General features: G+C 43.4%; 8 protein-coding genes across 9 annotated transcripts in view; all 8 read left to right on the forward strand.

Moving 5' to 3' along the window:
• Positions 1-4,877, forward strand: part of camkvl (CaM kinase-like vesicle-associated, like) — a gene marked incomplete at both ends in the record, with an annotated part of 8,805 nt that extends 3,928 nt beyond the window's left edge. Inside the window, 6 exons of the mRNA XM_079274430.1 lie at positions 308-428; positions 1,038-1,113; positions 1,290-1,426; positions 1,654-1,732; positions 1,822-1,909; positions 3,381-4,877. Coding sequence (XP_079130556.1) covers positions 308-428; positions 1,038-1,113; positions 1,290-1,426; positions 1,654-1,732; positions 1,822-1,909; positions 3,381-4,877 — 1,998 coding nt within the window. The remainder of the gene's footprint in view (positions 1-307; positions 429-1,037; positions 1,114-1,289; positions 1,427-1,653; positions 1,733-1,821; positions 1,910-3,380) is intronic.
• Positions 4,878-6,348: 1,471 nt separating this feature from the next.
• On the forward strand, positions 6,349-20,879 carry uba1 (ubiquitin-like modifier activating enzyme 1). Of its 2 annotated transcripts, none has more exons than XM_079273253.1 (26): positions 6,349-6,535; positions 9,671-9,787; positions 9,872-9,930; positions 10,050-10,218; positions 11,268-11,402; positions 11,495-11,601; positions 11,701-11,791; positions 11,917-12,049; positions 12,140-12,237; positions 12,470-12,616; positions 12,823-12,999; positions 13,782-13,889; positions 13,991-14,071; positions 15,678-15,830; positions 16,391-16,556; positions 16,670-16,866; positions 17,370-17,434; positions 17,844-18,039; positions 18,264-18,338; positions 18,447-18,636; positions 18,809-18,894; positions 19,007-19,099; positions 19,762-19,953; positions 20,319-20,420; positions 20,512-20,612; positions 20,701-20,879. In XM_079273253.1, exons 2-26 carry the CDS (start codon positions 9,671-9,673, stop codon positions 20,834-20,836), a joined length of 3,174 nt encoding a protein of 1,057 aa, XP_079129379.1. In that variant the 5' UTR covers positions 6,349-6,535; the 3' UTR covers positions 20,837-20,879. The 2 variants fall into 2 exon arrangements, with proteins under 2 accessions (XP_079129379.1, XP_079129378.1); XM_079273252.1 differs by lacking the exon at positions 6,349-6,535 and adding an exon at positions 7,931-8,164.
• Positions 20,880-22,375: 1,496 nt separating this feature from the next.
• On the forward strand, positions 22,376-27,984 carry arhgef3l (Rho guanine nucleotide exchange factor (GEF) 3, like). The gene is made up of 13 exons (XM_079273351.1): positions 22,376-22,529; positions 22,877-22,925; positions 23,029-23,073; positions 23,619-23,675; positions 23,820-23,927; positions 24,022-24,180; positions 24,532-24,594; positions 24,699-24,795; positions 25,278-25,354; positions 25,554-25,811; positions 26,353-26,523; positions 26,922-27,114; positions 27,477-27,984. Exons 1-13 carry the CDS (start codon positions 22,492-22,494, stop codon positions 27,722-27,724), a joined length of 1,563 nt encoding a protein of 520 aa, XP_079129477.1. The 5' UTR covers positions 22,376-22,491; the 3' UTR covers positions 27,725-27,984.
• An 885-nt stretch (positions 27,985-28,869) lies between these two features.
• Positions 28,870-32,857, forward strand: usp21 (ubiquitin specific peptidase 21; the record flags this gene model as incomplete). The annotated part of the gene is made up of 11 exons (XM_079272963.1): positions 28,870-29,022; positions 29,427-29,483; positions 29,591-29,708; positions 29,791-29,905; positions 30,149-30,268; positions 30,358-30,422; positions 30,522-30,709; positions 31,931-32,009; positions 32,089-32,196; positions 32,500-32,614; positions 32,764-32,857. The coding sequence occupies 11 exons, from the start codon at positions 28,870-28,872 to the stop codon at positions 32,855-32,857; spliced, it is 1,212 nt and encodes a 403-aa protein (XP_079129089.1).
• A 925-nt stretch (positions 32,858-33,782) lies between these two features.
• On the forward strand, positions 33,783-36,825 carry LOC306781304 (rho-related GTP-binding protein RhoA-C-like). The gene is made up of 5 exons (XM_079274093.1): positions 33,783-33,832; positions 34,389-34,544; positions 34,665-34,785; positions 34,885-35,015; positions 35,151-36,825. The coding sequence occupies exons 2-5, from the start codon at positions 34,389-34,391 to the stop codon at positions 35,322-35,324; spliced, it is 582 nt and encodes a 193-aa protein (XP_079130219.1). The 5' UTR covers positions 33,783-33,832; the 3' UTR covers positions 35,325-36,825.
• Positions 36,826-38,307: 1,482 nt separating this feature from the next.
• On the forward strand, positions 38,308-47,307 carry rbm10 (RNA binding motif protein 10). Its single transcript, XM_079273011.1, has 23 exons — positions 38,308-38,419; positions 39,093-39,171; positions 39,253-39,781; positions 39,865-40,017; positions 40,121-40,190; positions 41,548-41,621; positions 42,516-42,602; positions 42,720-42,780; positions 42,893-43,051; positions 43,199-43,359; positions 43,518-43,615; positions 43,786-43,873; positions 44,005-44,188; positions 44,285-44,358; positions 44,437-44,518; positions 44,641-44,732; positions 44,855-45,046; positions 45,243-45,434; positions 45,636-45,692; positions 45,786-45,980; positions 46,189-46,236; positions 46,365-46,420; positions 46,674-47,307. The coding sequence occupies exons 2-23, from the start codon at positions 39,155-39,157 to the stop codon at positions 46,759-46,761; spliced, it is 2,757 nt and encodes a 918-aa protein (XP_079129137.1). The 5' UTR covers positions 38,308-38,419; positions 39,093-39,154; the 3' UTR covers positions 46,762-47,307.
• A 236-nt stretch (positions 47,308-47,543) lies between these two features.
• lrrc23 (leucine rich repeat containing 23) lies at positions 47,544-50,733 on the forward strand. Its single transcript, XM_079273867.1, has 8 exons — positions 47,544-47,986; positions 48,982-49,085; positions 49,191-49,311; positions 49,415-49,556; positions 49,883-50,013; positions 50,146-50,282; positions 50,388-50,592; positions 50,687-50,733. Exons 1-8 carry the CDS (start codon positions 47,894-47,896, stop codon positions 50,714-50,716), a joined length of 963 nt encoding a protein of 320 aa, XP_079129993.1. The 5' UTR covers positions 47,544-47,893; the 3' UTR covers positions 50,717-50,733.
• A 797-nt stretch (positions 50,734-51,530) lies between these two features.
• Positions 51,531-58,204, forward strand: tktb (transketolase b). Its single transcript, XM_079274382.1, has 14 exons — positions 51,531-51,773; positions 53,512-53,629; positions 53,737-53,850; positions 53,975-54,072; positions 54,662-54,853; positions 55,147-55,274; positions 55,352-55,548; positions 55,746-55,910; positions 56,130-56,286; positions 56,386-56,516; positions 56,612-56,695; positions 56,808-56,904; positions 57,078-57,197; positions 57,379-58,204. Exons 1-14 carry the CDS (start codon positions 51,667-51,669, stop codon positions 57,549-57,551), a joined length of 1,881 nt encoding a protein of 626 aa, XP_079130508.1. The 5' UTR covers positions 51,531-51,666; the 3' UTR covers positions 57,552-58,204.
• Positions 58,205-66,715: the final 8,511 nt, after the last annotated feature.

The following is a 66,715-nucleotide window of genomic DNA, read 5'->3' on the forward strand; positions in this document are numbered from 1 at the left end:
AACTTTCCAAAACCTAAGTCTGAAATAAAGCATCAACAGTTTTGTGGTAATGATTGATCTGTTCTTGTCACCTGTTGTGAAATTGCAAAGTAATAATAGAAAAGGTAATTGTTGACTCATCGCCCCTTGAGCTTAAGAAGGGTGTGCCATTGTTGATTTTCTACAGGTTGCAATGGTATTATCATTTGCTGTCTGCTGATTATCAATTCCCATATATGTGCAGCACTGAACCTCTTCAGTAGTGTGTAGGGTTTCAGTCTGCGTGCATTTTGATGAGAATACTTCATTCTGTCCCTCATTTATTTAGCTGGAAAACCTGATGTACTACACAGAAAACAACCACAACAAAGTAGTTCTGCGAGATTTCTACCTGTCCCGGTTTGAGAACGGAGCCATGACAGAGCCTTGTGGAACACCAGAATACCTGGGTATGATACTCTCCACTATTTGTAGATCTGTTCTTATGTACAGTATAACTTTACTTCTTTAGGTTTCTCCATCTCTCATCCACTCACACGTCTTTCTATTAGCTTTGCCGCCTGCCTGCAGGGCTGTTTGTGAATAAAGCCCTGCGGGCATACTTTGATGTCTTTACTTTCATGTGCTTTTAAAGATCAAAATCTGTCAGAGACAAACAGTTACAGTGAAAAACAGTCTCGACACCCAGTGAAACAGAATTGAAGGCATCTCTCGCCCTCCTCCAACTCCTCTCTTTTCATGTCTTCTGATCTCACTCCCCTCATTCTCTCTCTGAGGTTAATACGAATGCAACTTGGAGTACAGAACTTTGCTTTGGCCTGGCTCTCTCCAGTGAAAGGTCGGATAGTTATTCATAGTTATTGAGCTGAGTAATTAGACAAATAAAGAAAGAAAGGGAACAGATGCCCTGATACCAAAGTATGCTTTACATTTTGTACTACCTTGTCACTTGCAAGTGCCTTTGTCATTTTAAGTGTTGATTGTAAAAATAAATGTTATTTCCCAGCCATTCAAATCTCTCTTTTTCTTTGTCTGCTCTATTCGTTGCTGTCTTTCAGCTCCTGAAGTGGTGGCTCGTCATCGTTATGGTCGTCCTGTGGACTGCTGGGCTGTGGGTGTCATTATGTTCATACTGTGAGTCTCCATCATTAAAGTTACCAAAGCAAGCCAGCCAATACAAACTGAGCTGCAATTTCAACTGAATAATTGCTTTGTTGTTTTCATGAAAGGATGTATCCAGTAGTTATTGGCATGGTTTCAATATAACTTATTTTGCTCTGTCTTTTTATGTATGTTTCCCTTTTTTGCAGGTTGTCAGGTAACCCTCCTTTTTATGATGAAACAGAGGAGGAGAACACAGATCTACATAATCGCATCATCTTCTGTCGCATTGTTGGCGGTGAATTTGAGTTTGATTCTCCATACTGGGATGACATTTCCCCTGCAGGTACATAGCTCTACCACACGATGGCAATACATACAAAGTTACATTTTCAATTACATGAGGCATTAGCATTGGCAGTGAGAAAATTTGATATTTCATGTCACATCGCTCAAAATGACTGTCTTATATCTCACTCTTCACAACTAAATCAAATCATCCTTCATGATTTATGAAAATGTACATATTTTTCATCTTAAATTGACCTTTTGTCTTCATTGTTTCTTTCTCAGCTAAGGAGCTTGTCTGTCGACTCATGGAAGTGGACCAGATGCTGAGAATCACCGCGCAGGATGCACTTTGGCATGAATGGTAAATGTGTGCACTACAAGAGCAAGCATATTTTGGCTCATATCCACAGGGTTTGCATTCACTTGTATGCTGTCTGTCACCTGTGCCAGGATTGCAGGGAATGGCGCATCAGAGAAGAACCTAAAGGATGGTGTGTGTGCCCAGTTTGAGAAGAACTTTGCAAAGGCCAAATGGCGGGTATGAATTCACTCTCACTCTCTTCCTGTAGCAGTCAATAGAGTTGGTGATACTATAGCCTAGTAAGCAGCATAGAATGGCACTATATGTAATGATGATTGCACATCAGGTGCTTTTACTGTAGCTCAGCATACAAGCATGGAGAGGTATGTTTTAAATTTGAGAAATGATTTGGTGGTGGTCAAAGGGATGTCCTAGGGGAATGAATGCTGAAGACCAAGAAGTAGTAAGTCGAGATGGCACTGCTGACCTGACAGCATAAGTAATAGTTATAACCCTCTTCTCTCTTTCCCCATATGGTTCGCAGAAGTTGAAGGTATTGTAGTTCATTAAGAGGGCGAGTGGAAGGACAGAGCATGGGCAGAAACTTACCTTCAGTCCGGCATGAATCAATAACAAAACATCTTTCTAATGGCTGATCAACCTCTTGAATTAAGGTTTCTATTGGAAAAAATTGTCGAAAGTAATCGACCAATCGTCAAACACTTCAGTTAAACCTCAGTCAGCCTTAAGATGTGTTGACCATGTTTGGACCGGTGAAACTCTCCTCAGAGGCTCTGTTCCTGCCCACTGTCACTCCTGTCCTGTCCCAGAAGATATCCATCCACTCTGCTCCACTTTTCTTCATTGGATTAAGGCCCAGATGTTCAAAGTGGCCCGCTCTGCTCCTTTCTTACTCCTCATCTGCACTAGTCTATGAAACCAGATTGGTAAAAACAACATTGTGAACCAGCAACGGGGAAAGGGGTTTGCTCATTGCTTGTGTAGTTTTTGTATCTGTGTAGATGAGAGGGAGAAATGGAAAGGATATAACGGATATAGGCCACTGTGGACTGTTGAACAGCAGTGATTTGAATTATAAGGCCCTCTGTCATTCCTCTTCCGTGAATCCTGGCTCATTGCCCCATACTGTACCTCAGTGTTACATTCAAGTCATACTTGAAGCTGTACAGAAGCTCCTCAGTTAACATGTTGTATTCAGTGACATGTCTGTGTCCCAATGGCTTTTCACTTCCAGAGAACCAATTCCCTGGTTTAGAAACAACTTCTAAGCTCACACATTTTCCCTAACTCCTTAAGTGTTTGTAGATCGAAAGGAGTCAGATGTGTTCATTTACCTTTTCCAGACAACAAGCACTCAAGGAGTGGCTTGGAAAGAGTGAGTCTTGAGATTGATTTAAACCAGGGTACAAAGTGTCATAGCATCCTGGAAGTAAACAACCAATCTTACTGCACCGTCACTTCACACTAATCACATCTCAGCGCTTAGTATGATGATGCTAAATCATGGTGCCGTGGTTGTCTTCAAAGCTTATTTCCTATGCTTTGCCATAACCAACTATAGTATCAAAGTTGTTTAGGGAAACAAGTCAATATGGGTGTTTATGAAAAAAGCGACATGATGTAAATCTAATTGTCTTTACATCGCCATCCTTCTCTCCTTTTTTCTTTGCCTTTGTCTGTTTTGCAGAAAGCGATCCGTGTCACCACCTTCATGCAACGATTAAAGAATTCAGAAGCACTGAATGACAGTTCAGCCGAGGCTCAGGGCAGTGAGGAGGCCGGAGATGGTGAAGGCGGTGTGTCCCAGGGGACAAGTGATCAGGGAGACAAAGGGACAAGTGATGGAGGCGTTACTTCAAGTCGTGTGTCTTTAGAAGTTACTGTTGAAAATACACCGGTGGGTATGGACCAGGATGAGGGGAGGAGTAAGGTCAGAGAAAAACAGGATGAGGTAAAGATGAGTATAGGCCCATCGGTAGGAACTTCCCCATCAGATATTCCTGAGCCTTCCAGTCAACAAAGCCAAACAAATGCCACCCCCAAACTCGCACAGGAGGAGCCTGATCAGGCCAGTGCAAAGAAAGCAGCAGTTGATGGAACCAGGAAAATGGCTGCCAATTTGGGTCAAAATAAAGTTGTTCCAGAATCCAAACCGACTCCCGTTATGATACCTGACCCCTCCAAGCTGTCGGACGGCTCTTCAGGCATTATACTTGACAAAAAACACACATCCGCCTCCCCTGATCCCAGCAGCAAACGTAAGATGGCTGCAACGCTCCATGGCCTTCCACCCACAGCCCCTGCAGCTGGAACCGGCCCAACAGAGAAGAGGCCAGCCACACAGAGGGAGCAGAAGTATGAGCCTGACGGAAGCTGGTGTCAGACACAAGTACCTGAGGCAGTGGCAGAGCGGTCAGTGGCAGTCACTTCAGCAATGGGGCTTGGAACTGGGGTGGATGTAGGACCAGGAGTTAGGTTAAGGGGTGATGCTAGCCCAGTGGGTAGGAGGGACAGGGATGCCAGGACAACAGACAGATACATCGCTGAGTTGAGCATACCGAGGCCAGATCCTGCGACAGGACCGGGTTGTTATACCGTAGGCAGCTCTGCTAGTTTGGGCCGTCATGCCACACCATACAATCCAGAAATTGCTACTGTAGGGATGGGGATGGCAGGGAGCTATGGGAGTCCATACAGTTCCTTGTATACAAGCGCAGGAGGAGTAGGGATGTATGGGACTGGGCTACCACATGGAGGAGCCGGGAGCAGCGCTACAAGCGACTGGCAAATGGACAGTGTGATCGAGCAGATAGAAAAGCAAATGGCTGCAGTGCTGGAGAAGATTGAGGGAGACATGCCCTCGCTGCTTGAGCAAATCAGTGACTGCTCCGCTGAACCACCACGTGCCAGGAGCACACACGCCTCGCCTGCCACCTGCCGCGCACGCTCCTCACAGCACTCCACGACTGCAACCTCAGCCACTCCTCCACCTCTTCCAACCTCTCCCAGGCCTGTGCTGCCATCTATCCCTCGCCTTACTATCCCTCCACCCTCCTATCCTCCACCCTCCCCACCCACACAATCCTCACCCCAGGCTGCAGGAGAGCAGGAAGATACAGATGGACAGAGGGATGCTGCTCGTTCCAGCCAGTCCCCCAGAGCTGGGATGGGTAGGGGGCTATGAAGCAGGTGTCCATGAAGCAATACACGACACCATTGAGGTTTTAAAAATGTTCTCCCAGAGGTATCGTCCACTTACTCCCCAGAAGAAAAGTAATCATGCAATGTTGTTTGGTTTGGCTGTGTGTTCATATTGAGAATACATAGCGAGAAAACTTCCTAAGGCATTCAAATACTCTCATGACTGGAGTCTAGGGGGAGTATCATAGGGCACTGTATCTCTCTGTAGGACAGCTGCAAAGAGAAAGAGAGTTTGAGTCTCAAATTCAGATTGTGCGCATGAATGCTTACCACACAACCTCCTCATGCTGGAATCCAAGCACTCAGCGCAGGTAACAAATGATGGAACTACACAAGTAGGAATAGCTTTGTAAAATGATCAACTGATTGTGAGAGTTACAGCAAGGAAGTGATTTGCATTATTCCCTACAAACTGTAAATACCTACAAAGAAGGGGGTTCCTAACTCTTGCTCTCCCGTGTTGTAAGCTTCCTAATATCCAAATTGAGATTTACTTTTTTCAAATCGGCTCATACCATTTCGTTATTTTACTCTTCCTTTTTTTATGTCGCTATTCATTCTACAGCGAGGCTGCTAAATCGTAAGCTTGCAGTCACAGAGTTGTACAGACATTCGTGAAACTGCACTCATTAAGCCCTCCCATTGGCTGCTGGAGATTGGGATTTGTTTAACTGTATACTGTATTTAAATTTGAACTGTCGCTTAAAGTCTTGTGAGTTGCTCCACACCTGTTGAAGAGTTGACGAAGATTTTAAGACACAAGATATTCTGTAAAGGCTTTGCAATAACACAAACACACACACATGAAAATTTCAAAGTTCTCCAAAAGTTTTGCCCAAAAGGTTTGTTTTCATTTTTTTCCAGTTGTGTCGACACATTCATTTGGTAGGCCGATTGTCAATTGGACTGGTACTGTCTATCTTTGCTCCTTTTTATCATGTGAAGAAATATTCTCGACGTTCATTCTGCTTTTGGATCGATGTAATACCAAGTTATGTGCTTTTCTCCTGAACAAGTCTAGACTTCCACTATTCTGTCCCTATGTAAACTGTGCTCTGCAAGTCTTTCAATAAAAGTAAAAAAAAAAAAAAAAAAAAGCGCTGAAAGAACCGTTATCTAATGATTTCACACAGAGGCATGACATTATCAAGCCACGACTACAAGTCCCATCTGGCTCTGCGTGAATTTCGGATTCGTCTATACTCGCAGAAGCACGGGGGTGAAAAAAAGATTGGTTTCACAGTTAACATGCGATCACACAATTTAGTAGTGGATAATTCAATACACTTTACATTTTCTGTGTTGTGGTGAAACATTCAAGACGAATACTAACAAATACTTGCACTAAATCAATTTTAATCCCTTTTCGGTGAACCCTCTGGACGGGGACGGTGGTTGTGACTGTAACGTGCACATGTTGCTCCTTTTATTCAACTGAAATAGAGTCAGGGGAAACGGTTCTGGAACAGCCGGTCAGGCAACCGTCCAGCGGAAAAACTCACACAGAGCCCGCCACCCTGACACACTTTTCAGTTTGCAATCAGCAGCAGTGTTGAATTGTCACATTGTTTTTTTTAGGTTTCTTGCTTAAATACAAGCCGATTTTAATACTACAGATCAGGCCGAGTAATATCGGATGTGGTAAGTTATGCACACTTGTATAAGCTCTCGTCTTGGTAGTGTTAGCCTCAGCTAGTTTGCTAACATTAGCTAGTTAGCTAACATAGCGGCACAACTAGGAAAAAGTCGTTGGGTGGCTAGATAGCTCGAAAGCTAACTGCACACAAGCTAACAACTACGCAGTCGTTTGATCTGCGTTGTTGGTAGTCATTAACGTTAGTTGCTTTCGGCTAGCTGAACCTTTCCGGCTAACCGAAGCTAAGAAGCCACTGGCACACTCTAAATTGGAATTTGCACATTTCACGTGTACGAGAGTGCTGTTTTAAGTAATGCTCTGTGATGAATACCGGTAACGGTGGCTGGGAAGCTAGTTGGCTACAAACATTAACTTGGATGGACGCGATGGTCAAAGGAAGACACTCGCTAACTTGCATCACGCAACGTTTGCGTGAACCTACTGACCGCATTTCATCCCGATAGATGTTTTGGTCAATGTTTCAATGGGACGACTATCGATGATAACGTTACCACAGTAACGTCATATTGGCTAGTATCTCCTATTGGCTTGCCAAGTTGAGAAGTCTGTTAACGTGTCATTAATAATATCAATACGTGTCGGCTCCGATAGAATAATGGTAATTAGTGTTTTTTTTTCTTCATTTCGCAGCAAAGTGATGAGAATGGGGATCCCCTCGACATGTGTACCCGAGAATATGCGGCCCACTCTTTCCCTGGGCCTTTGTCATTTGCCAGGCACCCCCTCCCCCAATACTCCTCCTTTGCAAGGAATGCTCACCCCTAACCTCAGTGTAACTGAGGGCCTAGACGCTCAGCATCACTCTAACTAACAAGTAGCCTAGTGTTGTACCTGTCTGTTATCATTGGGGCACCATCAGACTTATGATGTGTTTTTGCTGGACCCAGGGAAAGTAAAATATCTTAAACACAATACAGGAATTGGCATTGCAGTGAGAATACGTCCAACTTGTGTACACCCTAAGATGTTAGTCTAGGGGTGATGCATTGTGTCACGTATGTAAGTTTTGTGTTACAGTCTGGTTCTACAACGAGATTTCATTCAGCACCGATAAGATGGATCTTTACGTTGAAAATGTGTTTGGATCTCTGCACTTGTGCACTTGCATCAGACATGCTTTTGCGTTTTTTAGAATAATTATAACAAAAAGAATAGCACGATGTTTGTTACACGGTAATTATTGTGGTCATGCAGTTCATTGTACAGTAATATAAATGGCATGCATCTTCTGGTTGCGAGGGCGGGTATAAAGCGCGTTGGCTTATGTTTAGCAGCCAATGAGTGAGCTTCTGGCCGAGCAGCGTGCTCGCATCACCCCTTTCCTGCTGAATATTTCAGCCCATGCGTCACAGCTTCTCCGCCCCTTTCTCCCCATCTGCCATTTTGGTTTTGTTCCTGTCTGCAGTCGCAAAGCCAGCAACGCAATTACATAGAAGAGACTCTCAGCACAACGACATAGTGACTCGACATTATAGCGCAGACCAGCCTAATACCGCATCGCGTTTCTTTTCTTTGTACCAATCGTCGACTTTACATTCATCGATACTACTGGCATCTAGATACTGCGGGAGAGGAGCGGGTTCGCATCTGGTAGGAACCGAGAAGGATTATTGGTAAGAAAAGAGAAATCAGTGGAGCACGAGTGTAATGGCTAACGTTAGTCTTTCATTCGCAATTTTTTTATTTTTTATTTTTTTACATTGAGTGATGAAGTTTGATGGTGTATTTTGTTTAGGCATTGATGCATTAAACGATTTTAACAAGGAGCTTTGCTAGCTAGCTGTCAAAATAACCCCGCTGCTGTCTTTTGCGAGCAGGTTGAACACAGCTAACGTTAGGCTTGCTAGCTTGTAAAGTTGTGTTCCGCACTGGGGGAGATGCAGGCCTAGGCCGAGCTGGTAACGTTAATGGGCAGGCTAGCAGGGTGGTGTTTTTTTGCTTAAGTTATCAATGTCCCGACTCTTTCCACTTAGCCAATCACTTAACATTAACAGATTAGTGGCACGCAACCTAACGTACTTGATCCGTTTCCGCTTGGTCTCGTTCACTAATATTTGACGCAACCTTATCCTAACCTTTAAAATATGGAAATGGTTCGAAACGGCTATGTGATCTTTTTTTATTTTGTGTAAATGACTAACTTAGAGCAACCGCACCAACGTCAACGCGTTGCTGTATCATTGTCGGTACCTTCATTTTCGTTTTTGACAAACTGCGAACAGTTCCCGTTTCAGTAAAATGTGACTTTACATAATTCTAGCCGGTTGCAACGTTATTGTGTACGACTTATTCCAACTTCGTCTATCAGTTGTAGGAAGGTTTATAAACTGTTACGTTTGACTTTTTGGGACGCAAGTTCAGCTGCATTGGATGCGGAAATTGTAGGTGATCGTGTTCTCCGTGCAGTGTGAATGTGTACGAGACACTGCGGCCTGTTTCACTTCCCGAAGTGACTGGATTTGACCGGATTATTTCGTTAATCACAATGTTACTTTACCATGATCTTATTTTTATAAATTACCATATTTGCTAACGTCCAGTTATATCTGCCAACTGAGGATAGTTCCAACGGCTTTCTACGGTCCTTGTGTCCACACCTGCAGGCCACCATGTTGTTCACTTTACCGCAGTGAAGTTTCAATGATTCAGCTGTTTTTGTTTGAAACGATGTTTACGGCCCTTAAATACCGGTACAATGAACAATGGCACTGAGCAGCCAAGCCTGTCTCTGAGCATGACACGTGATAATGCTGCTATTCATCGCTCTTCCCAGGCTCTGTTCGTTTTCTAGCAGATTTGTGTTTGGCCTTCAGCCAGCCCAGCTGCTCCCTGGACTAGAAATCGTCTCCAACATTAAGGGGATTGGGTAGCATTTAGCTAGGCTAGGATACTCTTAATAATGGACACGTAGCATTTAGCTAGGATACTCTTAATAATGGATATGTGGCATTAAGTAAAATGTTTTTCACTTATTTGCAAATTAATTTGAAATTATTTTCTTTTGATTATCAGTTGTCCATGAATTAGTATAAACTTGTAAAGGGTGAAAGTTTAGTGAAGACATGGGGCAGCTTGTTGTGCCTGATGGGCCAGTCGTAACGGGGTGTGTTGATGCACAGATGTCCAGCTCGCCGCTGTCCAAGAAGCGTCGCTTGTCAGGAACAGAGACGAAGACGGGATCCCACTGCTCCTCCTCTAACTCTGTCAGAACTGATCTGTCCCACACACCTGCCAACGTAAGCACTAAAGCATACACTGTACAAGTTTGGTAAAAATCTGTTACATGAACTAATTGCAACCCCTCTTTGTGGTTTCCCCAGGGCATGGCTAAGAATGGCAATGATGCTGAGATCGATGAAGGCCTGTACTCCAGACAACTGTAAGTCTTGTGAATTTTTGTCCTGATGAAGGAAAACTGACACATTTTGATGATTTATTTTTGGGCTGAATGTTAAGCAATGCATAGTTGTTCTAATGGTACGTTCTCTCTTTCTGTAGTTATGTTTTGGGCCATGATGCTATGAAGCGAATGCAGAACTCCAATGTCCTTATCTCTGGTATGAGAGGTCTTGGAGTGGAGATTGCAAAGAACGTCATCCTGGGAGGAGTTAAAAGTGTTGCTGTGCACGACCAAGGAGTGGCAGAATGGAGAGACCTCTCCTCTCAGGTGTGTGGAGGCATGCACACGTATTCCAATTTTTTTCCATTGTACAATATATTTTTTTCTTCCTTTTATTCAGTCCGGCAGACACTGGTTCACTCAGCTATTTCCTCTTTATTGTAGATGCCACTGGTGTGCTATTGTGCTTGAGCCTGATTCCAAAGTGCAGTGTGACTCGTATCTGTTATGAGTCAGTTGTGTAGTATTGTTGCCATCCAAAAAGGCAGCCACCCCCACCCTTGCTAACCATGGGCTGATCCAGATTTATCAGTGGGTGGCCTCTCTCTCTGGGTCATAATCATAGAAGAGCTAAAGCCTGTTTTAGGGCATCATTACAGCAGACAGATTGTTTAGGTCTGCCAGCCTGTGACTCTGAATTCTGATGTGTCTATTTAGGGCCAGACAGACATGTGTGAATAGACTGCTCAGGTGTTCAATCAGGAGGCTCAGCCGAGATCTCTGTGACCTTTCAGAAGTGTATGATTGCATCTGTGATCACCCAGTCTTAGTCTAACAGTGTGCTCTTAAATATTTTTATTTAAGCCACTTGCATTTGCCCTAGTTTCCTTTTGTTATTTAAGCTAAATTGAGTAATCTATGTATATTTCTATATATGTCACTTATTTGACATATTTAATAGGAAAGCGGCGGAAATTTGCCGGGAATTCTTTTTTTTTTTTGTAGCTGGATCACATTTTCCTAAATATTTATAAATTCCTGCACAGACTATATTAACACACTAAATAAATCATTGTGTAGATTAAGACGTGACAAATGCCGTTTAAACTGCGGAGACCAAGTGGAGTGACTACAATGAGTTTGTCCCTTACCTGACTAAATGATATCTGTGATTTCCCCCCCCCCCCTATTTGTCATCCAAGAGAAAGATAGAAAATATTTAGCATATTTTTTTGTATTTTGATATTTCGGTGTGAATCGAGAACCCTTCTTTGTGTAAACATGATGGCTATTTTCCTTTATTACCATATCTGGCACATACGCTTGATTGATGCAGTATCGGTTGTTCCCTGACATTTTATATATTTTGTGGTCAGTTTTACCTTCGGGAGGAGGACCTGGGAAAGAACAGAGCCGAGGTGAGTCAGCACCGTCTGGCTGAGCTCAACAACTACGTTTCTGTGACCGCCTACACCGAAACGCTCACTGAAGACTTCATGACCAAGTTCCAGGTATAATTTAGGTAGAAACTAGTGCCCCACTCAGTTCAGCAGTCGGAAAGGAAAGAAAAGTTGGTGTTTAAATGTGTCTTGTTGTGACCTAGGTGGTAGTGCTGACTAACTCCACTCTGGAAGAGCAGCACCAACTGGGAGAAATCTGCCACAACAAAGGAGTCAAGCTGATTGTCGCAGACACGCGTGGTCTGTTTGGGTAAGAGTCTGACACCTCTTGTTGTTTTTTACCTTTCACATAGAATGTATACCCGTCTGTCAGTGTCTAATGTGCATGTTCACTTGTTGTGTTTTGTAGCCAGATATTCTGTGACTTTGGTGTGGACATGGTAGTGTATGACCCCAATGGAGAACAGCCATTGACTGCCATGATTTCCATGATAACAAAGGTTAGTCCTTACATCTGACTAAGAAACATTCGTCTTCTTCCAACCACTTGCTGCTGTTAGGAATGACAAGCTTCAAGGCAGATTGTATTTTGAAACCAAGCATTGTTCACTTTTGGTTTCTCCAGGACAATTCAGGGGTTGTGACATGTCTTGATGAGACTCGTCATGGCTTTGAGAGCGGAGACTATGTCACCTTCACAGAGGTTAAGGGTATGATCGAGCTCAATGGCTGCCAGCCAGTTGAAATTAAAGTTCTGGGTAAGACCTGTTTCTATTTAAGAAAAAGACAAGTTTTGGCTAGTGTGTTTTGTAACTGTTTAAAATGGACATGATTTCTTCTCTGTCCAGGTCCCTACACCTTCAGCATCTGTGAAACAGCTGGTTTTACAGATTATATCAGAGGAGGAATTGTCTCCCAGGTCAAGATGCCCAAGAAGATCTCCTTTGTAAGTGGCTGCCATTTCCACACATTATGTCACTTTCCCATGTAAAATGTTCAAGAAGGTAACATAGACCTTTGAAGCGTGACATGGTCCCCATGGATTATTGCCACTGGTCAGCAAAACAGCATCTAATCTCATCACAATACTGGTGACACACTATTATGTGATTATGCTGTCACCAGTGGAATATTTGAACACGTCCAACCTCACTATCTTGCTTGTCTTTCACATGCAGAAATCCATCTCTTCCTCCATCGCTGAGCCAGAGTTCTTGCTGACAGACTTCGCCAAGTTCGAGCGTCCAGGACAGCTGCATGTGGGCTTCCAGGCTATCCATGCCTTCCAGAAGAAACACAACCACCTTCCTGCACCTTGGAGCCAGGTAAATCTTAATCATTTTAATATTCTAAATACCACCAGTGCTATTTGATCAATGTTTTGATGGGTAGAATAATGGTCAAACTCAATAGAGAAACTAAAATCATTGTAGGATTACTTGTGAATAATTGTGCAGCACGTTTACACATCAGTATTTATTAGTGAGTTTTCTTAAGTATGTTGTAACATGCTGAGCTGTGTGTATTGCAGGCCGACGGTGATGAGTTTTTGGCGCTAGCCAAAGAGGTGAACTCTGCCCAGACGGGGTCAGCTAAAGTGGAGCAGTTGGATGATGCTCTTCTCAAAAAGCTGTCGTTTGTTGGTGCTGGTGACCTGGCCCCTATCAATGCCTTCATTGGAGGTCTGGCTGCACAGGAAGTGTTGAAGGTGAGTGGTGCACAGTGTGCAAGTTGAGGTAGTTGCAGTCCAGTAAATGGGTTGTCAGTGTCATTGTAGATTGCTGTTTCTCATTAGATATGTTTGGACATGTACTGCACTAACTTGTTTAAAGCGATTCAATGTTCTTAAGACCAGGATGTGCACGCACATGACATGTTTGTGCAGAATATACTTTTTTGTTGCATTTCTTTCTCAATTCTATAGTTATACAATATAGGCTTCAAATTACAATCATATTTTGTATCATTTATAATAATTTTAGATATTTATTTTTACGACATGTATTTTACAAAGCATGAATAAACACTACCCTAATAGGGTCTGATGCTCTCCCTTCTTTACACTTTCATTCATCCCCTCTTAATGGGTTTGGCAAGACCTCTGCTAAGTAGGATGAACAGGTCAAACTTTTCTTACAGAGATTATTAAGAACTGATTTGTTTTAATCCATAAAAATACAATCTTATTAAACCTTATTGAAAAAAATGTGACCCGGGATCTCGTAAAGTTATATTTGCTCCTTTCTCTTTTGTGCTTATCTGATCCGTGATGGCATCTGAACCATGACTTCTATGATCCGTTGCACCGCTAGTCAATGGAATGTAGGAGTAAGAAGAAAGAGCCTGGTTCCTTAAAAATGTATCTCTTAGTTACTGGTTAATGGGTGTCGTGCTATCGTAAGCTAAATGAACCGAAGCTGATGATTCAACATCTTTTTTTTGTCATAAATGCTTCTTTACATTTTTCTGATGTGCTAATTGTTCTTTTAGGCCTGCACTGGAAAATTTATGCCAATAATGCAGTGGCTGTACTTTGATGCCCTGGAGTGCCTGGCTGAAGAGGAAGGAGTTGAGCTCACAGAGGAAGAGTGCGCCCCAGTAGGTGTTCACGGCACATCACACACCCTTACTGAGGACGGAGGCACATGATGGTGGAACGTGGTGTTAAACCCATTTTTCTGTCTACCTTTTTCTCCCAGAGGAACTGTCGATACGATGGGCAGGTTGCCGTGTTTGGCACCAAGCTGCAGGAATTGCTGGCCAAACAGCGCTACTTCCTGGTGAGTCAGCCAATGGAAAACTTTCCAACACAACTCCTCTGTTGTCCTGTTGCTAAGGGAGCTTTAAAATGATAAATCTGGTGATAATCTAATATCTCGTGCATCCAAATCTGCAGCGCTCGCTGGACCACAGTGGCTTTAACCTCTCGGTAACAGCACAGACTCGTCATTCAACTCACTTAGACAATGTGTCATGAGTCCACGAGTGCTGTTTTTACACTGTGTGGACGGTTCACACCCGTGTCTGCGCTGAGCGTCTCCTGTCCTCGTCCTTCTGTATTTGCGAGTGTAGACGTACCTCAAAGACACATTTTCAAGTAGTGCTGCAACGAACCATTGTTGATCCGTGATCTGTACGGTTCCCCCCTTACGGTTCGCCACACATTTGAACCGCAGATTAATTACACAATTTAACGGTAACATCGCAATGTGAAATAAAGTTTTACTGGTGATCGCTAACCGCCAATATTAAGTAAAATATGCGATGAGGACATCAGCATTCATGCTTTTCTAGTCGCCGATCTCTGATGATGATTTGGAAACAACCAATCCGTGTTAGTAACGATGGCAGCACCGTTAATGGCCAATGTAAGTAGGTTCTGCTCAGTAATATTATGATGCGTTCAGGCTCTGGTCAGTGAAAATGAGTTTGGCGAAGGTCAATTATAACGTTATCATGATGTGTTCACGTGTGGTCTCGTAAAATGTAGTTCTGGGTAAAAAAAAAAATCAGTAGTTTGAATTAGATCTTTAGATCTAGAACAACATTTAGATATTAGAGAGGGAATTATGACTTGTTTACACTAGCTCTAAGCAGCAAGAAAAATAGTCTAGTTTATTTCCTTATCATTTGAATTGTTTTTTTTTTTTGTGATGAAAGAAAACACTATAGATGACTAACAAAGTAAAAGGATAATATTTTGAATTTTTGATGGTTTACACTGACTTCAGTCGTTGAAATAATTCTTGGGATAGTGGCAAATATTGCCTGGAGCTTTGTAGACCAGCTGCTATAATCAAACAACAAATAGATTTTTATCTGCCAATGTGGATCATCAATGACCTGCAATTAGTATCAGCAGCAAAATAACATGAACAGGGATCTCTAAAAGTTATAATTTCTACCCTTTTTGTTTTGTGCTGATCCGAACCGTGAGTTTTATGATCCGTTGCACCATCATCGTCCCCCTTAACGGCAGAGTTTTGAGGCTGCCATCTCCAGACATTACGCCTCTTTGGCAGTTTCCTGGCTGCTAGCCCGCAGTCTTTGGCCTGAGCCGTCATGGGCTACGATCCAACACAAGCAACAATCCTACAGTATTTAGAGATGTAATACACTGTTGATTTTGTAATTTTGGGGGTTTTGACAAAAACCTTTGTAATGGCAAGTCATATTGTTTAACGGGCGCCACTTCTCTTACTTTGCCACATTTTAATATTTTAAATATTTTTGACCTGGTGTTCCGCAAGCGTGCTCTGTCTTTATGGTTTAAGACTAAATCTCTACTGAGCAATTTAAATAGATGTCGTTTGATAAATAGTGTCTTCCAATGCCGCATACAGTGCAACCTAGCTTTACTCACTGAGAGGGGTTTCTTCATTCCAGGTTGGAGCTGGGGCCATCGGCTGCGAGCTGTTGAAAAACTTTGCCATGATTGGACTGGCAGGCGGGAAGGGCGAGGTCATTGTGACCGACATGGACACCATAGAGAAGTCCAACCTCAACAGACAGTTCCTCTTCAGACCCTCCGACGTTACGGTCAGTATCATCTTTGCTCGACCCTGTCTGATGTTAGATGTAGAGTATATAGCTCACATTGGTTGGCTGGCCATTTATCGATTTGAATTTCATATTTCCGAGCAGTGCTGAGTTCACTTGCTTCAACTGCTGGTGCTGGATGATGTCATGATACAACATTAAATCCAGGAAACGGAAAGCCTGCGGTCATAATGGCTCATTATTGTTTTATTAGCGTCTTGGTTATTTCAAGTGGTGCTAAATGAAATGCAGTGACCGTTCACATTGCTCTGTTTATTCAACGATGACATTATGTTACATGGAAATTGTGATTTGAGGAACCCATAACCACTACACACGTGCCGTAGGCTGCAGTGCTTGTTTTAATGTCCTTATTGATGGTAGGACTTAAACTCATGCACAGAAACTACAGTTAGAGTATTTTTATGTGCCACAAATCAGTAAACAAAGTGTGAGCACTGTACTGGCTTTACACTAGTCAGTGGCGATACTGATGTTTGTATGTCATCAGAAAGTGTAATTGTTCACTATTTATATCATTTGTATGTATGTGGTAACAGAAAATGAAGAGTGAGACAGCAGCTGCCGCAGTGAAGCTAATGAACCCCTCCATCAGGATCACAGGTCATCAGAACAGGGTGGGCCCCGACACAGAGAGGGTCTATGACGATGACTTCTTTGAAAGCCTTGATGGCGTGACTAATGCACTGGACAACGTCGATGCACGTAAGAGACACGGAAGTTTAAATTATGTCAACTCTTTTTAGAAAATCTAATTTATGATCTTGACTCTTTAAACCATACATCCCACTCTTTTATTGTCTGTGCCCGTTGTACAGGTATGTACATGGATCGGAGGTGTGTGTACTACCGTAAGCCCTTACTGGAGTCTGGTACTCTGGGTACCAAAGGCAACGTCCAGGTTGTGATCCCCTTCCTCACAGAGTCGTACAGCTCCAGCCAAGACCCACCTGAGAAGTCCATCCCCATCTGTACCCTCAAGAACTTCCCGAATGCCATTGAACACACACTGCAGGTCAGTAGGTGTACAGACAATATGTGGAGCATAAAATAATGTATTGTGTATAGATTTATTAAATGTCATGCCGTAACAGATTTGGTAAGAATGTATTTAAAGCAAATTTAAAGCTTTTGTCAATAGTCAATAAATTGTGTATTTAGCAAGAGATATTGCAGCTGTTTCTGGTTAAACAAAAAATACTTTACTCTTATACAAAAAGGTCCGTCTGTTGGGACGCTTTACCTTATTCACTGTTAAAGTTAAGAAGCAAAAGCAGCATGTTTTAACGTCTGTCACTAGCGTGGCGTAGAAGTGATGCTACGCTATGATTGGCCAGTCTGCGTTCGAGGGGCAGAGACGGAGCAAACTGTCAGTAGTGACACAATATGATTAAATGGAGCAATTCATGTTATTGCCCAGCCCTAGATAATGTCGACTCGATCTGAAACTGTTTTTAGTGTAACACGTACTGTACTTCTGATGTAGTGCATTGAGTGTGTGTTTGATCTTTTGTTCAGTGGGCCCGTGATGAGTTTGAGGGACTATTCAAACAGCCACCAGAGAACGCCATGCAGTACTTGTCGTGAGTTGCCTCCTTGTCATACCAAAGTGATGATGTGATATCATTGTAGTTACTTATACGACATGCTTTTTTTCATCGTGAAAGTTGTTCAGATTGGCAAAATGACTTCTCTTTGCGTTACTAGTTGGAGCTGGTGATGTTGTGTGTTAGTGGAATTTCATGGTGATCTCTTCAGTACTTGTAAGAGATTGCTTCATGTCTGTCCTCAATCTGTAAAAGGGATAATCTAGGTCCGCCTAAGGTTTGACATTAAGAAGCTGTTGCAGTACTACTGACTATATTTAAACCTCGACTAAAAACCTAAATCCTATGCCTAAACTGACCCTGCTGGGTGAACGGCAAACAAAAAGCGACGGCTCTTCCAGTGTTTGTAACCAGCTTATGATGTTTACGATCTCTATCCTTACAGAGATCCTAAATTCATGGAGCGTACGCTGAAGCTCCCCGGAGCTCAGCCTGTGGAGGTGCTGGAGGCTGTTTACAAGAGTCTTGTCACAGACTGTCCCCACAGCTGGGCTGACTGTGTAGCCTGGGCACGCAACCACTGGCAGTGCCAATACAGCAACAACATCCGCCAGCTACTGCACAATTTCCCCCCAGAGCAGGTACATATGAGCTCACTGCATGATGAAAATCAGTTGACTTGGGATGCTTTCCTCTATTTATGGCAATCTAATAAAGGCATACAATTTCATCAATGATATTCTTCTAAGTAATGAGTATTTCTATGGAGCAATCATTGTGAAATATTCATTTCTAACCCCAGCTTTATGTTAAGGTTTTGCATTTTAATGATTCAGTTGATGAATTTATTATGTGTCTTTTTAAGCTCACCAGCTCTGGTGCCCCCTTCTGGTCTGGCCCAAAAAGGTGTCCTCACGGTTTAGATTTCAGCACTAGCAATGTAAGTATGGGTCAATTGTGTTTCTTGCATACTCTTACTCGACCATTATCTGCTCGGAGCTTTGTCTATCCAATCACTAAATACTAACAGAGGTGCTCTCTTTTGTAGGAGCTGCACATGGACTATGTAGTGGCCGGAGCAAACCTGTTTGCCCAGACATACGGCCTGAAAGGCAGCACTGACCGTGCAGGTGTGGTGAAGATCTTGCAGGAGGTGAAAGTGCCCCCCTTCAGCCCTCGTTCAGGGGTTAAAATCCATGTCTCTGACCAGGAGCTGCAGAATAGCAATTCCTCTGTTGGTAAGATGCGTAAATCTGTGTCTGCACAACAAAGCATTTACAGTCATAGATATTCTGCTAAAACATTTCTTAGCTTAATGATTTTTTTGTTGGTAATGGCTTACAAATTGAAGTCGGGATTCACTACAGATGCTGTGAGACACATGTACTGAACTGACCTCTTTTTATATAGATGACTGCAGACTGGACGAGTTGAAGGTACAGATACCTTCCCCTGAGTCTTCAAACTTCAAACTGTGCGCCATTGACTTTGAGAAGGTACACAGTCTTTCTTCCTATATCTACATTTCTCTGTAATCACCTCAACTGTGTCGTCAGTCCTCAGTGCAACCTCAACCTGCGCTAATTGTAGTCCTGTTTTTGTCAACAGGATGATGACACCAACTTCCACATGGACTTCATTGTAGCATCATCCAACCTGAGAGCAGAGAACTACGACATTCCCCCCACAGACAGACACAAGGTGGGTGCACACATTTTTATGGCATTAACATTTTATTGTTTGCATCCTTGACAGAACTGGCAAACGGTTGTTGTGAAGTGAATGCAACAGATAGGGGGAGGGAAATTGCGACATCTAGTGGCTCAATGTTATCAATGTTATCGATGGCACCTCTATCTTGGCACCTTGTTGAGGCAACCCTCAGCTGCTCGTCTAATGACGAAATATTGTCATGAGAAGTTTTGAGCTCCGATGATGATCCAGCCATGCTAATACCGATACACCAGGCAGATGCCGTTTGTCTGCCTGGGTGTAAGTGAGTGTAACTCAGCTTCTCATGCTGATGTTATCAGTGTGTGCTGAGGAGAGATATAAATGTTCTCATACCCTGCTCCTAATGTGTTTTAGCAAAGAGCAGCAATAACTGGCAACCCTCGGTTGCCTCAACAAGGCTACGGTTGAGCTGGTAGCTAGCAGTTAATGGGAAGAGACAACAGGGCTAACCGTGTTAACCTGGGGGGGGACCAGAGGGAGGACGCTGTTATCAGTGGTAACCGCCATCGGAGTGCAGTGTGACGATTAGCTAGCCAGGGAATTTGGAATTAAGCACTCCTTTTTTAACTCAAACAATAATGAACTGTCTTTTTTTTTATTATGCTTGTTCTCATCACCATCCAATACAGAGCAAGCTGATCGCTGGCAAGATCATTCCTGCCATCGCCACTACCACAGCCGCAGTGGTGGGTCTGGTGTGCCTGGAGCTCATCAAAATTGTCCAAGGACACAAGAAGCTGGAATCCTTCAAGAATGGCTTCATGAACCTGGCGCTGCCTTTCTTTGCCTTCTCTGAGCCCATCGCTGCTCCCACACACAAGGTGGGCAGCTGCTTAGATGTCTTATGTGATGGTGATGCATCACGTGTCCACACTGTAGGAAAATATTTCCCCTTTAGTTCTCAAGATGTTCAGCTCTGAAACGCTACCTAAATATTGTCATTAGATGTCTTGAACTCCGATGATGATCCAGCCATGCTAATACCGATACACCAGGCAGATGAAGCTTGTCTGCCTGGTGTAAGTGAGTGTAACTCAGCTTCTCATGCTGATGTTATCAGTGTGTGCTGAGGAGAAATATAAATGTTCTTGTACCCTGCTCCTAATGTGTTTTACCAAAGAGCAGCAATAACTGGGTGCTGTTTGTGAGGTGGCATCAATCCTAATACTTTTTATTGTTTTTGCAGTACTATGAAATTGATTGGACGTTGTGGGCTCGCTTTGAGGTCACCGGGTTGCAGCCCAATGGGGAGGAGATGACACTCCAACAGTTCCTGGATTACTTTAAAGTACGTTCTCATCAACTCTTCTACACTTAACCACCGCGTGGGTTCTGGTGCATAATTAACCAAACTCTATTGTTCTTCTCCTCTTCCTCAGAATGAGCATAAGCTGGAGATCACCATGCTTTCTCAGGGAGTGTCCATGCTCTATTCCTTCTTCATGCCTGGTGCCAAACTCAAAGAGAGACTGGACTTGCCGTGAGTACATTTTCTTGGTGCACCTCTTCAAAAATCAACTTTGAGTGTTTCATTCATTGTCCTAAGTGTATTCTTCTGTGTCCTGTAGGATGACTGAGATTGTCACCAAGGTGTCCAAAAAGAAGCTGGGCAAGCATGTGAAAGCCTTGGTGTTTGAGCTGTGCTGTAACGACCAGACCGAGGAAGACGTGGAGGTGCCCTATGTCAGATACACCATCCGCTGAGCTCCATGCTGAACCCGCCCACAGGAGGGTGGGACTTGCAGGAGGGAGACTGGGGGGGGGGGGTGGGCATTCTAAGTGAGGAGTTGAGGTGGGGATCGGGGTGGGTGGGTTTATCCAGGTCGGCTCCGTTGGATCAATCAGTTTTTTTTTTTTTAGGCCTGTGGTTTGATTAAGCCTGTACCTGAGTGTACATAGCCCCAGGAAACGGATTTAAGGATACTTGTATGCGTGTTAGGGAACCAGTTGTTGCTTGGCTGTGGGAACAGGGGTGTCATTGGAGGACGGGCGCATGTATACAGGACGTCTTGATGTTCCGCAGAAGCTCTGCTCAGCTTAATGCTAAGCCTTAGTGTTCTCTTGGTACTCCTAAACCCAGCTAGTGTCCCTCTGAAACATCCTCAAACTCTATACTAGCCTTCAGCTCTAAAAGAGGGATCTTTTAATCCAGCCGACTATCTCCCCGCCACTCTATTTGCTCGCTTCCCTCTCCATACCTGTCTAGTAGACCTGGTCCCACATTACAGTTTTGTTTTTCAAAGAATCACCTCCCTTAAATTAATAAAAGATGTTCAGCTATGAATCCCAAAAATAGTGACATGTATTGAGATTCCATTTTGACCCCAGGCCACTGCCCCTAATTACACCCGAGACCCTAAATTTGAAACTGTATAAGCGCCTGAAGACCCAGCCAAACCTGAGTCAACAGCCTCTCCTGACTGGAAAATAGCCCGAGTATCTCACGTCGGCAGAATAGGAACCCCTTGTCTGTTTGAAGCGTCCCTACACCCACCTCATCTAGCACTCTGGCTTTGGAGGGGCTCTTGCACATGACATCAGTTTTCTCATTATTCTCTTTATATTTCATGTATTTTGTTTATTATTATTTTTTTGGTGGGGGGGGGAAGGCTGGCAAAGTTTTGACACACACACCTTGTAGATCATAAACGGTCTTCTTTCTACTTTGTTAACTCCAAATGATGTAAAAGTGTAAGAGCAAGGCCAAGAGATGAATCTTGAAATGGGAGCACTTAGTGTGATAGTGAATAAACATGTAAAAACACAGCTGAATTTGTGTGGTTATTTTACCGTTTTGGTCAACATGCATTAATGTGTCGTGGTGGTTTTCCTGTGTGACTCGCTTCTTGCTCTTTCATAAGAAGTTTCATTATCAAACGTATCCGGGAAGCACAGCCTGAATCTGAAACGCCAACTCGTGAACCTCCAGTGAAAAGGCCTCATCAGATTGTAAGAAATGATCTGTCAAATTATTTTGCAAATGTATCTATAGTTGATTATGCTGATTCAAAAGACAACTTTATGAATAGTTCACCGTTAATATATTTATATTTTATTAAGAGCATATCAGTTATTCCAGTAGGGTCCTTTGGGTTGCAAAGTGGTGTTAAAATTCGATCAGTTTGAAGAAGTTCATTTTTGAAACCTGAGAGGAGCGGATACATGAATATGTGCAACCCTAAAGGATGTGGTCGGGTGTGAGATGAGGAAGAAAGTGAGGAGGAAGGAGTGCACTGAACTCTGACGAGCTCCCTGCAAACAACTATGTTAGAGAGCGGTGTAAATGTGGATTATTTATACCCGTCTCAGTTTGAGAACCTGTAATGTTTGTGTGACGATGCATTGAAGACTAAAGGAAGATGGAAGTAGAAGAGACTGGTAAAACAAGGACTTCCTGGTATGATACCTTTTACATTCACCATTATGTTTCTACCTTGTGCCACAAACTATATTCATACTGTGATCGGACGGGCAGGGATTAACACACATCCTACAGGGTCATGTGAGTGGTACTCTAAATTGGTATATATCTGGTGTCATGGTAGCAAAGCTTAAGACTTTATTACCGTTTAGTACTCTAAGTCTTCACCTTTCTATCAATGTACTTTTGTATAACTTTAGAACAAATCTGCTGAATTAGACCAGTAGGAACATGCTACTAGAATCCATCCAGCTGCTTTGGATGTTTGTGATTCATAACGAGTAATCTAACATAACTGTTCATGGCTGCTTTTTGCTTTTTAGCCCTGCAGTGTCCGGAGAGACATACTCCATCCACTGCGACCATGCCGGGGTAAGTCGCTTCATTTACCTTATTTATTTTATTGTGTGGAGGGCTCTTGTTAAAAAGAAGAAGAAAAAAAAGAAACTCAATCTCATTTACATTTCTTTTTTAGAAGAAGAGAAAACAAGACTCTGAACCTGTGGTGAGAATCATAGCGGTGAGTGATATCTGACATGCACCATCTTGTTCCACTGCCTCTTCACGTCTCTGTTTTCTCTCGAACTAGCGGAAGTTGGTCAACCTTACCTTTGTGACCACAATGCTGAGTGCAGCGTTAACAAGAGATGTGAACGTTGTGTTCAGCTGTGCAGCCACAGAAGCTCCCTGAATGCACACATCTCTAAATGTTTATATGACATCTTGTCACATTTAATTAAATGTTCTACTTTTCAAGCTGACCTGCTTTGCATTCATCTTTATCATGTGTATCATGAACATATAAACGGATACATTTTTATTCCAGCTCGCTCTGATTCTGCGCTGAATATACAGCTGATGTGGTTAGTGTGGCAAAAAACAGGCAGACATCTTGTATTTTGACTACAGCAGCAAAGTTTAAACCTCCTTCCTCTTTGAAAGAGTCACACAGGAAATGAGAGCTCTGCACCATGCAACAGCTCTCGACGTCGCTCTTTCCTGTACACTCTTGTGTCTTTCTCACCTAATGCTTGTTCTGTTGTGTGACCTGTAATGTTTTATCAGGATGAAGAAGAAGATGATGAGGGTGAGATGATGTCCGACCACATGAGGGACTCTGAGGTGAGTTGTTCCTCTTTTTGCAGGTGCCAGATGTGTGTTCAGTTGTTTTAAAGCTTTCAATGTACAGCCTGTAACAGTTTGATGAATGACCCACCCTGATAAGCTTGGGAACCATTTTGTTCAAAGTTTGTCATTTCATTTCAGGAGCCCAGTAACAAAAGGGTCAAACCTGTGGTAAAGTCCAATAGCGTAACAGGTGTCATAACCCCGGTGAAGACCCCTGCTCTGAAACGCATTGGACAGTCTATTTCGGTAACAATGCACACAAACACACTCGCATACCTGTTGTTTTTACAAAATGAATATGAATAGCCAGTGACTTTCAACTACTCTGCTCTTCACACAGCGGTCTATTAGTTTTCGCACGGAGGCTCGACCTTTGCTCCCGGCTCCCCTGCGGTCTCGCGCAAAGGCCTCGTCGTATCCACGCCGGCGCAACAGCCAGTGCTGGAGTGACACTGTGGAGAGTCACGACCTCACTGCGAAGGAGATCAAGCGACAAGAGGTGCGAGGGGCCGCCTGCTGAAGTGTAGTTCAGCTGCAGAAACTTCACTTTCAGAGTTTTGCAATAGAATGCAATCGTTTTTAGGGGGTTTGTGGGTCAAGCTGTGGGTCTGTGGTTGCAGTGTGGGCGGGGTTACTAGTGCCTTCTCATTATATCTGAGAAGCCGCTCTACGCTACACGGGCATTATGAAAGAGGATGTGAGCTGGCACTCCAGCCTCAACTTCCTTTATTGAACAATCAGCTGTGAGAGTGCATGCTGTCCTTCTGTGGTTTCCACATCGTATGCAAGCGTGCATCTGCATGTGTGCGTCGCCTGTGCTTGCATCCACGTGTTGGTGTTCGTTCCGCAGGTGATCTATGAGCTGACTCAGGGTGAGCGACAACTCATTGAAGACCTCAGTCTGGTCAAGAAGGTACACATTCTGCTGATTTAGGTTTCTCACACTTTCATATGCCTCTGTTGGTACTGCTGTTATTCTTTCCTCACCTTTGCCTCCTGGTCTCTGTGTGCTACCAGGTGTACTATGAGCCCATGCTGACGTTGGACATCATGACAGAGAGTGAGCTCGGACAGATCTTTGGGACACTGGACTCGCTCATTCCGCTCCATAAAGGTAAACGGCCTCTCTGCTTCGCACACTCGCATTATCAACCTTCTCATGTCGTAATCATGTGTCAGGCAAGTAGGGCTGAGTGAAAAACAAATACATGTATTATCATTGGATGACTTTCAACGTTTCACACCGTTCTGTCCAAGCTAATGAGTTCAATGAATCCAAATGTAATACCGTGTCACAGGTTTTGCTCTACATATATGATGGGTTTTCTTTGATAAAAAGTGGACCACTTCTACACTGAACATTAATTATAACAGATTGTGCATACGTTTGCCATGTGGTGATATAAGTACATGTTGTGAAGATGTGTGAGTGAGTTGCTTTTTGTTTTTCAAAATAAAGGAGGTTGAATCAGTTAAATGTGATGTTCTTCTGTCTCTGATCTGTAGTAACGCTGGTGTTCATGAGGCAAACATCAATAATAATTCAACAGTTTGAGTGTTCTATCTATTAAGTGTTCTATCTTTATTTCATACCAGATCTTCTGAGTCGTCTTGAGCGGCTGAAGGGATCAGAGAAGACAATCGGACAGGTCGGGCCTACTCTGATGAACTGGGTGAGTATTTCCATGGAAACCAAGGCTCGAGAGAGAAGAAGAGAAAAGAGCACAAACCACATTCACTCTGTATTGTTCCTGTATTGACTATTATGTTCCGCTCTCAACCAGAGTCATAGAGTTCAGTCTGTCTGCATCTCTGCTTTTAACTGACTTCACATTTTTCGCCCCATTGCTCCTCCCGTCCTTCTCGCTGCAGTTCCCGTGCCTGGAGGCCTATGTTACGTACTGCTGTAACCAGGTGGGGGCTAAAGCCCTGCTTGACCTGAAAAAGCATGAGAAAAGAGTGGAACACTTCCTGCGTCTGTGTCAGGAGTCCTCGTTCAGCAGGAAACTGGACCTGTGGAACTTCCTGGATCTCCCTCGAAGCCGTTTGGTCAAATACCCCCTGCTGTTGAAAGAGATACAGAAGTGCACGCCCCCAGAGCACCCGGATGAGGACACACTGCCCGATGCTGTGAGTTGGTGTCTTACACGTTCGTGTTATTCTAAAAGGCTCTGAATGAGCTCCACATTGGCAGTTTATACAAGATGTGTGCCGCTTTAGATGGACCCGAGTTACCTTTTTAAATGTGCTCATATGATGTTTCAAATACACAGTTTACAATACGCAGTAAAACCTCTACTTGTTTATTGATACTCGTTTCATTATTTTAACAATCTTATAGGTTGTCAGATATTTTTCTTAGTTTCATGAAAATCAACATTTGTCTGGCCAATTTCCAAATTATTAAGGCTTATGACTGTTCAAATATCCATGAATACCAAATAAATGTTGGACATTTCGTTTTATAAGTTTATTCCCAGAATTCTTAAATTCATCAGACTGCAAACGTTCTACATGTTTTTAATTGTTTTGCTTAAATATATAGTGTGAGTTGTATCCTATTCATAACCGAACCAAGTTGTCAGTTCTGAGGAGGTGGCACACTTTCTTCATCACCAAAATCACGCATGAAATACATTCATTTTGTGTGAGACTACGTTGTTCTGTTCAGTTGGAGCTGGTCCAGAGCATCGTGGCGGAGGTGAACAAGAAGACTGGCGAGGCGGAGTGTCAGTTCTACAGGCGGGGCCTTGCATACCTCGAAGAGAGTCAGAGGCTACAAGAGATCCAGCTGTCCCGCTTCCTGTACTGCCACGGAGAGCTCAAGAACAACAAAGGCCAGGTAGCGGCTCTCTGTTGTTAGGTTTAACTACTCTAAAGATCCTTAGATTGATCTTTGGTTGTCAATTTGTTTGCATCTTAACTGAAAAGGTTAAAGACGGGATGGATCCATACTTACAGACCTTTGTTCCTTTCTGCCCTCTCCTCTGATTTCGACTTTTAAAGGGCACTTTGTATCATCTTCTTGTGTTGTAACCCTGCCAAAGATTGTACCGTAATAGTTGAACAACTTTCTTAATGCCTGTGTGTGTGTGTTTGTCTCTCTCTCTCTCTCTCTCTCTCTCTCTCTCTCTCTCTCTCTCTCTCTCTCTCTCTCTCTCTCTCTCTCTCTCGCTCTCTCGCTCTCTCGCTCTCTCGCTCTCTCGCTCTCTCTCCCTCCCTCCCTCCCCCCTCTGTCAGCGGCTGCATGTGTTCCTGTTTGAGCTGGCCTTGGTGCTGACTAGGCCGGGGGAGGACAGAGAGGGAGGTCAGGTGTTCCATGTGTACAGACAGCCTCTTCCCAACGCCTTGATAAATCTGGAGGAGATCCCAGATGGGGAGGCTGCTGGAGGGGGCCCCTTCAGGGGAGCCTTCACTGGAGGAAATGATAAAGGTAACAGATACATAATGACAAATATAATGTATTTTCATTCTATTGATTGCATCAAATGGTCTAAATTGGAAGCTTTAACCAGCAAATAGTTAGTATCTTTGATGAATGACTTAAACAATTACCTAATTTTTTAAATTGTTGACAATTAATATGCTGTCCATCAAATGATCAATTGTTTCAGCACCACAGTGATGTGTTCATACTTCATCTATGCATGCTTTAATACAGGTTTATTGATACCTTGTGTTTAAAGGAGGTTACATTTAGGCTACAACTGTCCTCAGATTGAGAGAAAGCAACACCCCTCCACCTACCTTGCTTCCACTCAATTTCCTTCCTTCCTCTTTGTCATTCCATCCCAGTGAAAAACTGTTTCCGTGTGAGCAGCAGAGGGCGCTCCAAAGCTCACCCTTACAGCCTGCAGGCCAACGACTCCTTCAGCAAGCAGCAGTGGATCACCTGTCTGCGCCAAGCGATTGTCCGGTCGCGAGATAGGACCGCTCAGGCCAGCCAGTCGCAGCTCTCCCTTCACCCCGATCCCGCCCTGTACCACATAGCTGATCTCAGCCTCAGCTCGGACACAGAAATGGCAGATCATACCTGTTGCTGACTGTGTCAGACATGAGATGGCATGGGAAGTGAACTGCACATTGACATCGGCGAGAATAAAATATAAACTGTGAAAGATGATTGTGCCTTTGACACAGAATTTCCTGCATGGGTTTTGTCTGTTCATGCATTTGCTAATGGATCCTGTGCTTGTGGTGATGTTTGATGTATAGCTTGAGGACAGTATTACTGAATGTGAATTTACAGTGTAAAATGTTTTCATTCTTTTTGTTTTTTTAAATAAACTGACATGTAGAAGTTCTTTCGGTACTCATTGCCAACACACAAACGTCTAAGTATAGCCAACAAGATCTACAAAGAAAAGATTAGTCATGATTATCCTCCCTCCCTCCCGCTTCCCCCTTTCTCTCTCCCTCTCTCCCCCTCTGACACTGGTGATAGGGCAGGGGAGAGAGGTAGACTTTCAGTTCCAGCCTACAGACGCACAGTGAAACAGTAGACGTCCCCTTATGCATTTTTAACAGCTCAGCAGGGGATGGGAACAATTTGGTTGGGACAGTTTGTTCACAGATAGAGTGACCCAAGTGATCAGGTGAGTCCAAACCGCTCAGTTTATTTGCTAATGCTGGAATATTTATCAGGAATTACTTGCAAACTGACTTTGTTTGCAAGATTCAACTCTTCACCCGCGGAAGACAGCAGTGAGAGTGTAGATTTGGCTTTAATAACAACTCAAAACGGTTGTGAGTTTTCATGTTACAAGTTATTTACTTGACTCTTTAATCAGTAAACACTTTAGGTGAGGCCTCCAGTAATCGTCTATTTTTTTGTAAAGATGTACCCTGAAGCTGATATGTTCACAATCGAGATTCAATGAGCTCTCTGACAGACCTTGACTTTCCGAGCTGTCCCGCGTGCTGTAATTATGAGAGGAAATTGTCAACTCGACCAATTTAATATAGGGATGTACCTGAAATTAATACTGTTTTCCCCCTCAGCTGCGAATGACACGCCCCACCCTTTCTCTCGTAAACTCCCATCTCGTTCGTGCATGTGGAAAAAGCAGTGGTGCTGCAACCGTCCCAGTTTGAGGCGCAAACTGCCTGTCTTTCATTTCTTTGGGAAACCCTTCTAACTGTCCCAGTATAAGTGGAAGACACTGCTGAGGTGAACCAGTAATATAGGATGCCAGGAGCCAGTGGCGTCAACGTTGAGGGCTCTTGTGAGGCCCTGTGTCGGACCCTGGTCTCCCAGAACGGCCTCCAGAGAGAGACGGCCGACATCTCCCAGTCTGTTCTCTACACCTCACTGATGGGCTTGCTTCTGGTCGCCGACGAGGTGTGCAAAACGTGTATAATCCTTCAAGTTATGGTCAAACCTCAGTCTGGTGGTCGAAGAAAGTTTGTTCTTGATGTGGAATTTATGGGACACTCGTGAGACAAACCTAAACACAGACAGAGAGATTGTGTAAAGTAATTAATGAGTACACATCAGCGCCCGTGTTTAAGCGCCTGTCAGCACTCCTTGGTCTCTAATAGGATGAACGCTTCAGGCTGACCTCCTTTTAGCCCTCTCTTGTTATATGAAGGGGATAAGAAGGCTAAATCTGTTCTCCCAATGCTGTACGTACACACAGACAGACTAACATGCTGTACAGACTTTGCCAGGGGTCAAATTTTAGGTCACAAAAAGGCTGTATGTAATTTTGGTCAATAGCTTCATGAGTTGTCTTTATTTTCCAGAAAGAGCATCTCTCCATAGGAAATGGAAGGGTTGGCCTTAGAAACATAGGAAACACAGTAAGTATTAAGTGATGTGCTTTAAGCAAAGTCCTTTAATGAATACCAGAATGCATTTTTCTTTCATAAACATGGACACTTTCTCCTTTACTTTGTCTCCAAAATAGTGTTTCCTGAACGCCGTAGTCCAATGTTTGTCTCACACACGTAGCCTACGGGACTACAGCCTCCTCATGTCCTACAGGGATGAGAAGTTCTCCAAAGAGGAGGCTAAGCTCATGGAAGGTATGTTCCTCTCTCCTGCTGTTCCCTCCGCCTCCATATTGTGTTTTCATCTTTCTCATTGCTCCCGGTCTCCCTGTGCCAGCTTTCTCTCAGGTGCTGTCAGGCCTTTGGGATGTAAATGACGGGGACACAGTTGTAAACCCACGGCAGTTTTACAGTATGTTTAAAGAAGCGGTGCCTTACTTCAGTGGATATAGGTGAGAATATAGATGGTGTTTCTCTTTCATTCAAGGTTAACTGCATCTTTCCATGAGACTTGTATGCAGTGCAATATAATATCCACTTCTGTATCAGCACAACTGTTTCAAGGACAAGAGAGGAACTGTAACTGCTTCAATCCATTTTCTACCTTGCCACGAGTATAGATTTGGTTTTGAAGTTGAGACTCGTATAGAAATAGCTTAGAGATAGAGATGTCATTGTCTCTGTGTTTAACTCAGTCAACAGGATGCGCAGGAGTTCCTCAGGTTCTTATTGGACAAGCTGCACACAGAAATCAACCGCAGACCCAATGTTCGACGAACAGGGAAGGAGCCTGAACAGAAATTCACCCGATTTAGGTGTGTGTTTTTATGTGGAAAAGATTCTGTGCTTGAAGCTTTCATGTGTGACCACATCTCTCTTTACCTCGTCTCTTGTCCTTCCTTAGGATTTCGGAGGAGGCAGCTGCCATGTGGAAGAAGCACATGGAGAGAGATGACAGCAGAATAGTCGGTGAGAAGAGCAGTCCAGTCGTGGTGATCCATCAGACTCATCTGCATTATAAATCCAATGACGGCAACCCACTGATAATTCCTTCCACCATTCTCACAGACCTGTTCTCAGGCCAGCTGAGGAGCTCGCTGCATTGCTCAGTGTGCTCCCACTACTCCAACACGTTCGACGTGTTCTGTGATCTGTCGCTGCCCATCCCCAAGAGGAGCTCTGCTGGGGGGGTCACTCTGAGGGAGTGCCTGGACCTCTTCTCTCAGGAGGAGAAACTGGACAAGGACAACTCACCAGTAAGTTAACAATGGATTACAATACATCAACCATGCGTCTCTAAATTTGGGGTAAAATGTCAATGCCGCAGACATTATCAACGAGGAATGGTTTAGTCCAAAAACTGTTGCCGATGCACAATTTAAACATAATCAGAATCAGCTTTATTGGCCATGTATGCGTACGCATACATGGAATTTGGCTCCGGTTTCCACTTCGCTCTCGATGTACAGAAATTTACAATAAACAAGAAATAATATATATTTATAAAAACTAAAAAAGGGCATTAAAAAAACAACAGATGTAGGTATAAACATTTAACAATGTGTACAATATAAGTATAAACACATATCCAAAAAAGTATATAGATATATGAACATACACCTATAAACAACAATGGCAATGGAATTGAGGTAACAGTGCAAGTAGTGGTAATAGTGCAGACAGAGGTAGTAGTGCAGTATGACTTATTTATTGTTCATCAGAGTGACGGACAGTGGAAAGAAGCTGTTCCTGTGTCTGGTGGTTTTGGCGTACAGAGCTCTGTAGGGCCTACCAGAGGGGAGGAGTGGTAACAGCTTGTGTGAAGGGTCTGCAGTGATCTTGCCATGATCATCATGGTGAGAAAGAAATACAGCAATAGAGCATCAGTAAATATGTGCAAAGGGAGTAAGGAAGCCAAAGAGCTTATACAGTGTTGAATCAAAACAAGTAATCAACAAAGACATAATTATAAATATCAGACAATGCAAGACGAAGCAAATGAAAACCACAGGAGACTTCAGTTGACTCTTGTAGACATGTATTGAAGTAAATGTTTTCGTATTGCAGGGAGAGGGACCTCCATATGTTATGATATATTGATATTGAGAAGTACAACAGTAAGGTAAATAAATCCTGGCAGGATGTGAATGAAAATATGAAATTATACACAAACACGTGTGAAAGTATTGACGTTTGCTAAACAAATTGATTACCGTTCTTAAATACGTCATCTGAATTTAAATGGATGGGAAGTAGGATGAGTTAGTAGCACATCAAACAATATTACAATAGTTAATATATGGATCAATAAAGCTGTAACACAAAGTCAACTAACAAGGGTGGCGGATAACACTTTCCTCAATGTTCCAGCCTTTTTCATGAATTGCTTTGTTCTGGCAAGTTACCCACAACAGACCATGTGTATTTGCAAATGTATTGAAAATGTATCTGTGTGTTTTTGTTTCTGTGTGTTTAAGATGTGCGAGAGGTGTAACAGGCATACAGAGTGCACCAAGCGGCTTTCCATCCAGAGGTTTCCCCAGGTTATTGTGATCCGTATCCTTGACAACAACTCAGAATATTAACCTAAGTAGCTTTTGTGGAGGACGTTATGATGCTTAACAGTCTTGTTCAGATCTGAACCGCTTTACGACATCACGGTGGTCTATCAATAAAAGCACAGTGTACGTGTCCTTCCCACTCACTGACCTGGACCTTGGACGCTACGGGCCCGTCGACTGTGGTAAAGAAAACCATTCACCATCCATGCACTATCTCCTTTTACTTGCTCGAGTCGACCCTTGTGGGTTGTTAAATAATCAACCAATTAAAATACTACAAAGGAAAAGCTGTGGCATATAATCAACAGCTCATCCACAGCTCATGTGCTACTCTTTCGTTTGATATTTTCTTGTCATTTTTTAAATGTGAAGACGATTTCTTACAACTGGTAGATTATTCCATGAGTTGTATCAGTAAATACAACTGATACAACATAAGTCATGAAGAATGGAACAAGTAAGTCATTATATCTGTGTCCCCACAGGCCCAGTTCTGTATGATTTATGTGCAATATGTAACCACGCTGGGACGGTGAACATGGGCCACTACACAGCCTGCTGTTCAGATGAAAATGGTTGGTGCTTCTACAATGACTCGAGGTGAGGCTCGGTCCTGCACCCAAATCATTGTGTTTTAATAAGCAACGCCCTGCAAACTGCTACTTACAAAGCCCACTGTGTCTGTATTGAGACACATGTACAAACCTCAAGCTGTTTCTCATTATTACTCTCCATCTACTCAACTACAGTGTGACTCCAGTCTCGGAGAACCAGCTTCAGACCAATCAAGCATATGTGCTGTTCTACCAGCGCAGCAACAGCACCACCACAGTCAGGAAATAGACCTTAGACTGGCTGAGTCAAGCAGCCAATCGGAGCATCTTTACCTCCAGTGTCCACAGAAACAAATAGAAGCAGCAGTGCTGTAACTCTTGCAGCTATGAACAGCTCAATCTCAGTGAGCATGCCTTCAAATAAACTCTAAAGAGGAGGAGAGCGAACGGGGGCTTGAAGAGGTGAGCTCCCCTCCTGAATCATGGAGATGCTTTTGAAGAGTCTCAGTGAGAGAGCTGAGACAGTTCAGACAGACTGCAGTGCAGCCTTAAAAGTCTCTGTGCCATACTTCTCAGGCAGGAGTGAGCGGTGTACTTGCACATGATGCTGAGCTCTTTATGTAAGACAATTGTGATTCATGCTTGCGATGCAACATAAACCCAAATATACAAAGATACATCTTGGGTGGAAGAGAAATTAGGCAACATATGATGACTCAATTGTGACATAGGATTTCACTTTAAGCTCCAGTTTTGTGAAATTGTACAGTACTTCAACTCAATGTGTAAATATCTGTAGCCAATACTATGTGCTGTCATTTTATGTTAATCTCCCTCCACATGGAGAGTTAGCCATGAACATGAAAACATTAAAATGGGCTGTATTTTCCCTCTACCTGAATTAAAATTCCTATGTATATATTCGTATATGTATGTATAAATGTTTTTTTTTTACATTTGTGTCCACGACTTGCATTGAAAGTAGCCTATTGCATTATTATTTGAATCCTTGAATAAAAGACCAATCAAAAAGTCTGATGATTAGACTTAAACTTTTCATGTAGTTGATATTATTATACTGTTTTTGATATATCGCTCGTGTTGACATTTATTAAATAATACAATTGTAAACTATATTTTATTTAGATTTGTAATTGATTGCCGCAGCCGATTGACGTAGTCGCGCACATGCGTACTAGAAGTAGTGGGCGGAGTTTTCCAGTCGGTCAGGAAGAGGAGAAAGGCGGACACAGAACATCAAGCGGTAATCTTACTCAGCAATAGCCTTTACACTTTATGCCGATTCTTGTTTCAGTCACAGAAGTACCCCAGCAGCGCGATGAGTGCTGCAGTTGTAATTTCAGACAGAATACATTGAATGACAGAGTTACAAACCACGGGAAACACCGTTAGCTTTCTTGCTAGCTTAATGTTAGCTGGTTTGACAGGCCCGGTGTAACGTTACACTGCACAGCCTGTCGGGGGGGGGGGGGAGCACAGCACAGCACGGAAATGGTCTCTGTTTACACCCTCTACCTCCGGGGAAGCCATCCTGTTTGCCAGCAGGATGTTTTTAATAAATCTTTAAGATCTTGCGTTTCTAACAATGTATAAGCTGTTCACTAACTTCTAACAATATGTGCCAACCAGGGGGAACTGTTGAGAAAAGCTTTGTAATCCCACCGTGGAGTTTAAAAGTCTGATGCATCCTGTTACTTACGTGAATTGCTAATGATGTGTGAGACTAGTGGAGAGCAACTTAAGAGACTTGTGTAACCTCGTGTATTAGTTCATCCTTTGCATTGGACTCTTTTCCACAGATGGCTGCTATCAGGAAGAAGTTGGTGATCGTTGGGGATGGTGCGTGTGGGAAGACCTGTCTGCTCATCGTCTTCAGTAAGGACCAGTTCCCAGAGGTCTACGTCCCCACGGTGTTTGAGAACTATGTGGCAGACATCGAGGTGGATGGGAAACAGGTGAGACATGTAAAGTAGCTAGAAACTTGGCTCTGTTGAGCGCAACGGTTACCTTAAATGCTTGATTAGCCCTCTTTTCATATCTATTATTCATGCATGTGTCTCTCTCTCTTTTCTCAGGTAGAGCTAGCACTTTGGGATACAGCAGGTCAGGAAGACTACGATAGACTGAGGCCTCTCTCCTACCCCGACACTGACGTTATCCTCATGTGCTTCTCTGTAGACAGCCCTGACAGTTTAGGTATTGTCTTAGCAACAGTCACACCACTATGTATCAAACACCTTGTGATTGTGATACATGTTTTCTAATTACTGCATTCTTTCCCTCTACTCACTGTAGAGAATATTCCAGAAAAGTGGACCCCCGAAGTGAAACACTTCTGTCCAAATGTTCCCATTATCCTGGTGGGCAATAAAAAGGATCTGCGCAATGATGAGCACACCAGACGAGAGCTTGCCAAAATGAAACAGGTCAGTTGGTTTTTTTTGTTTCAAAATATGCTGGATCGTGTATCTTGTCGTTCTTTATTTGAACAAGGACAAAGCACAATAGTATAATTGTGTAAAAGTGAAAATCTAAACCTTCTCTCTGACGTTTGTCTCCAGGAGCCGGTTAAATACGAAGACGGCAAAGAGATGGCGAACCGCATCAGTGCCTACGGCTACCAGGAGTGTTCTGCCAAATCCAAAGATGGTGTGAGGGAAGTCTTTGAGATGGCAACTAGGGCAGCACTGCAGGCCAAGAAACGTGGCAAGAAGTCCATCTGCCTTCTGTTATAGGCTCTGGGAGAAAAGGGAGCTGCCTTCAAGCACAGATAGAAAAGGCAGCTTCCAATGAGATTTGACAGGGAGAAAATTGAGGGAGGGGCCAAAAAAAACGTTTCGCTGATTCTCAATTTCTTATCAACCATTTATCCTCAACAAATTAAGAATCAGGTCTTAAATTATTTGATAGGCTACTACACCGTGGTCCTCAATCTATGTATTGGATTATGTGCCATTTTGCTCTCTCCTATCAAAACCTTTCAGATCTAAAAGCAGGGGGTGATTTGAAGTTGAGTAGATGTAAACAGGGTTGAAATGTGCCATGATGGGAATGAAGAGAGAAAGGGTCCTTAGCGGGCCAAAGACGATGGGGACATGAGAGAGCGAGAGACACACACGAATATAGAATTGGTTAAAATTGAAGACCATGTCGAAGTGGGTTTTACACAGTTAGCATGCATGTAGTGCCTTGAGAGCAGCGGTCAAGAAGAGTACGTTGTGGGTTAGGGATTCATAACTTAGATAGGGTATTCTTTTGTCATTTGTAGTGTCCACACATCACATTTGTGAATGCGTTCCCCCTGTCATTGGCTTTGCTCTTTCAGGCCCATATTCTGACTCAGGCGCTATGCAGGGGTATGCTTAAACTAGATTGTATGAGATACTTTCCCATACTGAAATACTTACCTATACTTGAGAGAGAGTGTGTGTGTGTGTGCGTGTGTGCAACTGTATGGTGGTTTGCTTTCTCCAGCGCAGGTCTGCATGCGGTGAATGTGTGTATATTTTGTGTGGGTGTGTATTAACATACGTGTCTATGTACTGTATGCATGGAAAGGTCTTCTGCGTTACTGACCTAACCCCCTTGTTTCCATGCCAAAGTTACCCCTGATGGCCACATTTTACGGCTCAGACGGGTAATGGAATTAATAGCTACTCAGAGTGACGTAGAAACTTTCACTTTACTGGAAGACATTGTATGATATCTAGAGGCACAATCAGGTTAAACATATGAGTTTTTAGGACCTTTTTTGTGTGTACCAGAGATTCATTTGATTGTGTTACTCAGTGGGTCAAATCATGAGTGGTGTAGTTGACGAGTTGAATATTCTTTCAGATAGATCGGCTTATCTTATTACGATAATGTCTACCATGTACTGTATGTCTTACACGGCTTTGTAAGGACATGTTAATGTGTATTTCAAATTTGCCTTTTACTCTACTTCTACCATCATTCTTTAATGATATTGTCATTATTGTACTATAACTTTTTATCGTTGATGTCTAATTTTCTTACTATATTTTAATCAGTTTACTTAATCCTGCTGTTATGATCAGCTTATGTCAGTTAAATGATAAATTGTAACCGTCGTTTTGTTTAGTTAATTGAAGTTAAAGCTTGGGGTGCAAGGCTGAAATGGTTTGGAGATGGGCCTTTTTTCCTCTTTTGTATTGTGACATATTAAGGTTTTTCTTTATGGATTCTTTTCTCCCAAATAAAGCTGATATTAGGGTTTTCTGTTGTAATGTATTTGAGTTCTTTCTATTTCTTTATACATAACAATTACAATAATCTCTTATATTTCTGGCATTAAATTACTTTTAACTCGTAACCCCTCGAAATATCTGATTCTATTGCTTTATATCGGTTACGTAGATATCTACACAAACGCATCAGTCGTGGGGGGGGGGGTGGCACTGGTTTAAGGTTGGCTCAGAGCCGTTTAATGAGAGTCACGTCATCGCTGTTCACTGCAATGGACCAATTCTTTTTTTTTTTTTTATAGCAATGGCGGCTCATTGCTTTTAAAAGGTCAAATAGATTGTATATTATCAACACAACTGATTGAAATGAACATGTGTGTTAGTTGATTTTCCACCACTAATTTAGTAAATTAAAATGGCCCTATTATGCTTTATCCCCTTCCGTAACGTAGTGAGTCACGATGAAAACATTTGCATAATACCTGCTACTTTGGTACGACCTCAAACAAAGCTGGAGAGACGGGAGCTGGAGCTTGGTCCCAAGAGTTTGGTTTGCGGCCGTCATGTCGAGAAGACGCTGTGTTCTGCAAAAGGAAATGTTCTTTCTATGGACCACCAAAGGAAGATGACCTGAAGAACAAGTGGCTAAACTTCACTTTCAAAACTGGACACACTTCCTGGCTGGATTTCCAACCTGTAAGTATGATTTATTATTTGTGGATGTGTTATGTTCAAAACAACCAAGGTAGCCAACATTACTAGCCAGGTTCAAGTGCTCAGCTGTAGGCCTCGGCTAAGTTGGTAGCTAACGTTATTGTGTTAAAAAATGGCTCCGCTACTCAGCTTTTGCCTCACTGTCTTCACGTTACACTTAATCGCAGGACCATTTGTGGTTATTCGCTTCATTTAGCTAGACGCGCCAGAGAGGAGTGGCTTATCACCATGGAAGCCGTTATCAACTAAGCCATTTATTTCCGTCGCTGCTCTAGAAACAATATTTAGTTATATCTCAATTATAAATAACTTCTGATTCTCTTCTGATGGTTACTATAATTCTATATGTGTCTTTAAAAGCATTTATTTAGCCATGAAAAAAATAGTATTATAAGAGTAGCTAAAGATGGCTATCCCTACCAGAGGGCCACTGTGGTTCTACTAAAGTATATGTACTAAAGTATGTATGTCAACAAGGCAGGTAACTGTAAAATATTTAACTATCTAAACACGTATGTTGTTCTGTATGAGTATTGTAAAATTATTAATATTAACGACTAATTAGCAATAATCGCAATCTACGGTTCAAAGTGCCCGCCAAATACTACCTGGAATTATATGAAGTGTCCGTGAATCACGTGACAATCAAGCATTTTCATCTTCCGTTGACGCGACTCGCTCTTTCTACGGCTCTGGGCGGCCTGTCTGTCTTGTCCAATCACCGTCGACATTGATATTTTCGCTCTCCAACCACTAATCACATACCAGAGTCAGGTATTTGTACCCTCCCTCTCCGAATTGTTGTCTTGCTGTGGCCATTTTACACGGGGTTCCGTGAAAAATACAACACCCGTCTCACCTGGGCTTCGACGTGACATTAGGAGAGCTATTGTTAGTTGCGTGTGGCACTGGTAAGGCTTCGTTCTATTACAAATACTGCTGTTGGTGAGTTTACAACGGGTGACAAACTGTTTTAGAGACAGCTTCTCTGCTTTGGACTAGCTAGCCAACCACAGGCTAAAATTGTTAGCTTGTCCGCTAACCGAGATGACCGCCACACGTCATTGTTGAATACTCTTTTTTTTGAGTAGTTAGGTTGAGCATGTGCATTGCGCACGCATGTTCATTTGTGATGCAAAGTTATGCCTCGACTCGTTTTATTTATGGGTTTTGGTGTGTCAAGCTTTCATATCAGTCAAAGTTGAAGAAGTTGCAGTTTTTCACAGGTGCAGCCGGCTTGGCCTCCTAAATGAATGCCTCTTGACTCTATTGAACGCGCATCACTACTGTGCACCCCAGGAGGCCTCTACTTTTGAGATTTTTCTTTAAAGCAGTTTCTTATAAGGGTTGACTCTGTTTCTAAAAGGCAGCAACGTTTACTCCGATTCTCGTGAATATTGCTTGTCGTTCTAAAGAGTACATTGCTGATGTGTTACTTCCATCATATATCATGCTGTTATCAAATACAAAATAGGACCGAGACCAGGAGCAGAGTTGGCGGATCAGTCAACCAGCAAAGCTCCCCCATGATTATCCAGATTATTTAATCATAAATCATTTCATACATTGCTGATGTACTTCTAGGGTATCCAATGCTGTAACTAAATAGACGAAGGGCAGACCAGGAGAAGAGTCAGTGAATCAGCATGGACTATGAGCGGAGGTGAGCTAAACCTTCTTGTAGTGCCTTTCCATCATAAGATGTGTCTGACTAGTCCCTCACATTGTCTCTCATGGTCAGCAGGGGTGGGCGAGGTGACCGCACAGGTCGATACGGCAACACCCACAACGATCATAACTTTCGTGACATGGACTACCGAGGCTACGGCCAGGAGGATGAGGACGCGGGAGCAGGATATGATGTCAGAGCAGAGGAGGACCGACTATACGGCCACGAAGAGCAATCCCTGGGCGTCCGTGACTTCTCGCCAGGTCGTCTACAGGACTGTCCGGGGTTTCACCAGCGAGGAGATGGGCGTGGGGGGAAAGGGCTCCTGTGGCCCCCGTGCTCTCAGTCGCAGCCTGATTTAACCCCTCCGTTGCTTCAGAGAGAGGAGGAGGGATCCAGGCGGGAGTTTGAGCAGTTATTGATTGGTCGGCAGGAAAGAGGTCGGGGGAAAGGTGGAAGAGGCTTTCCCGAAAACAGTACCCCTCATTCAGGGGGTAGGGATGGCAACTGGGGTCGTGGTGGTGCTCATTCAGAACAGATGGAATACAACGCTGCACGACAGAGAGAGGAGGACAGGTTCTCCCGTGCGGCGGTGAAGAGAAGGGTAAGCCATGACAAGTCCGTCCTCTTTAAAGAAAACTGCTACAATTTTATTTAGTTGTTCAAATTTGTGACTGCTCTATCCAGGCCTTTCCAGTGGGGGCAGAGGAAAGAAGTGACGCTCCAGACCTGTCTCTTGAGGAGTTGGACCAGGACTACCGTGCAGATCTAGACCATAACCAAAGGCCAAGCAACATCATAATGCTTCGCATGCTGCCACCCAATGTCACCACCAATGAGGTAAGCGTATATGTCTCCTGCTCATGTTCGGGAGTAGTCTGATGGTTCATGGGTCTTTTATAGTCTGTTGGCTTAGAATGTAATCATGCCTCTGTGTTCATAGATCCGAGCACAACTTCAGGAGCAGGGGATCCAGCCAAGAGAGGTTCGCCTCATGAGAAACAAATCCTCAGGTAAAAACTTGTTCATTGCCTGGAATCGTTTTTTATTTCAGTTTTCATTCTCCCTTTGTGTTGCACTCATTACCAGCTTTTTCCATCCTACTGCTCTCTCAGGTGACTTTCCCGTATCTGCTCAGTCTTCTCTCTGTTATTAATAAGCGCTCTCTCTTTTCCTTTTCCTTCTCTCATACTATCACCGTCTTCCTCTGGATAGATAGCTGATGCAAAGAATGCCTTTTTATATTTTTATACTCTTACAGGCTTTTTGCTGCGATTCCTGCTTTGATTTTTTTTTTGATCTGTGCTCACAGGGCAACAAAACATCCATGCACGCTTCAAAGGATGAGCTCTATGCATATTTGCCTTTAGGACCAGAATGCATGCGCACAGTGATAGGAATTAGATCTTCACTCCATGGCATTCATTTTCTTATCGTCTTTACCCTTTTCATGATTCTGCCTCATCCATCTCAAAGTGAGGGAGTAGTTAAACAATGCTCACAAACTAACACTGTCAACTGAGAAATGAGCAGCGGGAAGCAGAATGCATATTGATGGTGTTTGTCATTGTAGCTATTTTTGAGAGTGCAAGTGTGGAGGATATGAATGTTGCAGCTACCTCTAAGCTATGTGAGCGTCATCCATACCACTCAGAAAAAAGCTCTTCTTTTGCCAAAGGTTTTCCATTACGGTCATCGTCTCACTGGCCTCCCTTCTTTGCTACCGCACTGGTTGTCTGTAAGGTGTGCCTATTTAACTCGGGCACACTTACAGTCCTCTGCACTGCTCTTGTCTTTCTCACCCCCCTCCCGCATCACTGTTTAGAATAAGTCCCCCTCAGTTTTAAATGATGATCTGATACAATGTACAGTGTTGTTAAACATGATATGAATATAAATATGTTGCATAATGTGTTCTCAGTCCGTTATAGTAATGCATGGACAGAATATGGAGCATTCCACCTATTGAAATAGGTGCTGCATAGTTCAGAATGCACTCTGACTCTCAAAATCGCAGAGATGTGTCTGTGTGTCTGTTATGTTGGTGCCTGGGTGCTTCATCATTCAAAGTCAAAAAGCTCAAACTGATGAGTGGATAGGATTCTCCCCCTCTTTCCTTGACCCTGTTGAGATGCTTGACATTGCGTCCTCCCACCCTTGTGGAGATTTCGACAGTGGCTTTCCAACTGGCTGTCAGGTGTGTGTTATTTCCAAGGGAGAGAGGAAGCAATGCTTTTATTTTATTAGTGCTGACACAGGGTCTCTCTCTCTCTCTCTCTCCCTCCTCTGGACATGAAGCACTAACCCCTCACTGCGTTGTTATGTTGTTGTTGTTGTTGTTCGGTTACCATGGCGCTGGGCGGTGTCCAGGTCAGAGCCGAGGATTCGCCTTCGTCGAGTTTAATGTCATACAGGAGGCCACCCGCTGGATGGAGACCAACCAGGTCACTCTCCCTTACACAGACACACATACACATATATACATGCATACAATGGGACATGTAGGTTAACATCAGGACACGTGTACAGTCACATCATACCCTGTCATGTGCACGCGATGCATTCCAGTATGGTATAGACACAGAGTGGAAACATGATTTTGTCCCTGAGGTAGGTAGGTCTTTGTTTGTAAAATTCCACAAACAGGCGAATGCGTGTTACATCATGCTGACGTTTGTTTGTCTGGGGCCTAACTGCATAGTTTTCATAACTGAACTCTCCCAGTCACATTTGCTCATCATTGCCCAATTCAAGCTCCTCTATTATAGGCGTCTCCTCTTTCTTCAGTGACATGTTATCACTCGCTCTCTCAAGTCTTCAGTGCCTGATATAGCGTGACATTGTGAATATACCTTCTCACATGGTCTATTGTATGTCGAATCAGAACCAATACAGTACTTCATTTTTCTTGTTTTTGAATCTTCCATATCTGGGTCATCCACCATTATTACATCTTTAGGATGGATCTATTGTCTATTTTGGGGATGAAGGTGGTGACAGTGGGATGGGATGTGTGGAAAAGGTTTCCCCTTAAGGGGGGAGGGATGACACGATTGAATAAAACACATTGTGTCCTTTTTAAAAATGGACACCCACACACACTACACATACACCATCTCAGTCCGTCCCAATTTTCTAAAGCTGAAGGTTGCATTTCTCTGGTGTCCTCTTTCTTTCAGCCTTAGTTCTACTCTCTTTTTCTCTCTGTCCCCCCTCTCCCTCTCGTCCCTCTCATTCTCTCATCTCTTGTGAGATGAGGCCTTTCTCTGGCACGTGTGGCCTAATTATCTCTGATAATCATTCTTTGTTCCCCCTCCCTCTCTTTCTTTTTCTTTCAGGCAGTACTGTTGATTCTGGGACAAAGAGTGTCGATGCACTACAGTGACCCAAAACCCCGTGCCAATGAGGACTGGCTCTGCAACAAGGTTGTGTGTGTTTGCAATGTGTGTCATGCATATATGGAAGTCTAAATTCTATTTGTGAATTGTATGCATGTGTATCAATCAATGTAGTGGCTCATTCTTTTAAAAACATTTCAACAGTGCGGTGTGCAAAACTTTAAAAGGAGGGAGAAGTGCTTCAAATGCAGTGTGCCTAAATCAGGTAAAAAAATGAACACGGCTGCTGTGAATACCTCAACTATTCTCCTCTTAAAAGAACACAAGCTCTCCCACATCCTATAATTATACATAAATGGCATGGTGTCTTTCCCCAGAGGCTGAGCTCAAGTTGCCCCAGTTGCAGAGGGATTTGCCCGTTGGTCTTCAGAAGGAGGGAGCCCAGGGCTTGTTGCCATTGCCAGCACCCTACCACCCCTCTGGTCCATCTGTGAGTCCAGGACAGTCTACGCAGCAGGCAGATGTTGCCAATGACAGTAAGTCTATCTGTTGACCTTTTCCCACCATGTTAATCTCTTCTATTTAGAAAGATCTACTTTTGTTCAATGAAGACTATGATGAGACCGTACCGACGTCATTAAACACAAACGAATGTAACATTCTCTCATCCTCTCCTGCACCAGCTCTGATTCTAAGAAACCTCGGCCCTCATACCGCAGTGGAAACCATCTTATCTGCTTTGGCTCCATTCGCCACTCTCGCCCCCTCCAATGTTCGCCTAATCAAGGACAAGCACACGCATCTCAACAGGGGCTTCGCCTTTCTACAGCTCTCTACCATCGTGGTGCGAAACATAACGAGGCAGACTCACACATGCATAAGTGCTCAACGGATGCATTTTTTTATAATTGTTGTGACGTATTCTGATGATTTTGAAATGAGCTTCATCCTCAACAGATGCACATGCACACTAACTCACAGGTCTGTTTGTTTGGTCAACAGGAAGCTTCTCAGCTGCTCCAGATCTTGCAGGCTCTCCATCCGTCTCTCTCTATTGATGGGAAAGCAATTGTGGTGGAGTTTGCCAAAGGCTCCAAACGGTAAACACTTGCACACCCAAACTCTGCTTTAAAGAAACCACAAGAGACAATTACACATTACTGCTATTGCACAAAAAATAATCTACCACCAAATGTGTAACTGACAAGCTTTTAAATGTTGGTCACTAGAAACTCACTGAAACCCTCTTTGTGCCTCTTTTCTATGCCAGTGACGTGTTCTTGACGGATGGCAGCAGAGTGAGTGCTGCTACGGTGGCCAGCACAGCTATAGCTGCTGCACAGTGGGCGGTCACGCAGGTAACTTAAATGACTTGTCATTACAGCAAAGAAAACACCGGTGTGTAACACCTCTTTAATTAAATGTTGTGTATTTATGATTGTATTCGTGTGTTTTTCCTTTGTTTAAAAATATTCTTTCTCACACTCAGACCGCTCAGAATGGATCCGGTGTAAGCCAGGGTATCGATACATCCGTGTATCAGCAGGGGGCAGCAGTAACGTACAGCCAGGAAGGCAACGAATACTCTGGGCTAGATGGCACAACTTATAAGGCCCAGGCAGATGGTGCAGGAGCAGCCCAGATGGGGGCATACACAGGAGGAGCAGCCCAAGGTAAATGTATAGAGCATATTACCAATACGATCTCTACAGCTGTTTACATTTGAATTGAGCTTGAGCCAACTTAAGCCACCTGTTTGTGTGTTGCAGCTGAGAGAGCGGCATCTGGATCAGCAGTCGTGCAGCAGCCTCGTACGAGTCACATCGGCTCGGCCGTTACACAGGTGCAATATTAGTTTTTGTGTTCTCGCATTATTTGATGCCATTACTCGAGCTGAGCACTGAGCTCTGTCTCTTCACAGGTTGAGATTGTGGGGAAACCACAACCAGCTGCTGCCAGCCAACCTGCGACCCCAGGCACTGAACACGAGCTCCAGCAATACCGTGAGGCTCTGTGTTCCCATTGTGTTTATCTGAATCTATGAAACACAATGCTGTCACGCTAACCTTTTATGATCAATTAAAGGTTTTTAAATTTGTGACTGTTCTGTGTCTTTTTACTGTAGCTGTGCCAGATGTGTCCACATACCAGTATGACGAAAGCTCTGGCTACTATTACGAGCCTCTCACAGGGCTCTACTATGACCCTAACTCCCAGGTAAAGAGTGGTGAATGTACAGCAGTCAAAATGTCAAGCCAGCACTCTTTGAAATATCTTTCTGTACGTGTCCTCTTCCTCAGCGTTTTAAGTCTGGTTCTGTGTACCCTTCCTCTTTGCAGTACTACTTCAACCCTCACACGCAGCAGTACATGTACTGGGATGGAGAGAAGCACACCTACATTCCTGCTGCTGCTGCTGGCCATTCTAACTCTGAAGGCGCTCCCACAGGCGCAGCCCCTTCAGACTCCCCGTTCGCTAACCTCGGCAGCAAGGAGAAGAAAGACAAACCCAAGAATAAAACTGCTCAACAGGTATTCTACAGGCTGAGTACTGACAGATGTGCTTGCTTTGTTCATTTTCTGGAAATGTTAGACTTCGCCGTGGTGGTATTTGTTGGACTACTGAGTTGGATTGCATTTTGTTTCCGGTGACCTTTCAATTGTAATTCTTCCTCTGTTCGGTCCATATAAATGGCTGATTTGCATATCTTGGGCTTTATACGAATAGATTGCAAAAGATATGGAGCGGTGGGCTAAGAGTCTCAACAGACACAAGGAGAACATGCGTTCTGTCTCCTCCCCGGCCGTCGGCTCCACGGCGCTTCCACCTGGTCACACCCGGGCGCCTGCCCACAGTCGCCTTGATGACCGCCGAGAATCTGCCAGTGCTGACGCAGGCTATGCTGTTCTGGAGAAAAAGGTACATGACCCTTACACACACACGTATGCTTAGCTGTAAACACGGGTGTATCTTTGGGGGCAGCAGGGAATCATAGTGAAGAAGGACTCTGGCTTAGGCTCCTACGACCTCTCACCCCGCTTTAGTGATAAGATAATGTCTGAGTAAGATAAGGCCTTAGTGGCTTGGTAATCCCTCTGATTTGGCTTTTCTGTCCTGCAGGGTGCACTGTCTGAACGGCCTCAGATATTCCTGGACCAGATCCGACAAAGTGCAGAGGTAAGGACGTGGTCAAAGTGATTACCTACTATCAAAATCCCGCTCCTGTCCCATCTGTTCCTCAGTCTTTGATCTTGCATCCTTTTTCTGTAGCGTTCCCCTCCTCCTCCGCAGGGTCTGGTCCCAGCCTACAGTGGAGAAACTGACAGCGAAGAAGAAGGAGGCGACAAAGAAGAGAAGGAAGGAAGGATGACAGACTGGGTTAAACTGGCCTGTCTGCTGTGTCGGAGGCAGTTCCCCAGCAAGGAGGCCCTCATCAGGCACCAGCAGCTCTCTGAGCTACATAAGGTGGTTACAAAGACAGCTTGAATCTAACTTCACACCGTTGCAAATACAGCATAAATTAGAAGTATCTGTTTACTCCTGGCAGGAAAGCCAACTTGCTTCCAGTGTATTTCGTTAAATTGTTGTCTTTACTATCTGTTAAGTACAGAAGTGTAGCCTGAAGATGTTCCTCTGGGTACATATGTCTAAACTTGTAACTGTCTGTCCTCAGCAAAACTTGGAGCAGAGAAAAGTACAGCAGGAATCTTCAGGGAAAGAGGTTAGTCCAGCCTCAGGATCTGACTGTGCATAGACTGATTCTGTTTGTAGCAGTCGTATTCATTTCATTGTCCTTTTAATTTCACTCGCCACTTTTTTCTCTCTCTTATTATTATTTTTTGCTTGCAGAGACTTCCGGATGGACCTGAGCCTCCTGATCCTAAGAGGAGGAAGTTTAACCCCATGTAAGCAGCATTGATGGAAAATACAGACTCATGTTTATGTCTTATAGTTTGAGGTTTACAATTGAGGTTAGGTGTGCAGAAGTGGTCATTTACAAAATACTATTGCCATACCTTGTTCCTCTTGTACTGTTCAGACATATCTGTACATGGTGATAGTCCTGTTTTATAATTGTAAGACCTGTTGCTTCCTCCACACAGTGTGTGCTTACTTTGGTTTGTGTGTGTAATCATGTTATTTTATTTCTCTCTCTAGTGAAGGGATCACAGGCAGTCTTGGTGCCAGGATGCTGCAGGGAGGAGTGAAGAAAGGGCTTCTGTTGCGCAATATGCAAGTGGAATGAGCCCTCCCCATGAAATCTCAACTTCCTGATCCGGGACAATGACAAAACTTAGCACGAAACACTTCACCATTAACGTCGTATAGATAAACCTCTTAATTTTGGTTTGTAATTACAATTACCTCAACAGTGGTGATACACATGAACTGGTCCTGTAGCAGTGGATGTCGGGATATTGCACAGAATGCACTTTTTTTGCTTTCTTCCTGAATGATGCAGTTTTGTGTCCTCGCGTGCTTCAGAGCTTGTGTGATAAACAAGCTTAATGTGGTTGGGGAAACATTTGGGATTTTCTAATATTACTGTCTATGCACCATAGATTCTTTTTTTTAAATTGAATGCTAATGCCTTGTCATTCAGTGAATGACTGATCTGAGCATGGACATTTTAGAAGAGGTCTCATGAACTGGACAGCGTCACACTAAAACTAGTGTGTACATGAAAAGTGTCATGTTGCAGATACGAATTCACAATGTAATACATCATTATCTCTGGAGAAAGTTATTTTTTATTTCTGTATTTTGTTTAAATGTGACTGCGTTTCATCAAGCTCCTGTTAAGTATTCAGAATAACATTTTCATGAGTATCTATGATGAATGTCTTTTATGGGCGAGCCAGTAAAACAGTTGCTAATATTTCGACATTTTAAATTTCTAAAGCCGTGTTTTTACAAATCGGCGGTTAAAGAAAGAGGAATATAGTGCAACATCTTGACCTGCATAGTTGTTGCACAGCACGTTGGTCGACCCCTGAATGCGTTTATAACACCTGTGCGCGTGTTAAGTTTCCCTGGAAACTACAAACAAAGCGGTTCTTCGTTCGTTGTCAGACATGAACTACATTTTGTTTTAGCGTTCACTGTTCCTTCTGCAGGTCACTTTCAGTAAACTTTGGTTATATTTCGGTTTCTTCATGATGGTAAAGTTACAAAGAAGAACTCAACAGCCGGACTTGCAACAGTCGCATAAAGTAGACTAGTTTACCAGACGTTAACTAGACGTTAGCGACAGTAAACTTAGTGCGGTTCGACTAACGTTAGTTAACAGCTTGTCAAGTAACAGGTCTGCTGATTTGCACCCGCTACTCTTTTTTTTGTTTTTTGTTTTGGTGAAAACACAAACTAAATTGAGGAGGATGTCTGAGGTGGCTGAGGATGCAGTCTTGTCGGATGTAGAGGGAGAGGAAGAAGCGCACCAACAAGGAGCCGAAGAGGACGAGAAGGTAGAACTAGTTAACCCGAGAGATCACTTCTGAAGAAATGTAACAGACAACGAGGCACGTCTTTGTTACGTGAGCGGTGTATTCTACTCAGTTTAGTGCAGAGTTATGTTAGATAACTCATTTTTGCAAGAACTGTAACCTTACGACAGTAGGTTGGAGTTTAAAACAAAATATCCTAAAAATCGCTGGTCTCGTGCCATAATCTACTCCAAACATAAAGGTTAAGGCTTGATTCCGCCACCCATTTCTCTTCAGCCCCCAGCACGTGTCGAATATGCGAACATTAAAATACTGGCCGTTATGGGTGCTTAGGTTTATAGTTGGCATGAACGCTTTATAATAAGGGTACAAATCATATAATCTACTGAAGGGATGTTTATCTTTGACCATTAACACACCACGATTAAAGTGATCAAGTCACTATATGACTATGCAATTATTCACACTTCATCAATTAAGAAATATTATTTCAGATTGCACAATAATTGACAAAAACATATTGGAAAAACAACTCATGCTGCACCCTCTCTAGGTTATAAATGTGGCAATTGAAAACCATTTTGACCCCTGAGCAAATGCATGAGTCTGAACTTTTGTGTCTGGAATCCAGCTAATTTGGTTGCATATCAATTCAATATGAGGTAACTGAATTAACATCCCTTAATTGGTGATCTAAGTGTGAACAAATCACATAAAGTCATAGTGACTTAATCATATGTTGACAAGAGCAACAGGAATGTATGATACAGCCTGCATTAAATCATCATTGGTCATTTATTCGTTAAGCATTGTTGAAGTATATTATTTGTACCTTTAATGCAAAAGTGTGACTGCAGTATTTTTAAGTATACTTCACAGTTACATAGGTGTTTTTGAAGCTCCATCGTGTAGAGGGGCTTGTGTCTGAGCTGATGGGGTCCTGTTGTACATCTACTCCCCTGTGAGTTAGCACCACCACCAATTTTGACGGCATAATCCTGTGACGTCTTCCCTTCTAATAGGTTTGCCATTTGACCCAAGAAACCATAGTTCGGGGGCTCTCGTTGCTGTGCCGAACAGGAAATGGACTTGGACATGCATTTGTCAAAGTGGACCTAAAAGACAAGTAAGATGGCAAAAATACATTCAAAGCCAAATTGGCTGCCATCGCCCATTAATTGTAACAATCTCTTTGTACCGACTTTCCCTTCGACATCATTGTACCACTCAGCGGACTGAATGACATTGCTGCAATCGGCAGTTATACTCACCTACGTTTTGTGGACGTATCCAACAACCACCTTATTGATCTTTCTCCTCTGGCATCTCTCACCCAGCTGCTCTGGCTGAAGGCAAGGACCTCTCTTCTTTCTTTATTTAGAAAAAAGGATGTCTCTGGGGCTGTCTGCATCAGTCACTCCAACTGATGGTGAATCTTGATTTCTTCCTCTGTAGGTTGACAATAATGCAGTGGAGTGCTTCAAAGGGCAACCTTTCGCTCAGTTGACCTACTTGCAATGGCTGAGTATTGCAAGGAACCGGCTAGCAGACCTGGACGGCCTGGTCGGGCCTGCCTTGGAGAGCCTCAATCTTACAGGTTGAGCTGTTGGTTTTATGTCAGGATAAGTGGTGTTCACGCTCACTATGTGAATGACTGATGATGCATTAAGCTTATTCTGAGTTTCCTAAAGTGAAGTCTGTCAAATGAGGAAGTTAACTATGTCACTATGAATTGAAATTAGAGAAGTGATAACAACACAGGAGTTATGTATTTGATCAGATGGGGGTTTATAAGGCCATGTGTTATCATTCAGTCTATATATAGGATATAACAAATTCTTATCAGCAATTAATCACATATGTTGTGCCCAACATATATGTTTGGAAAGCCCTTGACATGACATTTAGCAACCTCTCTGGCAGGTAACGGTATTCAGAGAGTGAATGGTCTTCAGAGTGGCTGTTTTGCCAACCTGGTAACTCTGGAGCTGAGGGGAAACCAATTGGATTCCACTGATGGCATCAACCTTCCCAACCTGCGGGAATTATATCTGGTAATAAAAGCACTATTATTTGATGAATAGCACTAGCACACGGGATGAGGTTGATCACTGACCACCAGCCTTAATACCCATGTAATGACCCAGGGAATAGATTGCCTGTAAGTATCCTTGCTCTTCGTTCAGGCCCAAAATGTTATCGAGCATTTGGATGGTTTAGAGAAGTTAGAGCGCCTCACCACTCTTCACCTTCGAGACAACAAGCTAGATACTCTGGACGGCCTCAGCCCCAACATGAAGTGTCTCCAATACCTCAATGTCAGGTACACAGTTAACAGATCAGAGCCTTTCATCAATTCAGTAACACCCCAAATAAAATGATATGTCCCAGATTATATATCCCACATGCTTCTGTCTCTGTCTTTTAGAGGCAATGCAATCTTAGATGAGAACGCTGTGCAAGGGCTTGCGCTTGTGTCAAAAACTCTGCGAGCTTTGGTCCTTTCTGAAAATCCTCTGGAGGAAATGACAGACTACAGGCTGAGTCTACTCATTCTCCTGCCACAGCTGGAGCGACTTGACAAAGATCTTGTCGACCCCGAGGAGAGGACTGAGGCCCGGGTTAAAAGCATGGTAAAGCTGATAAACATCTTATTTCTCTTTGTGGCATGCTCAGACATAAACTGCTCTTTTGCTGGTTGTTTTAATGGCATGCATGTCCTTTCAGGTACTTAACGAAGAGGAATTTGAGCAATAAGATGTGCAATGATGGCCAAAATGAGGAAGTGTTTGACTTCCTTTAAAACACAGGCTTGGTGTGTAGGTGGGTGGCTGATTGTGAAAAGTAGATTAGGCTACATCTTGATAGGGCATCTGTCTGATGCACTTTGTATCTGTAGAATGTGTATGTACACGGTTTGATTGTGTCATGTTCTCACACTATTACAGCCTATCTATTTTTCGAACAATAAAACAAATTAAATTGTGTTTTTTTCTGTCTCCATTGACATCTACAAATGCAGATAATGTGTCAGTAACGAAGGAATAAGAAATGAGGGAGTATTTGATCCTCGAGTTTCTGTCCTGTGTTTCCCTGAGTAAGGATGAGAGGGCAAAATCCACCATTTCCGTGTTGGGCAGCCGGCCAGCTTCAGCTTTAAAGGAACAGCGACATGCATGTATTTGAAAAATCCCCATATGTATTCTGAACTACACTGATCTCCAAGCACATGCACATTGTCTCAAATCAAACAATTATTTCTGATGAATAGTTTTATTCTTAAGTTATTAATATTTCCATTTCTCACATCATACAAACGACCAGGAAGCGACCTCAATAAAAAGATTGCCCCCTTTTTGAAGTCTTCAAAGCAGTGGCTGCAAATGAAATGGTAAGAACGAAGTCGCCGCAGATCTATATCGTTGACGTGTGGAAATGATTTCTGAAAGTTGCACAGGGAACAAGGTCCTGCGCAACTGGTACCGACGGTTCCTCCAATGGTTGGCTGAGGTGGGCGTGGCTGTGGAGGAGACATAAACCCCCCCTCCCCTCGACGCTTCTTCCTCGGTTGTGCTTTGCATCGGACAGTTTACCAGCGGCGGTGTGCAGCTTTGAACCTACGACCCCGGGAAGCAGCGGTGTAATTGAAGTAACTGAACTACTCAAACGGACGCGGTTTCCCCCCCCAAAAAAAGAATCCAGAAACCATGACTAGCTACCACAAACCCGATGAGAAAACTCTGCAGGGGCTGAAAGACGTCGCCAATAAGCTCCGGATCAACTCCATCAAGGCGACATGCGCCTCTAACTCCGGGTAAGCTATGCAAAGTAACGCTGGAGGGAGTTTTAAAAAGCATACCGCTACGTACGAAGAAAATATACAATACTTTGTAATAGTAACGTGACTGACGTTATCTGAAGCACGTTTTTTTTACCTGCGTGGCCCGTTGGCACGTGCTGCAGATTACCTCCACGCAGCCACAGCAGACGTTTTAAGCTACTTTGTGAGGTATAATTGTCCATAGTACATAGTCTATGCTAATATTAGCATAAGCTAACAATTGGTGCGCCTGTGTTGACGTACAGTCGGTGCAATGTGTCTGAGAAACCATGCACTCTAGTAAAGCAGTTGCTAGCTTTAAACTTTGTCATTAGCACCGAGCTGCTTCTTAGCTAACAAGAAACCACATGATCATGCGGAACGGGGACTCTCGTGGTCAGCTTGAAGCTCTAATTTAAAGTTGCAGATGCATGCTAAATTGCCAAATACAGGAATGCACACCAGTTGCAATAGTTTGCAGGAAATTTGTGTAAAGTATGACTAAAAAAAAAAGGCAATCAAAAGGGCACCTGTAGTATTGCTTCATCCTAAATGTCGGACTTCCTGACGTCTTCCTCTTCACAGTCACTCTCGGTTGAACCAGAGTCCAAGCGGGAATAGTTTAAATGGCTGGGGGTGTAGTTTTATAGTTTCTTTAATCTAGAGATTATTCTTGCAGCCCTACTACACTCTCCATAGATCAGTGTACACACTCACAATTAAAAATATTTCTGTGTTTAATCTTAATTAAATGCAATTAATGTGTAACCATTGTTTCCAGTCTACGGTTTCATTGTATTCACATTGCAAGATATCCAGCATTGTGATTTTTTTACTTGCGCAACTGCCACCTTTTGAAAAGGAAATGTTCGTTGGTAAACCTGTTTGTTACTTCCCTATGCCAACTGGCAAGGAAATGGATGGGTTATATCCTGGATGTCTTTACTGTGTTGTCTCCCATTTCATTTAACAAAGGATGTTTTTGAGTTTTGACACCCAAAAGTCAACACCTGTTTTTTCTCATCATTTGACCGACATGGGACATTGCACTCGAGCATCTGATTTCATTCAGTTTATTTCCCAACAGGTTATCGCTCATCAAAGGGACAAGCGGTAAACGGAGCACTGGGTTCTTTTCTCATGAAATTTAACAGTGACCGTGGTGTTTGTTTGAATAAAATAACTGTGTTCCAGCATGGTTGAAATGATGCCATTTATAAATTAACCCACATAGGGAAGCAGAGATACTGTCGCGTAACCTGTTTTTAAAAACAAAAACATGAATACTGCAATACTTTCACCACTATGCCGCAACTAACTGTTTCACAAGTTAACATGTGTTTTTTTTGTTTTTTTTATAAATGCGTTGAAGTGTGGAAACATGACTGATGTGATCATGTTGCAGATTAACAATCTATTGACTAGATTTATTTTCCTAATTCCAAAAGATTAAAGGCTCTCTTTAAAATATGAATGAATTTGAATGAATATGAATGAATTTGTAATGCAGGCAGCATTACAAATGCATCTTTCTTTTAATGCTTTTTTAGGAATTGTGGTACACGAGTTGTTCTTATTGTCAAACTAAAACAGGTGTGAGGATTCCTGAATATAGCAGCACATGCATGTATGTGCACGGTGTGTGTGTGTGGATTTTGTTTTCTTGTTGAGACACTTGGCGTTTTTCTTGTGCCATGTGCTCACCAGAAGTGTCCATTTCCCCCTCCCCCAGTCACCCCACATCATGCTGCAGTGCAGCGGAGCTCATGTCTGTGCTCTTCTTCAACACCATGCGCTACAAAGCAGAGGACCCTCGCAACCAGTGCAACGACCGCTTTGTGCTCTCAAAGGTTTGCTTGCATTTCTTTCAAGGGAGAATATCCTTCAGTCGGCCAGCTCACCTGTGATGCGGCATCACCACTGGCATTAAAGACTCTCCCCCCTCCCCCCCCCCCAGGGTCATGCTGCACCTGTCCTGTATGCTGCATGGGCAGAGGCGGGTTTCGTGAAGGAGTCCGATCTGCTCAACCTGCGCAAGGTTGACTCCGACCTGGAGGGGCACCCCACACCAGTAAGTTCAAAATCCTGCGTTCCCTTTTCTGGTGTTCATGTCTCCTTGGAGAACACACTATCATGTTCAAGTTAGGCTGTCTATATCTTGTATAACATTTCGTTTTCCCTCTTCTATTCATCAGAAACTGGCCTTTGTTGATGTGGCTACTGGATCTCTGGGACAGGGTCTCGGGGCTGCCTGTGGGATGGCATACACTGGCAAACATTTTGACAAATCAGAGTGAGCATGGATACAAAAATATGTATATTCATTAAGAGGTTCCAAGGCTTATACGCGTTAGAATTAGATTACTTAAGGACATGGGCTCTCCATACTCCAACTAGACTGTTGCTATCATTCTTGAAATGCCATACATGTTGTGGGTAGTTCCTGTTAAATCATTTGAGTCAACAAGGGATTTGGTTAACAAAGAGCCGTTCTTAACAGTGATTGCACTGCAGTCGGGTAACTGGTTTCTTTTAAACTGATGCCTGAAACACTGTCATCCGTTTAATGGATGCACCTGTAGTAGTGAAGATGTAATTGTGTTAAATCACGCCCTGATTGGTGCCTGCAGTGAGGTCAAAAGGTCTTGCACTGCTGCAACAGAGTTATATTAAAAGTAGCAACGATTTATTTAACTCTTCTTTGGGAGAGTAGCTGTTGGTGATTCTAAGAACAATAATAACTCTATAATCTAAAAGTAGAAGGCTATTATGAACTGCTGCTTCCACTGAAGTTCTGTTTGTTTATATTCGTGACAGACTTTAATCATGTAGTATTATGTGCTTCATTGTTTGGAGATAATCCTTTCCTCATTGTGGTGTAGATACCGTGTGTACTGCATGATGGGAGATGGCGAGTGTTCAGAGGGCTCGGTGTGGGAGGCCATGGCCTTTGCCTCCTACTACAAGCTGGACAACTTGGTGGCCATCATGGATGTCAATCGGCTCGGTCAAAGTGAAGCTGCGCCCCTGAAGCACAACATGGAGGCTTACCGCAAGCGCTGTGAAGCCTTTGGGTCAGTGCCAAATATTCATTAACATAACCTTTAATGTCATATATTTGTATATAATCGGGACCTTCTGATATCCTTCAAAAGCTTCCTTGGGTTGAACTTTCACTTGTCCAACTCTCACACACTGGTGTTCCACATGTCTACCCTCCTGTGGCCTCTTGTCTTGCTCTCTCTGCTCCCTTCTTCCAGGCGATGAGTGTAATGCTTAACGTGTTGGTTCAGAAGTCGGTACAGACGGCTTTGGGTTAATATTTGCTGCAATGTGTCTGCATGCTGTTAAACTGATGTTTTTGCAGGTGGAACACTTACGTTGTGGATGGACACGACGTGGAGGAGCTGTGCAAAGCTTTCTGGCAGGCTCAGCAGGTGAAGGACAAACCCACTTGCATTGTAGCCAAGACGTTCAAGGGCAAAGGACTCAAAAGTAAGTGTGGAGTTCATGTGGTGACTGTTTTATTTACTGAGCTATTTGATTCTGACTCGTTTATCTCTTTGCTGTAGATATTGAGGATCTTGAAAACTGGCATGGAAAGCCCATCCCCAAGGACAGGGTGGATGCTGTCCTGAAAGACCTGCAGGCTCTGATCCAGGTCCCCAACAAGACCCTGTCCCCCGAGCAGCCCGCAGACGACACGGCACCCGCAGACCTCAGCCCCATCTCCCTGCCTTCACCCCCAGCATACAAAAAGGGAGACAAGGTACCTTTTTACTGATTTGTGCTCCTATTGAACGCCGCCGAATGTAATTGATTACATTTTTAGGGACGCTTGAATCCTGTGTAGTAATGTATGCAAAGCTCATTTTAACAGTCATTGCTGACTCAGTGGTTTTAACCTACATGTAGATTGTTTTGTTGTGTTAATCCGTATTCACACATTCCTTCCTGTGCTGTCAGATGGCAACAAGGCGTGCATACGGCACTGCACTGGTCAAGCTGGGCCAAGCAAGCCAGAGAGTGGTGGCCCTCGATGGAGACACCAAAAACTCCACCTTCTCAGAGACGTTCAAGAAGGCCTTCCCTGACCGCTACATTGAGTGCTTCATCGCTGAGCAGAACATGGTACGCAATATTTCACTCTTTCCCTCAAACTTATGAAAGGGGGATACATTTAGCTCCCATTTAACTCTTCACGGCCTTAATCTGCTCCAAATAGGTCTAATCTGTTACTATTCATTCTGTAACATGAAAATCCAAGGCTCCTACTGCTCTCTCCATGCCTTATCTCATATGCTGTCATTAAGACTAACCCTAAATACCAATCTCTACTTACTGCTGCAGGTAAGCGTGGCCATTGGCTGTGCCACCCGAGACCGCACGGTTGCATTCGCCAGCACCTTTGCCGCGTTTTTCTCTAGGGCCTATGACCAGATCCGTATGGGAGCCATCTCCCAGTCTAATGTCAACCTGGTGGGGTCCCACTGCGGAGTCTCCATCGGTAAGCCTTCTGCTAAGGCGTCACTAGCTTTATTTATTACATTTTTTTTTATGGGGGTGAGTGTACCCGGCCCCCCGACTGATCTTATTCTGCTTTCAGGTGAGGATGGTCCTTCCCAGATGGCCCTCGAGGACTTGGCCATGTTCCGTGCCATTCCAACATGTACTGTGTTTTACCCCAGTGACGCAGTGTCCACAGAGAGAGCCGTTGAGCTGTCAGCAAACACCAAGGTTGGTAGGCCACCTTGTGGCAGAGTTTGTCCAGTAATCCAGTCTTCACAGTGACGGGAGTTCTCATGCGGTAACTCATCACTCTATATTCTCAGGGTATCTGTTTCATCCGTACCAGTAGACCAGAAACTGCAGTCCTCTACTCTCCGGATGAGAAGTTTGAAGTGGGCACAGCTAAGGTAAAGATCAATACAATGATGCTCACTTGTGCACCAAGTAGCTAGTAGCAACAAAAGATTTGAAGAAACACCAGAAAAATGAATGTATATGAATAAATGTCTACTTTACCAGGTTGTGCGCCAGTCTGACAGTGATTGTGTGACTGTGATTGGAGCTGGTATTACCCTGCATGAGGCCCTGGCTGCTGCTGATATGCTGGCCATTGAAGGTAAGCTTGCATTGCCCTCTAGTGGCTAGATGTAGGTATTGAAGCTGACTATTCATAACGTTAATCCACATCTCATGTTTGGTAATTCAGGGGATACAAGTTATCAGTCTCTAGGTTAGCTAATATGGTCTAATAAACATTTCCCAAAGTAACAATCTAATGAATACCTATAGGGAAGAACATCCGCGTAATTGACCCATTCACCATCAAGCCCTTGGACGCCGCTACCATTCTGGCCAGTGCCAGAGCCACAAAGGGACAGATCATCACTGTGGAGGACCACTACAAGGAGGGTAGGTTGTGTTCTGTTGTTGTGCTACTGCAGGCTTCTCTCGTCATTTACCAATGAGCAGAGTTTCTTAGTGGGGGTGGTTTTTATGCAGAGATTTTTCTCGATCTACCAGGGTCTATTAAGAGGGCATTATCATGTCATCACTTGGTGGTTTGAGCTGATGGTCTGTCTCCTCTGTCCAGGTGGTCTTGGTGAAGCAGTGCTGTCAGCAGTGGGCCAAGAGCCTGGCATCGTTGTGACCCGGCTGGCAGTGACCGGTGTTCCCCACAGCGGAAAGCCCCAAGAGATGCTCGACCTCTTTGGCATCAGCGCCAAGCACATTGCCGATGCCGTGCGTCAGACCTTTGCAAACTAAGGACGGCGCCGTACCACTCGCTTGCCGCTTTGCTCAGTTACAACCGACTTTCTACCCAACTCGCAGCTAACTGGCCTGTTCTCCTGAATACCTGTTAACTTCTGTGCAGTGTGCTCACCCGGTATTGTTGTCGCTACCACAGATTGTGAGGGATGGGAATAGGATTGTCAAAGCCTAGCATCTAGTACCCTCTTCTTCAGACAGGTTCCTCTGCAACATTCCTTTCTTGTATCCTCTTATGTGTTCTAGTAGCTCAGACAAAACATCACTGAATACTGTAAATGTGGTATGTTGACAGATTTTAAAAACCATACAAGCAGCAGACCCGGTTCTGCTCCATTGTAAACGGTCAGGCCACTACTTCTGTTTTGCATTCCAATCCTTTTTTTTACAACCATACCTCATGTCCGCTCACTTGTCTGGCATTCTTGCCTCCCTTCTTCTACGACAAACACTGTTACCGTTTGTCATAAATCTTAGTGACGAGATCAGTTGTGTAGTCTTTTGATGCTTAAACCAGTTTGCTGTGAGCAGTTTGACATCTTTTCTGTGTTCTGGCCACATGGGCATCACACAAAGTTCCTGGTGTTCCAGGGCACTTGTGTCGTCCCGTTGTACCTGTGTTGTGCTGAATTAAAAATATTTAACCCAAAGTCTTGTGTTTTTAGTTTTTTCCCCTACTTTGCTAGCGGTGTGTTTTTAAGAGTGGCAACGTCGGTGCCTCTTTGGAAAAGACTAAAATACTGTAGCTAGTGGATGGATCACAATGCAGTCTTGCACAGATATTCATGGTGCCCAAAGTGACGCCTAATGATGTAAGCGATCCTCTGACTTGTGATCTAGCGCGACTAGCATGTTGTAGTTATCACCCATCTGTGTCAACTGCTCGATGAATTGGCATCAAATGTTGTACAGCTATTAATGGTTCCCACACAAGGTATTCTAATAACTTTGATCCCCAGACTTCTCTGCCAGCTCCACCGTGTGATTGATATTTTTGGTCGGTCTCTGGTTTTAAGAGAAATGTTCCCATCATGCTGTTAAATATGACCAAAATACTAATTTCAAAACAAACTCATTCCCTTCAGCCTCCTCTTTTACTGATGTCTAACAAGTGTTTGCATGCCAACACTGCAAACTATGGCGAGCATGGTAAACGTACCTGCAAAACTTTAGCCTGCTGACTTAGGTGTTTAGCTGTAAGCACTTGTACCGAAGTGCAATCTCTCAAAGCTGCTAGCGTGGGTTCAGACTGCTGGTCTGGTTTTACGGTTGAGTGTTTGAGACATGTGGCTTTTACAGACACCTGTCATACATGTTGTAGAGCTGTCAGTGTTCAGACTGTCAAAGACCCCTTTTATTCTGAGTAAGAAAACAAGGTACAGTTGGCGAAGAATGGACTGCCGTCACTGCAGAGATAGTAAAACTTGTGTTTCAAACCAGTCACTGGACCCGAACTATACTTTCATTTGTCACTATACCATTTATATTTAATTACCCCGCTCTCCATTCAGTCTGTAAGGGGATGCTTTCTTCCTTGTTTCTGTCAGGGATCTCCACATAAGGACAAATTGGTTCATTTGTGCCTTTAGTTCAATTTGGTTCAACAAATGTGACTTTTGTTGACTTACTCAACAACAATCTCTTGCTTGTAGTAGCAAAAGGCTGATAGCTGAAAAGAAGCAGTTGAAGCAAAGATTAAACTGTTATATGTCAGCTAATGAGTGAGTATTACAAAAGCAACCCCAGTGATTTTGGGAGTTCACGCACCTGTGTGCTGAGTTCAGTGGTGTGCCTGAAAAGATCCATGGTGTCATAGCTTCCCGCTCTCTCTGCTATCAGCGCCTGGTGAGAGGACAGAGGGACAAAACTACCATTTGGACAGATCAACAGGGTCAAAGACAGAAATTCATCAAGTGTTATATTATTATTTTAGTCGAATCAACACATTTTAATATGTATTTCAAGTATGTACTGACAATCAATCAAATAACAGTTGATATTAGCCAAGAACATAGTACCGTTTTGGGAAACTGTAGAAACATGGCGGTGCAACATAGCGGACTATGTGAAGAGATCCCCTCTGTAGACATAAACTGCTCATTCTAAGGTAACCAAAACACAATTCTTATTGTCAGCCGTTTATACATACTTATTAATAACATTTTTCATTTCTATCATTAGATTTCCCTAAATGCTACGCACTCTTCCTTTAATCGTGGACACAATTATTTCCAAGCGTCCATTTCCTTGACATGATCAAGTGCCCGTGAAAGATTGTCATATGATGTCGTTGTACCTGTCCAATCCAGCAGTTGACATAGAGCGGCTCCAGCGACTGGGCAATCTTGAAGGCCTTGTGTGCAAGCTAAGAAAATAAGACCGAACTTTAACAAAGAAAACGTCAGCCAACTATGTAAACATCTATAAAAAAAAATGTATCGCACACACACACACACAAAACTCGATATTGTCGTTCTTCAAATACAGGGTACCAAGGTTGGTCCAAGCAACAACATTCTGTAACAAAATATTAAAAAGCCTCATAAGAACGTCAGAATAGTTTCTGAAAATAGTATTCACCACCTGAACAAACGTGCATTACATACATTTGGTTCAACTTGTATGGATTTGATGAAGCAATGTTGAGCCAAATGTTGAGCCAATGTTCAGCCAAACAAAGGTTTGCCTGAATGAGAAATACATGGAAGTAAGCCTGTGACCTAGTTGAGGCATTAAACCTGAGTGTGCTGGATATATCATTCATACGTTATGTGGATGTATTATTATAGGTTAGAGCCATTTAAAGTGCTTTACAGATGGCAAGCTGATAATAACTGAAAACAGTAAGTTGAGACTAAATTACTGTAATGATAAAACCAATGAAATATATATATAATACATCTTTACACAATAATACAAATACATAAAAAATATTATAGGCAGTAAAAACATTAATAGAATGTAAGACATATTAAAGACATAACGGCGATAAAACATTATAGTATACTCTCTGGTGCATACCTGGGAACTCTCTTGATACTCAGATATGGACTGGGCCTTCCTCTCTGTCTGTTTTATTGATATTTCTTCTATAAGTTCCTTGTTGAAGCTCATTTACTGGACATTTTTTGTACATAGAGCCAAGCAGCACTTCCTGGCTGTGACTGATGAACTTGGAATGCTCCGTGTTTTGGAAATCCCAAAGGCACTCTGTGTTCCCTCCTGGAATGAGGTAAGACAGTCCAACCACCTACTTATAAGTTGTCTAGTTACTTATTATTTTGCAAATATAAATAATAATGTACCCTTAGTCAAGGTAAACAATGAGGTAACATATCCAACACTGCAGCAAGTTTTATTTAAGTTTCTGTTTGCTGCTTTATTACATTGATATTAAGCTAGTACAAAATGGTTCAGGGGTACCAAACCTCCAGCGTTGTCACAGTAATTGTGATTATGGGCTATTGTGTTATTAGTCATAAGTTTGTTTAACGGAAGCCTGCTAACAAGTGCCTTTCTCTGTTGTCTGTATGCAGAGTCTGAGGGTGAAGAAAGTCTTTGAGTCTGCAGAAGAAAGGTTGAAGGATCTTGTGAGGTGTAGGGAACTGTGGGAAAACGAGCCGAAGAAAGCTGAAGAACCAAAGAAGAAAGCGGTGAGCTGACTGTAGAAAGAATGAACAGGCTTTGTGCTCTCCCAACCATCAATATTGTCCCTTAAAGTGGCCTTGAATGAGATTGTGTGTCCTCTGCTCTCTAACCTCACTGACAGCCACTTGTCTTACCGAACAGTCTGAATGTGACGCCAACAAATGTTTTTTATTGCCCCAGTTAAAAGTGTGTTCACCAGTTCAAAGTTGATGATGGAAAAGCTGTAGTAGGTCCTCTCTCTCTGTCTGTCTCTCTCTGTCTGTCTGTCTGTCTGTCTGTCTGTCTGTCTCTCTCTCTCTGTCTGTTTGTCTGTCTCTCTCTCTGTCTCTGTCTGTCTCTGTCTGTCTGTCTGTCTGTCTCTCTCTCTCTCTCTGTCTGTTTGTCTGTCTCTCTCTCTCTCTCTGTCTGTCTGTCTGTCTGTCTGTCTGTCTGTCTGTCTCTCTCTCTCTGTCTGTTTGTCTGTCTCTCTCTCTGTCTCTGTCTGTCTCTGTCTGTCTGTCTGTCTCTCTCTCTCTCTGAATGGAAGGAGGTGTGCGGAGCTGCAGGAGCAGGGTTTTGAGAGCGAGAATTAACGTTTTTTTCAACATTTTTCTTCGTTGGGTAATGTTGGGGATGATAGTGTAGTGTGGAGGGTTCACGGGGTTTGTGTGCACTTTTAGGGTCTTTGTTTGGGGGTGTTTGTAGCCGATCAGCGCGAGCTGTCGGCGGCTAAGCGCCGCCATGGGCCTGATTGATTTGACCAGGAAGCACGGGGTGAGGATCCCGCCGCTGTTCGGGTGTTCGGTGGAGGAGATCAGCCTGGCAGTAGGTGAGCTTGTCGGCCACAGCAGCGTGAAGTCCGCAGCGCGGATGAACAGCGCTGTGGTCGTATTTTTAGATTGCGTAGAAGCTGCGGAAGTGGTGGCGGAGACCGGGGTCGAGGTGGGCGAGCTTTTCCTACCCGCTTACGCTCTCGGAGGAGACGGGTGTGGCCCAGGAGGCGAGGGGGGAGGCGATAAGTGTGGCCCAAGAGGTGAGGGTGGAGGGGACGGGTGTGGCCCAGGAGGCGAGGGGGGAAGAGACGGGTGTGGCCCAGGAGGTGAGGGTGGAGGAGACAAGTGTGGCCCAGGAGGCGAGGGGGGAGGCGATAAGTGTGGCCCAAGAGGTGAGGGTGGAGGAGACAAGTGTGGCCCAGGAGGCGAGGGGGGAAGAGACGGGTGTGGCCCAGGAGGTGAGGGTGGAGGAGACAAGTGTGGCCCAGGAGGCGAGGGGGGAGGAGACGGGTGTGGCCCAGGAGGTGAGGGTGGAGGAGACAAGTGGGTTGCAGGGAGTGAGGGAGAGTACTGGAGGACAGGTGGAGGCAGGTAGTGAGGTAGAGATGATGGAAGACGAGGAGCAGCTCAAGGTTCCTCGGCTGAAGAGAAAGAAGGGGGAAAATAGTGGAAACTCACAGGCCAAAAAAGTGTCAACGACAGCAAGTAAAGGAGCTGCTGAGAGTGAGCCCAGTCTGGAGAAAGACTCTGAATCCAGTCTGGAGAAGGACTCTGAATCCAGTCTGGAGAAGGACTCTGAATCCAGTCTGGAGAAGGACTCTGAATCCAGTCTGGAGAAGGACTCTGAATCCAGTCTGGAGAAAGACGCGGAATCCAGTCTGGAGAAAGACGCTGCTGCTGAAAGTGAGCCCTCTAAACACGAGGCCGGCAGCGGTAAGGACTCTGAAGGATACAGCGTGGAGGAGATACAGGAGTATCTGAAGAAAAGCAAGAACGTGAAAGGAGCCAGAGTGGAGGACTACCTCTCTGACAAGGAGAAGCTCTCCAGCTCGGCCAGATCGCACATGAGGAGCAAGGACAGAGGAGGTCTCACGAAGCAGGAAGGCTTCAGACTAAAGAAGATAGTTCAGACAATAAGGAAAGAGATGAACAAAGATGGAGCTAAGTAAAGAGACCGGGGCCCACGTCCTCACACCGGCTGTTTCACGGACCGCTGGGGGATGGAGCCAGGACGGCATCCAGGACGGCACGACCCAGGTCTCAGCAGCATGCTGTGACCCTCTGAGGACTCAACCGGCGGAGCAGGAGCATCCTGAACTCCTGACTCTACAGATCAGTTTTCAGATCTAGGATTAAGTACAGAGCTGAATGAACTCAACGCTTCTTGTACATATTGTGAAAAGACACTATTTTGATTGTTTTTTGTTTTGTTTTTGTTGTGAAGAGTTGCTTCTAATCCATTGCCACGGCAACGATGTTTTGTTTGTTCATATTGTTTGAGGTAAAATAAAGGTTTTTCTAAAAATCTAAAAAATCTCTCTCTCTGTCTCTCTCTCTGTCTGTCTCTGTCTGTCTGTCTCTCTCTCTCTGTCTCTCTCTGTCTGTCTGTCTGTCTGTCTGTCTGTCTGTCTGTCTGTCTCTCTGTCTGTCTCTCATTGTGGGGAAGGTGTGGTCGAGAAGGACATCAGAGTAGAGCTTCAATACTCCTTTTAATGCCCTCACGTGGTCAAAACCTGTTAATGCAGGTTCAAATCAGAACCGTTTATTGCCACGGTATGTTGCACATACAAGGAATTTGACATGGCGGGTGATGCACAACATGAAACAATCAACAACAATCAACACAGTGCAAAAAGTAGAAACATATAAAAATGTACAGTAAAATATCAAATAGAGTGAAATATAAAATAAAGTGCACAAACGAACAGATAATAGGACTATAAACAAGTGAGATGTAAGTGTCAAGTGTATTTAAATAAGAAACCTAGAAGGGATGTGCACCATGAGTACAAGAAGTGCAATAACACAAATATATAGTAGTAGATCTGGAGTACGATAAATCACATACATAAAACGAAATTAATGCATAAATACATTTAGGCTATAAATACACTGAATATTAAATAAATACATGCATAAATACATAAATTACACACACATAAATATATATACTATATATATACTGTATATGTGTGTGTAATTGATTTATTTATATACAGTATATATATATCACATAAGCATCACACACTTTACAGTAATACGATATCTGATTAAAATCAATGACATACAGACAAATTAAAAAAGCGTCTGTGTACAACAACATGTAACGACATGCATTATTCCCACCACAAGTATTTCCATTGTCAATCTGGTTATCAATTCAGTTATTTAGTGAAACGACATGTTTCGTTAACATTGATAACAATGGTACGGGGATCGAACCCGCGACCTTTGGCGTTATTAGCACCACGCTCTAACCAGCTGAGCTAACCGGCCACGGAAGTAGGGAAATATGACGTAATCAGAAGGGTAAATGAAACCTAACGAACAGAAAGTAAGACTTACTGAGCAAACAGAGGGAGCGCCTGCTTACTGACGGTAAGGTCTCAATGTTTTAACGTTGAAATAGTCAATGAAATAGCCAGGGTGGTCCTGACGAAGTGGAAGATAGAGTCATGGAGTTCAGTTTAGACACAGGTTAGGGTGTATCATCATCTTGTGTTTTATTTGATAGAAATGTACTTTTCGGACACACGGACTGCAACTGTACGATTATATAAGTTATAACATGTAGGCCATGATCGCCATAACGTTGAAATCTAGTTGAAAGGATCTTTTTGCTGCTGTACCGAACACATTTCCCCTTGCTGGATGAATACACCTATCTATCCATCTTATGAAAGAAGGAACAGTAACCGAATAAGAGAAACGAGCAAAGCAATCAAGATTCAAGTTAGCAACATTTATTGAGACAACAAAGCACCTTGTACAAGATGAACAGACTTCTGCCAAACAAGCCAAACAGGTGATTCAGTGAGCAAAAATGTCACTCAGTGTGAAAGCAACAAAAGACACAAAGAAAGGCCATTTCATTGCCAAAGCACCTCTCAACAACAAGGCTATTAGAAGTTCTTTAAATAAAACATTAACAGACATTATGACAACTTAAGAAATAAATGCAGTGCACCACAGAAAGGTCTGAGCCAATCAAATGTTTCTACTTGTCTCTGTTAAGTATAATAATAATGATACCACCATGTGTGTCCAGCCAAACCCTCACTGGGGGCGAGGGAAGATGATACAGATGAGAAAAACAATTCCAAATTCAGGATGTTATCATACATTTGGTTTCCTTACATAAAACAATAACTGTAATAGGTGTAAAAGGCCATTTCATTGCCAAAGCACCTCTCAACAACAAGGCTATTAGAAGTTCTTTAAATAAAACATTAACAGACATCATGACAACTTAAGAAATAAATAAATAAAACAATAACTGTAATAGGTGCAACATGTTTAATGCTGCTGGACATGTTTTGGGGATGTTTGTATTGTATACATTTGTATTTGTTTTCTTTACGTGAGAGGATCAATAAATAAATAAAGCCGGTTGTCTCTCATATGAGTAATCGTGTGAAATCTTCCATCACACACTGAGCAGCTCTAAGGTTTCTCTCCTGTGTGTGTTCTCATGTGTCTCTTTAAAATTGAACCCCGGTTAAAAGAGTCCTTACAAACTGAGCAGCTCTAAGGTTTCTCTCCTGTGTGTGTTCTCATGTGTCTCTTTAAACTTGAACCCTGGTTAAAAGAGTCCTTACAAACTGAGCAGCTGAAAGGTTTCTCTCCTGTGTGTGTTCTCATGTGGCTCTTTAAATTTGAACCCTGGTTAAAAGAGTTCTTACAAACTGAGCAGCTAAAAGGTTTCTCTCCTGTGTGTGTTCTCATGTGGCTCTTTAAATTTGAACCCCGGTTAAAAGAGTGCTCACAAACTGAGCAGCTGAAAGGTTTCTCTCCTGTGTGTGTCATCATGTGTCTCTTCAGAGTTCCCTTTGTTCTAAATGTTTTCTCACACTCAGAGCATCTAAATAGTTTCTCACCAGCGCTACGTCTTGAATCACTGACAAGGTCATCAGGTTTCACATAGTTTAAACCTGACTGAGGTTCTCCGGTCTCCTTCCAATCATCACTGTCATCAGTGTCAGAAGAGTCTCCAGTCTTCTCATCAGTATCTGGTTCTGGATGTCTATCTGGATCTGAGTTCCTGCCTGGTGCTGGTCCTCCACAGTCCTCTCCATCAGCATCTGTTTCCATCTGTTCAGTTTGCCTTTGATGAAGCTGTGAGGACTGAGCTTCCTCCTCATCATCTTCAGTCTTCACAGGAGTGAATGAGAACTTGACATCAGCCTCCTCCAGACCTTGAAGCTGCTCTCCCTCCTGACTGGTCCAGAGGTCCTCCTGTTCCTCTTTAATGTGTGGGGGCTCTGGGTCCTCCTGGTCCAGACTGGAGCTCCACTCCTGCTGCTCAGCAGGAACCTCTTCTTTAACCACCAACAGCTGCTGGACGTCTGCAGGAAAACAGTAAACACACACAGAGACGTTACAAAGAAATATTAGTACTGAGCAAATAATCTCCTGAACATACACTTTTTTTCCTGCCATCATTCCCTCTTACACTCCCTGTGCACAGTTACCAAACAGACATGCCGACACAAAACGTAAAGACACAACGCACCAGCAGCGATGAGGTCATCAATAGTTTAC

Source organism: Melanostigma gelatinosum (assembly GCF_949748355.1).
Source record: "Melanostigma gelatinosum genome assembly, chromosome: 8".
NCBI classification, from domain to species: domain Eukaryota; kingdom Metazoa; phylum Chordata; class Actinopteri; order Perciformes; family Zoarcidae; genus Melanostigma; species Melanostigma gelatinosum.

What these genes read in the sequence shown, in the direction of transcription:
- rbm10 (XM_079273011.1), top strand. An exon ending in TACAGCTCTCTACCATCGTG is followed by an intron (nt 43,360 to 43,517) that starts GTGCGAAACATA and finishes TTTGGTCAACAG; the next exon opens with GAAGCTTCTCAGCTGCTCCA. An exon ending in AGAATAAAACTGCTCAACAG is followed by an intron (nt 45,047 to 45,242) that starts GTATTCTACAGG and finishes TTATACGAATAG; the next exon opens with ATTGCAAAAGATATGGAGCG.
- LOC306781304 (XM_079274093.1), top strand. Translation starts at nt 34,389, where the DNA reads ATGGCTGCTATCAGGAAGAAGTTGGTGATCGTTGGGGATGGTGCGTGT. An exon ending in AGACAGCCCTGACAGTTTAG is followed by an intron (nt 34,786 to 34,884) that starts GTATTGTCTTAG and finishes TACTCACTGTAG; the next exon opens with AGAATATTCCAGAAAAGTGG. An exon ending in AGCTTGCCAAAATGAAACAG is followed by an intron (nt 35,016 to 35,150) that starts GTCAGTTGGTTT and finishes GTTTGTCTCCAG; the next exon opens with GAGCCGGTTAAATACGAAGA.
- tktb (XM_079274382.1), top strand. Translation starts at nt 51,667, where the DNA reads ATGACTAGCTACCACAAACCCGATGAGAAAACTCTGCAGGGGCTGAAA. An exon ending in AAACATTTTGACAAATCAGA is followed by an intron (nt 54,073 to 54,661) that starts GTGAGCATGGAT and finishes ATTGTGGTGTAG; the next exon opens with ATACCGTGTGTACTGCATGA. An exon ending in TCATCGCTGAGCAGAACATG is followed by an intron (nt 55,911 to 56,129) that starts GTACGCAATATT and finishes TTACTGCTGCAG; the next exon opens with GTAAGCGTGGCCATTGGCTG.
- uba1 (XM_079273253.1), top strand. Translation starts at nt 9,671, where the DNA reads ATGTCCAGCTCGCCGCTGTCCAAGAAGCGTCGCTTGTCAGGAACAGAG. An exon ending in GACACGCGTGGTCTGTTTGG is followed by an intron (nt 11,602 to 11,700) that starts GTAAGAGTCTGA and finishes TGTGTTTTGTAG; the next exon opens with CCAGATATTCTGTGACTTTG. An exon ending in TCAGACCCTCCGACGTTACG is followed by an intron (nt 15,831 to 16,390) that starts GTCAGTATCATC and finishes ATGTGGTAACAG; the next exon opens with AAAATGAAGAGTGAGACAGC.
- lrrc23 (XM_079273867.1), top strand. Translation starts at nt 47,894, where the DNA reads ATGTCTGAGGTGGCTGAGGATGCAGTCTTGTCGGATGTAGAGGGAGAG. An exon ending in GGAGAGCCTCAATCTTACAG is followed by an intron (nt 49,557 to 49,882) that starts GTTGAGCTGTTG and finishes CCTCTCTGGCAG; the next exon opens with GTAACGGTATTCAGAGAGTG. An exon ending in AGGCCCGGGTTAAAAGCATG is followed by an intron (nt 50,593 to 50,686) that starts GTAAAGCTGATA and finishes ATGTCCTTTCAG; the next exon opens with GTACTTAACGAAGAGGAATT.
- arhgef3l (XM_079273351.1), top strand. Translation starts at nt 22,492, where the DNA reads ATGGAAGTAGAAGAGACTGGTAAAACAAGGACTTCCTG. An exon ending in ACCACATGAGGGACTCTGAG is followed by an intron (nt 23,676 to 23,819) that starts GTGAGTTGTTCC and finishes ATTTCATTTCAG; the next exon opens with GAGCCCAGTAACAAAAGGGT. An exon ending in AGGACACACTGCCCGATGCT is followed by an intron (nt 25,812 to 26,352) that starts GTGAGTTGGTGT and finishes TGTTCTGTTCAG; the next exon opens with TTGGAGCTGGTCCAGAGCAT.